Source organism: Orcinus orca, chromosome 12 (genome assembly GCF_937001465.1).
Source record: "Orcinus orca chromosome 12, mOrcOrc1.1, whole genome shotgun sequence".
Classification (NCBI taxonomy): Eukaryota; Metazoa; Chordata; class Mammalia; order Artiodactyla; family Delphinidae; genus Orcinus; species Orcinus orca.
The window spans coordinates 55,018,815-55,090,903 of NC_064570.1; the positions used below are offsets into that span (position 1 = coordinate 55,018,815).

Genomic DNA, 72,089 nt, shown 5'->3' on the forward strand with positions numbered 1-72,089 from the left:
TCAGAAAACTTTCTTCAAAAAATGATATGTATATGCCATCATATTCTGGCCCTTTCTTTACATTAAATCATTAGTCAGATGCAAAAAACCTCCACGGCACAATGAAAACAAGAGAAAATAATCACAGCATTTGACTAATTTCTATGCAACTTAAACAACTTTATTAGAACAATTTTCTTGATCTGTATGTCAAAAATAGTAAATAAAAGAATAATGAGTGTACTTTAAAAGATAGAGTATGGAATTTAACATGTATCTTTTATCTATTACTCCAATAACAAATTTTAATGTATTAGCTATTCCCTGAAGGGGAGATAAATTTAATGTGATTAAATTATAATGGGCAAAACTTTAAAAATATATTTTAAGCAGAAGCTGACTCTCCATAGAAAATTTCCAAATGCATTCGATGTAGCTATAATACAAAAAACATTCTACTTATGTATCTGTGTCCTGGCTTAAACTGCTTTTCACCTATCTTCTTTGCTGGCCTCCCTATTGTTATTGCCAACACAGAAAAATAAAACAGGAGTTTTAGTTTTGATGATTCTTCTGTTTCTTATTCTCAGCATATTATTCTAATCCTTTCTTTGTAATTTTATTATTATTTTCTGAAGCCAATTGTGATAGAAGACATAGCATTTTGGATTCAGGTAGGGAAAAGATTAATGGGAACAGAGAGAAAGCTTTCATGTGGATAATCTGAGAGAATGGGATTATGGGAAGAGGAAACAAAGACAGGGCAACTAAATGTGATTGTAACAGTCATATTTAAAATCATCCTGATTCCTACAGTGTATTTGAACCAGAGCAAAGATTTGTATTTGTTCAACGTATTTATCAGAAATAGCTTTGAGGAAGTTTGTTTATCCAAGCTAGCATCTAAAAGTTTTGCTTCATTTAAATAGATTAGGATAATAAAAAAGAATTAAATTTAAGAGAGAAATTACACAGGGCTTTTAGAGAGTTGTATTTGAGCATAAACTGTGTATGAATTAAATAAGTAAGGGTCTTACTTTTAATATGGGAAGGACTCCAGAGGGTTTCTCTAGGTGTATGATGTCAAGCAACTCTGAACTAAACTAATTAGATGAAAATATTTTTCAAATGAATACTTTTACACCTTTATATGTAAATCAATTTTATTCTTACTGTATGAGTATGCCCTGCATTCATTACAGGTTACCTAAACCAAGATGAAACTGGAAAACATGTAGTTAGCTATGAATATGATAGAAGGGATTTACAAGGAGTTTAAATGAATGTGGGTTACTAATAAAGAGAAGTGATGCGGTTGTTTGATACTATGCTAACAACTGCAGCAAAAATGATAACAGAAATAAAAATACTAATTAATATTTATGAATTACTATGTGCCAAAAATTTCCTGTTTCATGTGCATTAACTCTTGTTTTTTCCAGTTTTATTGCGATATAACTAACATATAAAAATGTGTCTGTTTAAAGTGTACAACATAATTTCACATATGTATATATTGTGAAATGATTACCACAATAAGTTTAGTTAACATCCATCACCTCACATAGTTACAAATTGTGTGTGTGTAACGAGAATTTTTAAGATCTACTCTCTAAGCTTTCAAATATACATTATTGTAAACAGTAATCACCATATTGTACATTACATTCACAGAAATTATTCATCTTATAACTGGAAGTTCACACCTTTTACCACCTTTACCCATTTTCCCCACTTCCTACCCCCACCTCTGGCAACTACCAATTTTTTCTGTTTCTATGAGGGTTTTTTTTTTTTAAGAATTCCTATAGAAGTGAGATCTTACAGTATTTGTCTTTCTCTGTCTGATGTACTTCACTTAGCATAATGCTCTCAAGGTACATCCATATTATCACAATGGCAGGCTTTTCTTCTTCTTTTTAATGTAATATTCCATTGTACATATATATCTATACATTTTCTTTATCCATTCTTCTGTTGATGGACATTTAGTTTGTTTCTATGTCTTGGCTACTGTAAAAAATGCTGCAATGGACCTAGGAGTGCAAATATTTCTTCCACATAGTGATTTTGTTTCCTTTGGATGTATACCCAGCAGTAGAATTGCAAGATCATAGGGTAGGTACATTTTAAAGTTTTTGAGGAATATTTATATTGTTTTCTGTAGTGGCTGCACCAATTTACATTCCCACCAACAGTGCACAGGGGTTCCCCTTTCTACATCCTTGCCAATACTTGTTATTTCTTGTCTTTTTGATAATAGCCATTCTAACAGGTGTGAGGTGATAGTTCATTGTGGTTTTAGTTTTCATTTCCCTGATGATTAGTGATGTTGAGCATCTTTCCACCTACTTGTAGGCCATCTGTGTGTTTTCTTTGGAAAAATGTCTGTTCAGCTCCCCTGCCCATTTTTTCATAATTTTTTTTTTTACTTTTGGGATGTATGAGTTCTTTATATTTTTGCATATTAACATTGATCAGATATATGATTTGCAACTATTTTCTCCCATTCTGTAGCTTGCCTTTGCATTTTGTTGATGGTTTCCATTGCTGTGTGAAACTCTTTTGCTTGATGTAGTCCCACTTATTTATTTTTGCTTTTGTTGCCTTGCTTTTGGTGTCAAATCCCCAAAATATATATATATTTTTTCAAAACCAGTTTCAAGGAGCTTACCCCCATATGTTTTCTTCTAGGAGTTTTATTGTTTCAGGTCTTACTGTCAAGTCTTTAATCCTTTTTGAGTCAGTTTTTGTGTATGATGTAAGATATGGGTCCAGTTTCCTTCTTTTGAATGTAACTGTCCAGTTTTCTCAACATAGTATTATTCAACATGGTATTCAAGTATTCAACATAGTGTTGAAGATACTATCCTTTTCCCATTGTTCATTCTTAGCTACTTTAGAGGATACAGCTCTCTTTTTAATCCTCACAATAATCTAAAACAGTGTTACTTTCACTCCCATATTAAAGATGAAGAAACACAGGTAGAGATGTTAATTAACTTGCTTAAGATCTTAACAATGGTTAGGAAATAATGGAGCAAGGTTTAAGCCCAAGAAGTCTGGCACCAGAGTCTCACTCTTAATAACTATGATACCTCAGTCCCCATTCCTTAGATCCATAATTTCTTTATGAAGTTTTCTTGCTTTTTTTTTTATTAAGCAGACTTTTCTGCTGTCTTGTTTTCTTTTATGAACAAATACTCCTTTCTCTTCCTCATATTCATGAAAGTCACAAAACCATACGGCTTTCAACATACTTTGTGGTAGTGTCTTCCAATGCAAGCTGTCACCTTCTCTCTATGATTAAATCCATCCCACCACTTCAGACTTGTACCTCAATACTTTCCTCTAAACATATGACACTCTAGTGTTTGGAACATTCTGGACTACTTTGTGTTCCAAACAGTGGGCAAATGTGACTACCCACTACTCAAAACCTGTGTTCATAATATTCTTCCAATCTATCATGTGTTTCATTTCTCTTTTACCAAAACATAACTTACTACTTAGCACAAATGCCATTCCCTCTGAATATTATTTTTTCTAAATAACTGTGTCAGATTTAGTTGTTTCTTTTCCTATTCCAGCCTATCATCTTGTCTATACCCTTATGATTGCACTTGTTTTATTTTCCTTTTATCACAATTTGATTTTTAAATCTCTAAGTCCATAAGGAATCAAATATCTTTGGAGTGTTAACTTTTTAGCCATCGAACAAATTTAACATAACTAATGACAAAATTGTACACTCACTCGGGCATAAGGTTGATTTTTGCATCACTGCTTATAATGGCAAAATTTGTAAAGTGTCCAGTCATCAAAAGGGGAATGGTTAATTTGATTAGTCTATAGTCATACTCTAGAATAATATCAGTTTTTAAATATAATGAATTAAATTTATGCATAGTGAAAACAGAAAATCCTACAACATTATTAAAAAGAAATAAAACTAATAAAAGACAAGCACTCTGATCTGATTTTCCTGGTTTTTAAGACAAGACTAAAACAAAGAAATAATGTTTGTGTATATCTGGTATGCTAAACAGAATAAAACCTCTGAAAGATGATCACACGTTAATCCCTAGAATTTGCGGCTATGCTATTACCTTGCATAGCAAAAGAGAATTAAGGTTGCAGATGCAATTAAGGTTGCTCATCAGCTGAGTCTGAGATGGAGAGAGTATGCTGGAGAGAGAGTATGGAGAGTATCTAGGTGGGTCCAGTCTAATCATTTGACTCCTTAAAATCGTTAAAAGAAGAAACATCTTCATTTGGTTCTCTGAATACCAGACAGTAGTGTGAGAAAAACTAGATGCTCCAATGCCAGCTTTGAAGATGAAAGAAGGTGGCTACAACAGGGAATGCGGGCAGCTTCTAAAAAGTGGAAAAGGCAAGAAAAAGATTCTCCCCTAGAGCCTCCAGAAAGGTAAGCAGCCCTGCTGATATCTTGATTTTCTCTCAGTGGAACCCATGTCAGAATTCTGACACAGAGAACTGTAAAATATTACATCTGTGTTCCTTAAACGACTAAGATTATGGTAATTTGTTATAGCAGCAAAAGAAAACTAATATGCCTGGAAATAGAACATTGCCTGGAAGTACATACCAAACTGTTAATTGTTCTCCATGGGAAAAGCGTTAACAGAGGAAGCTGTCACTTATTTATTATTTACATAATAAAGAGGAAAATAAATCAGAATAATAACAGAAAATATTAAAATGTGATATTAAAAGAGCAAATAAGGTCACTAAAACAATTTGGCTAATGTGCAATTAAAAATGGGGGAATGATGCAATGTTGTGTTAGTTCATACAAGATTTTTCCTTACAGCTTAGTATTTATTTTGTGCCACTGAAAGAGCTGCTGAATGCAGCAGTCCTTGGTGTTTTTCCTTTTGTCTGGTAAGACCATCTAATTTTGCTTGAGAGTGCTCATTGCATGGTGCTTCCAGATTTTGTGCATTAGTGAATTCTTTCCCCATCTAATGATTTAGGATATGTGTATTTATTTTTCTTATTCTAGTGATAAACTTAAACATACTGAAGAAACCTATATTTTTGAATTCATCAACTTCCTTATCAGCTCTTTTTATCACATAAACCTTGAGAAAATTAAAATTAATCCCTTCCTCTCACACACGCACCCAAGCTGAATTCAAATTCTTGCTGGCAATTTCAGGATCTCAGGGAGGTCACAGCCTGGTCTTTTTGATCCTCACAACTATTCTGGCTGCTCCCCAAACACTGGGCACATTTTTGTTTGCACCTCATGCCATTTGAGTCCACAAACTCTCTCAGGCATTCACCTGTTTTTCTTTTCAATCTTTCAAATGAAAAAGACATATCCTAGCTCTTTTTTTCCCCTGGAAAATTATTGTAAGATGGAAACAAAATTTGAAAACAAAACAAAATTAAAAAAAAATAAACCCACAAAACAAGCAGTATATTCCATATAACCATTATATACTGAATGTTGACTCTTCTTCCATTTCTGGAGTTTGATTGCCTCCATATAATGCAAAGACTACAGAGGTAAGGGTCTTGTTTCCTTATTCCCATTGACTCTCACCCACACACAAGTCAAAATACTGTCCCTGAAATTGAGTGTTTATCTGGAGGTTATTTTTTTGTTTTTTTTAAACGGAAGAAAGAAAATTAAGAGATCACAAGTTAAAAGTCTATAAAGCACCCTCACTGGAATGGGTTTCTTTAAACTCCTTGTTCAAAATGTCAACAACAAATTTAAGTGTTTATTCTTTATTGATCACACTGAAACATACTGCATCCTTTGAATCTGCAGAACAAGATCTTTATTTCAGGAACATTTAATTCAAACATAATACTGTTTAATTATAAAACATCCTGTTGACTTTTTGTCTAGTACTATATATATATATATATATATATATATATTCTTTTTAGTTTATTAATTATTCTTAATGCACTTCTAAGACTGCAAGTCATCTAAAAAGGATATTGGTGTCTTCCTTCCACTATTACCTATCTCCTTTTAATGTTTCCTTTAGAAATGATTTGTGAGACTTATAGTTTTAATATAGTAGAATATAAATATCTTTATCCTTTTCATGTCCTTTTATAATCTCCTCTTGAATGCAGGTAAGAGTTGTGACTTGCTTCTAACCAAGAGAATATGGTCAAGGTGATAGGATGCCAGTCTTATGATTATGTTGTATAAGACTGGTTAGACTCTGGCATCATGCAGTTTTCTAATATTGCAAATATGATGGGGAAAACTGGCATCTCATTGTTGCCTTAAATATTATTTCTCCTATTCCTAATGATTTGAGAATTTCTTCATATACTTACTATCATTCAGATTTCCACTTGTGAGTGTTACTTATCCGTACAGTATTCTTTATCTGTATTTCTATTGTGTTTCTGAGTGATTTACATGAGTTTCTTGATTCATCTTTCTCTTAGTTTTTGTTGTATATACTAAAAATAGCATTTTACAAGTTGTTAATGGTCTGTTGACTTTATGTAGGTACTCTGTATAGAAATCCATAATTTTGATGAAATCAAATGAATATGTGTTTGCTTATTAATTTATTATTTTATTTATTTAAACTTGTGCTAGGGCCCTATTTGAAATTTTTCACACTACTAGGCCAAATATATTCTAAATAATTACATAGTAAATACTAATTACTAAATATGTTTAACTTTCACATTTAGATCTTTAATACATCTGAATTACACATCTACATATATTATAAAATTTTATATTGAAATTCAATTTTATTTTCTCTATATAAGAGTTTTCACTAACACCAGCTACATAATCTTACTTTGCTTATCTATTTAAAATCAAATATTCAAAAACACATTTCTTGGTCTCTGGGTTATCAATTCTATTTCATTGGTCATTTTTTTTTTTCATTCCTTGTTTGCTTCTATTACTATGGCTTCATCATACCTTTTCAAAACTGGTAGCACATAACACTTCCCTCATTTTTTTTTTTTCTTTCTGAAAAAAAAAGTGACAACCTTTAATAGATCTTTATTATTCCAGTGAAATTTGAAAATAATCTTGTTAGTTCTGGTTATCTTAGTAAAGATTTATTTTTAAAAACAGATTCAAGTTTGGTCATAGCCATGTATAACTTTCCATGTTTTATGTTTTTCTCATATCAATATTAATATGTGGTTGTATGATTAGATATGAGATGGTATTTTATTATAGAATTTATTTGACTTTATTTATGAATTATAATTTACTAGCAACAATTTTTGATACTATTTTAAGCAATATCTTGTGGCTACTTTTCTCTATGTTGTCTTAGCCATCAATTTATTCACTTGTTTTATTGCTTCCCAGATTTCACATGCACACATAAAAATATTGTGAAAATAGTGACAGAGACTGGTTTAGGGCTTACTTGCAGGAGCTTTAAGTGTTTTAATGATCCTAGAATGGTTTGGATATTAAGTGTTTAAATTAAATTTATTATAACCTATAGATTAAAATCCATACCCTTACATGGTTTTGGCCTAGGTATTTTTATCAGGTTGCTCAATGTTGTCAGTAATGAGCATTCTACGATTGTTGATATACATTGTTTTATTGCTAAGCTTCATTTCTAGACAGTATCCATATTAGGAAGTTATTGAAGTGTACAGAAAAAGGCAGACAGCAACCTAGTTCCTAAGCATACCTTCCAGTCTTTGAAGAGGTCTGCTCTAGTTCTTCCATGGCTAGTCTACCCCTCAGCCTTTAAACTGGACCTGTTAGTAAGGTACATCAGAACTTCTTCCACCTATTTCCTATACCTTTTATTGCATTATAAAATACACACTGTATATTGTTCTGTACTAAATTCTCGGAGCCCCTGTGACTTGTACAAGTGCCATTGTTATTTATCAGTTATTGTTCAGCTTGTGATGTGAAATTGTGGCTTTCTCCTGTCTTCAAAGTATATGAAATACTCTAATGAGCTGTGCCCTTACACTTCCATCTTTCTTGGAAGTCAACAATCAAGTACCTATTTTGGCATTGCTGTGGATGGTTTCTTCCTCTAGAAGTATCTGCAGAAAAAGCCTTGTTTACCTTACCACATAGTAGAAACTGCCTGTGCATTGCTTTGCAGCTCTATGACTCTCTTTAATAAAAGTGCTCTTTGTCTTCTGTGATCTCTAATGAAATCCATTTTTTTCCTAAATATGAATAAAGTTATTTTAAGTGACTCTTGTAGAAAGAGTCAATTTCTCACTGGGATCTGGACTAAAACCCAATTCTCCAATTTTATACAACCATTAAAAATCTATATAATTATATTTCTGCTCAAAGAAGATAATGCACGATTCTTGTCTAAATGAAGTGGAATTCTCTTTAATACTGCATGGATGTCTTGTATGGTAATTACATGTATTGCATATGAGAATTACAACATGACTATACAGAAAGAGACATTTCTAATAAATATGAAAAGCTTAGAGTAGCACGACAATATTTATAAGACAAATGTATACATGTTTACTGTTAGTAAAAGACTGTAATGACTATTTTTTATTTACTACATCAGTATAATTTCAGGAAACCATAAATAAATAAATAAATAAAGTCAATGTTAATATAAACATTAAAATAGAGTGCATGTTAGAGCATAACACTAATAGATTGCACGAGTTGTGTATTTATCTGCTATGTTCAATTATAAATCTTTTATAGAAGTTTGCTCATTTAACTCTTAGTAGGTACCGTTGATACCTGCATTTTACAAATGAAGTAGCTGAGGCATTGAGAAGGAAATAGTTTGCCTGACACCATACATCTAGTAAGTGGTGGGAGTAATACTGGGATGCAGAGGATTTAACTCCAGTGCTCACATTTTTAATCGTCACATAACAGGTTCATTCACCATAAGGTGATTACCTTCAGGGTGTTTGGAATTTGGAGGCAAACTAAAATCTGATTCTTTTACACAAAGTGTTAAATGATTTATGTTTCCATAGATGTGGAAGATAAGCTTGTGTCACAACAAAAATGCAGGTCACAGCACTATCATTCCTTTGTCCCTGCTTATTTCTTGCTTTTCAGTGTTTCAACATTCAATGTCTCACATGATAGATACTTCCATTCTATCATGTGTATTCCAATTATCCTGTAGCTGGTCAGCGAAATAAAACTAATTTGGGAATACTCCACCTAATTAGCCATTTTTGTCCTGATGCATATACAGCAAGTGATGTTGCCATTGATTCTAAACTATAAATTTGGAAACCTGTGATTATCTCCCAAGCGTTTATATATATTTAATACATATGTAAAGGAACTCTCAGTAAACCATGTAATGTTGAGCTTATTTATCTCCCTGATGTACAAAGGGCTGCTCTAGTTATGAGAATCCCTAGGATGTTTGACTTGCCCCACTCCACTCACAGCCCCACACCAGTAATTCTTCTGCTCACTAGAAATCTCTCCTAAATATTTTCAAGAGTTCTTAAAAGTATTCACAGGCATCAAAGGTATAAGAAGTCTGCTTCAGCTAGACATATTGTTATTCATCTAACTGTTAGGAAATAAAGGAAAGTAAACAACAAGGCTGCATTTTAGCCGTAGAATCTCTCCTTGTCTTGCAGCTAAGCCATACTGTAGCACATTGTTATTTGAACAAGGAGGAGAGACAAGAGATCCATATCTCTGTTTCTAAATTAAATTAGCAATATTGGATAATATTTTTAAAGCATATTTTCCTATTGATTTGTTTAGAAAATTCTGATTCAACAGGACAAGGATAGATCCATGGACCATACATGCTTCCAAGATATATTTTACCTGCTGCTCTGTATTCAAATCACTGAATCCATTATCCTCTTTTGTAGACAGAGGATCAGCTGACTTTTAATCTCAAATTTATTTCCCAGGCTAAGGAAGCCAATCAAATATTTCTTTGTTAAATAGCTATAGTCAAATGATTATGTTCTTATACTGTGAAATGGGTTATTTTCTTCTTTATTTTCTCTGTTTATTGATGCCAGGAAATCTCTTTGGCTAGGCATCTTCATTTATTCAATTTACCTTCAGTTTACTATACTCAGAATTACCTGTCTTAAAAATACTAATTTTCTAGAACACTGGGCTTGAAAAATAAGGCTATACTAAATAAATCTATGATTCTGTGAGTTGGAGAATGGAATTAGTTAAATTTGCCAAGAACATTTTTTTTTTAATTTATGTACTAGTGGTCAGAAAAAATACTTTCTCTATAAAATAACAAGATCACTACCTTAGTTTTACTGTTCAGACCTTTCCAGTTGTGTCAGGGTAATTTTGGCTAACGAACCTAGTATGGGAAAGGCAATCTTTTGACTTCCTACTGAGCTACATTTTGCAAACTTTTTAAAGAAAAAAAAAAAGGATAAATTATGAATGTTTTTTTCCCCAGCTCATAGTAGAGGGTCAAGCACATAGCAAGTACATGCCTTAAAAAGACTGAATGACTGACTAGCTAAATCAATGCATGAGGTGATTTTCCAGTCACTACAAGGAGGTTATCTGTTGTGAAAGGGAAATTGCACTCTGAAAAAAGTAAAGCTGCTAGGATAAAGCTCTCAGACATGGAATGACTGTTTTTTAAAGAAAAATAATGGCTCATTTACATGAAATACTTATTTATTTCCTAGAAGAGATTGTGTAATTTGCAACCATGTCACATCTACCTTTTAGATGCTTGAGTAATTTGTGCCAACTAGGTTTGTTATCGAGTGGTACTTGTGAATCAAGTTACTGGCTGCCCAAAATGATAAAAAGCATTATCATATAACTGAATGCTATATCAGAGTTTAATATTCACAATTGCAATCAATCTATTCTGAAAAGTCTAAGATAATTGTAAATGGGCAGTAATAGTTCTTAAGAAAACACAATCAAAAGTTCATTCATATGTTATTGCTGGAGGTTCAGTAATAAAAGTTTTTTTCATATTCTTAAGAAGTCCTTTGATCATAATTAACCTCTGCCTTCTTGCCCCCTTCAGTACGGTATCAAAGATACTTTGCCATATGGCCCCAATCTACACATCAATTATCATCTTCCAGTGCTCATCCCTCTTCTCAATCTCACCTCTCAGTATATACAAACATATAATATATCCTGGCATGTGAAAACCCTCACCACCTCCTGAATATACCTGTTGTTTTTATGCCTTTGTTTAGCATATTCTCCTTTTAAAAGCTGTAACTATCCACCTCTACTTGTTAAAAGACAATTCACCTTCACAAACCATCTCAAACACCACTGGTAGCCTTAATAAATCTGATGTTTTATTGAATCCAATTTTCTTCTTTATTTGACAACATTTTTTAAAATGGAACTGTTATGTAACTACTCATATTTTATTCACAATATATGATTTAAATGCCTTTATATTAAACAACTCTTCATACCTCAATGGCATAAAATCTTCATATTTAATCCCCCAGCATTTAATACAGTACTTGTATAAAGTAGGTTTTAAATATAAAACTGTGAATGAGTTTGAGAATCAAATAAAGTTAAATAAGGGACTGATTTTCTAAAAGAAAGAAAATAAGAATATGTCATGAAATATAAAAATGTCAATTAATATTCTATGGTTACTTAATCTCTTCAAATACAGAGCTATTTTAAACTGTGCAAAAATACCAAGACAGCAATCATGAAAAATGTGTTCCAATCTTTGGTCTACCAATAAGTAGCTATTTTCTCCAGGTCATTTGCCTCAATATTCAAATAAGAGATTACACTTGATGTCTCTGTTGTTCCTTTCATCACTCATATTTATGTGTCTGATTTGGGCTCTCTTTAAGACAAGTGAGAGATTCATTCAGCTTTCCTAGGTATTCCACATTGAATAATATTTCATTTATTATTCCTACATAGTGGATTACCCCAAAACTTAGACACTTTAAACAATTTTTATTTTACCCGATTTTATGGGTCAAAGATTCAGAAAGTGCTGGATTAGGCAATTCTCACTTGGGTCTCATGAGGCTAAGTCAGATGCTGCTTGGAGCTGTACTCACTTGAAGGCTCAGCTTGGTTGGCCATCCAATATGCTCCCTCAAATGCCCATCTGTCAGTTGGGAGTTCAGCAGGTCTGTTAACCCAAGTACCTAAGTATGATCTCTCTAGCATGAGAGTCTCAGAGTAGTAGAATTTCTGATATGCCAACTGAATATCTCCAAAGCAAGTAACCCATCTGATAAGGCAAAAGCTGCCTCACCTATTATGGGATAGACTTGGAAGTCTTGCAGCTTCATGTCTGCCATATTCTTTAGGTGACAAGCAAGTCACATGCTTGCCCAGATTCAAGGGAAGGAAATTCGCCTCAAGGTCTTCATGGGGAAGTTTTCTAAAGAGCACATGGGATGGAAATATTATTACAATCCTTTTTTTGAAAATAAATTTGGTCACAGTTGGTAACTATTGAATTTGAATGTTATTAAACTAAAAATAAAATACTAAACTTAAAATTTGTCAATTTTTCACTTATCAAAATATAGTATGGAAAATTTTAGTGACGACTCCCATCACTAAGGAAAAAAAATATTTCTAAGACACATAATATATGTCTCTGACAAGTTCCCAAGCACTGACCATACTTTAATAATAAATACCAAATGATGTGAGTCGAATGATTTTTACCTTGAAGAGCAAGAGAAAGGCATATGCCAAAATATTTAAAGTTGTTAATCATAAATCACTTGATATAAGGAGGGGAGTGATAAAGTGCCACACAGTTTATCTCACTTATTAGTTTTGATCCAAGTTACTATATTGAAAAGAGGATGATAACCTATTTTGGGAAGAGACTGAATATTTCTCAGGGAGAAAAATGTCAACATAGTTACTCTTATTATTATCACAAAACTCATATACTGATTAAAAAGAATAATTATTATATAAATCAACCTCATTTCCTCATTATTTTAGCCAGTATTATATATTTTTCAGTATTATTCCAAAGTACATTGTACTCATTTCTCCATTTTACTCTAATGTAATTTAGTCACGTCCTATTTTAAAGATTTACTTAGTAAAATGTATATACAAATAATTGCACATATTTAATGTATACATTTTGACGATTTGGGACATATTCATATACCCATGATACCATTACTACAACCATGGGACTAAACATATACATTACCTCGAAAACTTTTGTTACATCAAATCATCATGTTTGCTGTGGGGTTAATATCCTAAATATATAAGAATCTCCTATAGCTCAGTAGTAAAAAAGCAAATAACTGATTAAAACATTGTCTTTTCAGAAGAGATTCTAAAACATTTTATTGAAATTATTCACAAAAATTTTGAATGTTGACTAGATTTTCCCTTTTTTCTTTTATTTTTAAACTTCTTTATTCTCTCAGAATTATCAGTGATCTGAAATTATTGGTCATTGACCCAATTACATATATTAACTTATACTTTTTATAGTAAACCCAAACTGAAAACAACACAACTGTCAAAAACTGTCAAAACTCATTGAACTGTTTACATTAAATGCATTAATTTTATTGTATCTAAATTGTATTCCAGTAATGTTCAGTTTTAAAATCCTCTCTATGTCTTAATGGAAGTAGTATCACCATCAAGGTAAGTAGATTTATTACATTAGAATTAAATATATAAAGATTAATAAATAGTAGTAAGAGTGAGGAATGGTGGAGTAGTAAAAATTTGAGAAACTAATTATAGAATAAATGAGATAATCATGTTCTCTTGAATTCATAAATAGGATACAAAATATTTTTTAAAATATCTAAATATTCTTACATCTACTTACCATAAAGTAACCAACACTGATATTTTTAGTGACCTTATTTTTTATACAATTTCATACATATATAATTTTGCATAAATATTACTCTATTGTAATACTATTTTAAAATCATGGGTACATTTGTTTCTTTATATGTAATTTTTTTACTTCCTTCCCTTTTCACCTACCAATAAACTAACATTAAGTGTCTGATGTGTGTTTTTACATAATTTGTTCAGATTTGTACAAACGTACACACATATACAAATTGATTCTGTGGTTGGTTATTAAGTTTAAAAAATTAGATTACATTACAAACATGTTTCTGCATCTTGCTTTTATCATTAATATTATGTTTGGAAAATCTTCTAAGTCAGTTGATATATGTTAAAGTCATTCATTTCTTTAGCTACAGACTATCATATGAAATGGAATGACAACATATAATCATTCCCCTATGATGAGCATTTTATACAGTCAAAGATTTTTTAACTTGTCTAAATTACTCTAAAAATGACATCCTCATATAAATATATTGATACTCATGCATTTATTACAATGGAATGGATCTTCAAGAATTGGACTGCTTAAGTATATGTATATTTTTATATTAACAATTATTTACAGATTAATCTGAAAAAAAAACTATAAGAATTAAAATGTCTCTATAAATGAAAATCTCTTTCCCTCCATTTACACAAGGAATATGTTGTATAACAATTTTTTTGTCAAACTAATACATGTAACTTAATATGCATTGTTTTGAAAATAAATTCGAACATCTTTTCCTATGTTAGTCATTTCAATTCGTTTGGCTTGAGGTATGTATTCCCATTTTGGCCCATTTTAATATTTGATTGTGTTTCTTTACTTAAAAAATTGTACAAGTGCTTCCAGTAGTATAAGTGTTAGCACTTTATAACATGCTTTGGAATATATTTACTAATCAATAAGGAAAAATATTAGTTTACTTTTTTTTTACTTTGAAGTATAGTTAATTTACATTGTGTTAGTTTCTGCTGTACAGCAAAGTGATTCAGTTGTGTTTGTGTATATCTATATAAATTTTTCATATGGTTTACTTTTTTGACATGTTTTCTTAGGAAATTTCATTAACTGTTTGGCATTATTAGTATTATTTCTATATGAAAACATTGGGTATGAAAAAGGTAATATAGGAAAAGCTATCTGATGAATTATATTGATAATGTCACTTAATATTGAAAGTGTAGAAAAGCAGGTAAATTCATGTATTCCTGATGGTAGTTTTTAAAGCTGTAACATTTTTTAAAGTAACAAAGTAATAACTATTGAAGTAAAAATTATGTATATCCATTGTTATAACTGCAGTTTTAAGAAACTGACATCAAAAGAATAAACAGTGTGTAATATATGGACAGCAATATTTTATACAGCATCTTTGCAACAAATATCTTGGAAAGAAAAACTGTATATATCCAACCAAGAAGAGACTAGGTTATGGTTTATCCATAAAGTGGAATATATGTGGTTAAAAAATGGGATGACTTATAGCTCTGAGACTTATCCTGGAAAAATACCCTGTTATATTTTACATGTGATAAAACATATTGAAAATTAGCCTATGTGCAATCATGGTGGTTCTTGTAAATTATACAAAGGACACTATGTTATATATTTATGTGCACAGACAGAAAATCATGAACAAAACTATGCACTAAACTGTTAGCTTTTCATAAGTCTTGAAAATAAAGTTGAATGGGTTGGCTGATCTGGTTACTTTTTATAACATACTCCTATACACTGTGGGGCATGTAACAATGGGTATGAAATGCCTTTGCAAATCTAAAAAATAACTTAAAGTTTTTCAAACTTAGATGCCTGAATTTAGTTATGATTTATTTGGAATCAATCTGATGACTGGTGCTTTCAGAATACTTAAAAGAACTTTCATAATTATCGTTTGTTTTTTGTTTGTTTATGCTGCAAGATTCCCTTCCATCTAAGCATTTTCTGTAGTCAAAGGAATTGAATTTTTGGAATAAGGGACCATTGATTAGACTCTTTCTAACAAGAATGCCTGCATTCTGGATCTGATCTTTGATGTATGTACCACAGAGTTCTATTATAATAGTTAAAAACTTTTCAATTTTGGAATTCAAATGTCATATTTAAAGGTAAATTATTACAATAATATTTTACACAATCAAAAACCTTTCTTATGTTGCTCATTTTGTCAGTAATATAAGAAGTGAGGAGAAGAAGAATAGAAAGAAGAGGATTGGAAGGAAGAAAAGGAGAGGAGAAAGGGTAACTAATATGATGTGGCTGGAAAACTGACTCTTGACTGAAGAGGTCACCATTTTGTAGGAATTGTGTAAGTTACACCAACAAATAGATCTCACTAGCATTTTAACAAGAAGACCTGATATAAAAAAAATAGAGAGTGCTGTTTCATTTTCATTAGTCAAAAAACAGTTGGCAATGGAAGGACTACAGCCACTTACAATGTATTTGAATCATCTGAACCTCCACAATTTAGCTGATTCAGTAAACACACAAAGTTGTTAACTGACATCCTGTAGAAGAAATAATTCTTTGATTTTTAGCTTTTATATATTTGTATTATTGTCCAACTGTCCAACAGTTATAGGGAAGAATGTCTTCTGAGGTTAGGCTTCTGCAATGAGAAAATTTTGAGAAAAATTTTGATGAAAGAAAAGTAAACTTTGTAGAAATACAAAGATGGGGAGTACTGAAATATTCCATTTTCCTGCAGCATGAGATTTAAAGCCAGCAGAACAGAGGTGCTAACTCTTCACTGTGAACATTCATCCCTCTCAACCTCCATGCTTACTGAACTTAATATCCTGCCTATGAAAACTGGAGTATAGCATAAGAAACCTGCTAGCCTAGCAAATTTCTGAAAGTGTATAAAGTAAGAGGTAAAATGATGAGTGTTGAGCTGACAGGAAAAAGTTCAAGTTGGTTAGGAAAAATGAGACCAAAGATCTAAGTTTCTGTGACTCTTAAAGATGTGATTACTTAAAAATGGAGAATACAGAAATAGAAAAATCAGTATTAGGGCATTCTTGTTTTTTTGATTCATACTATTTCAAAATAGATTTCCACATATATGAAGCACATTTTAATCTCAAGTGATTAATATGTTTTTTATATATATATATATATATATATATATATGGATGCCATACATTTTAGAGTATATTTGAGCATGTTTAACTGTGTATGTATATATATGTATCATTATAATGAACATTTTACTAGTTACTTAAACATATAGCGGACCCCTACCTATTCTTCATTTCCTTCAACTGAGATACTCAAATTTAAAAAAGCATTACCAATACTATGCTGTCTTAGTCTGCTTAGACTGCCATAACAACAGAGACTGACAGGGTGGCTTAAGAAACAAAAATTTATTTCTCACAGCTCTGGAACCTAGAATCTGGAATCAAGATCAAGGCATCAGCCAATTCTGTGTCTGGTGAGGAATCTCTTCCTAGTTTATAGAGAGCCGCCTTCTTGCTATGTCCTCATATGCTGGAGAGAGAGCAAACTCTCTGCGTCTCTTCTTACAAGGGCACTAATCCCATCCTGAGGGATTCCCTTATAAACCTCATCTAACCCTAAGTACCTCCCAAAGGCCCCATCGCCAATACCATAACATTGCTCAGGGCTTCAATATATTTGAATGCCTTTTATTTCTTTTTCTTGCCTAATTGCTCTGGCTAAAGCTGACATTCAGAAATGAAGGAGAGAGAAACAAATTCTGGGAGAGCTTATCGCCACTATACCTGCCTAATAAGAAACGCTAAAGATAGTTTTTCAACTCTCTTTAAACAGAAGGGCACTAAATAGCACCACATAAGCTCATGAAAGTATAAAAATCACTGGTTATGGTAAATATATAGACAAATACAGGATCCTCTTATATTGTGATAATGATGCATAAATTGCTTTTAAATCTGGTATAAAATTTAAAAATACAAAAATATTAACAATACAACAATAATTAGTTGATGGATATGCTGCATGAAAATATGTAAATTGTAACATCAGTAACATAAAGTGTGTGTAGGGGGGTAAATGTGTAGAGGTTTTGTATTCAAGCAAATTTCAATTGTTATTAGCTTAAAACAGACTGTCATAATTATAAGATGATTTATGTAAGCCTTATGGCAGTCGTAAAGGAAACCTTATGATAGATATACAAAAGATAAAGAAAAAGGAATCAAAGTATAACACTACAAACAAATCACAAAGGGAGAAATCAAGAGAAGAAGAAAGCATCAAAAGAACTACCAAACAGACAGAAAACAACATAATGCCAGTAGTAATTTGTTACCTATCAATACTTAATTTAAATGTAAATAAATTAAATTCCCCAATCCAGAAACATAAAGTAGCTGAACAGATTAAAAAAAAATAAGATCTAAACATATGCTATCTACAAGAGACTCGCTTTAGCTTTAAGTATACATATAGGTAAAAAGTGAAGGTATGGAAAAATATATTACATGCAAATGGTAACCAAAAGAGAGCAGAGGTGATTGTGTTTATATTAGAGAAAACACAGTTTAAGTCAAAAATGTTTACCAGAGCCAAAGAGATCATAATATAATTACAAAAGTGTTGATTTATTCAGGAAGACATAACAATTATAAATATATATTCACCCAACATCAGAACACCTAGACACAAAAAGAAAGTATTAACAGAATTGAAGGGAGGAAAAGACAGCAATATAATAATAGTAAGAAACTTTGGCATTCCACTCTCAACAATGGATAGATCACTCAGACAGAAAATCAATAAGGAACACCAGACGAGCAACATTTAGACCAAATGGACCTAAGAAATACATACAGACCATTCCTCCCAACAGCAGCAGAATACACATAATTTTCAAACACAAAACATTCTCCCAGATAACATATTAGGGCACAGTACAGATGGATAACATATTAGGGCACAGTACAAATCTTAACAAATTCAAGAAGACTGAAATCATATAAAGTATGTTTTCTAAGCAAAATTATATGAAATTGGAATTGAATAACAGAAAAAAATCGGAAAATTCACAAATGTGTGGAATTAATATACTCTGAACAACCAATGGGTCAGAAAAATTCAAAAGGTAAACAAAAAAAATATTGAGACAAATGAAAATGAAAGCACAACACACCAAAAGTTATGAGAAGCAGCAAAAGCAGTATTGAGAAGAAAATTTATAGCAATAAATGCCTGCATTAAGAAAGAAGAAAGATCTCAAATAAGTAACCTAACTCTACACCTCAAGGAACTAGGCAAAAAGAACAAACTAAACCCAAAGTTAGCAGAAGGAAGAAAATAATAAACATTAGAACAGAAATAAGTGAAAGAGAGACTAGAAAAACAATATAAAAGATCACTGAAACTCTGAGTTGGCATTTGAAAGGATCAACAAAATTGACAAACCTTTGGCTAGAAAAATGTAGAAAAAATGAGAGAGGACTAAAAATTGCCAATGAAAGAGGAGACATTGCAGTTGGTGCCACAGAAACAAAAAGAATCATGAGAGACAGCTATAAATAATTATACACCAACAAACTGGATAACCTAGAAGAAATAAATTCCTAGAAACATACAAACTATGGAGACTGAATCATGAAATAGAAATAGAAAATGTAAATGGAGCCATAAGGAGATTGATCAGTAATCAAAAACCACCCAAGATAAAAAAGCCCAGTTCAGATAGCATTGTTGGTGAATTCTACCAAGCATTTAAAGAATTAGTGCCAATCCTTCTCAAACTCTTCCAAAAAAATTGAAGAGGGAACAATTCCAAATTCATTTTATAATTGCAAGAAAAGAAAATTGCAGGCCAATATCCCTGCTGAACATACATGCAAACATTCTCAACAAAATTCTAGCAAACTGAATTCAACATTAACAGGATCAGATACCATAATCAAGTGGTATTTAGCCCTGGGATACAAGTATAGTTCAATGTACACAAATCAATAAATGTAATACAGTACTTTTACAGAATGGAAGACAAAAATCATGTGAACATCTCAACAGATGCAGAAAAAGTATTTGATAAAATTCACCACTCTTATAATGTAAACGTTCAACGAAACAGGTGTAAAATCATGTACTTCAACATAGTAAAGGCCATATACAAGAAGTCCACTGCTAACATCATACTCAGTGCTGTAAACTTGAAAGTTTTTCCTCTAAGATCAGGAACAAGACAAGGATGTCTACTCTTACCACTGCTATTCAAATCATTTTATTATAACCTATATGGAGTTTGGAGGTTGACAATGTTCATCTTGATATTTATTGTAATACAGTCTGATGACAACTGAAGCTGGAATTGTCTGAACACTCTTCACTCACATGTCTGTAGTCTAGCCAGGGATGGGTGAAGAGCTGGGGGTATGAGGTATTTTTTTCCTCCATGTGTCTTTTTCAAGTGGCTACCATAGCCTTCCCACCAGGCAGTCTCAAAATAAGTTTCTTACATTGCAGCTGCTTTTCTCCAGGGCAAGTTCCAAGAGAGACAGGTGGAAGCTACCATTCCTCTTAAAAGCTAAGCTTGGAACTGCAGTAACTCCAGTTCTTTGAAAATTTATGGTGAAAGCCATCACAAACCAGCTCAGGTTCAAGGGGTTGGAAGAAAGTACTTCACTCTCAACTGAGAGATGGAAAGCAGATATTGAGAAGGCGGGCATCAGTGGTGACCATCTTGGAGATAAGCTACCAAAAGTATTAGACTAGCTGCCCTTTTAAATTGAGGAAATGAGAGTCAAAGGCATTTTTTAACTTGCCCAGGGTAAAAGTAAAACCCTAATAATCTAGCCCCAAAGCCCATCTTCCTAACCAGAATATTTTGCTATCTTTGTATAACAGAAACAGCACAGGAATCAGTTTCTGCAAATCAGTAGGATAACCTCTAGATTTTCTTTCAAAATAGAATTATGATCGTGATAGTAATTGACAATCATTTAAAATCCATTAATTCGGTTATTCAACTTTAAAACTGTATGTCCATTTCAAATCCACTTATTTAACTACAGAAACTTGGGAGCAGCAAGGATTATTTGTAATCTTTTTATTGGCCTATTGGGTGGCAGATATTCTACTTATCTCTCTAAATTTGTGCACAAATGTTATCTGTTCAATATTGTCAAGGAAAGGTCTTCTTAGATTAGATAAATATAAAATATCTAATTAAATTTCAGCTTTCTTAAGATCCATATATCTAACTATCCACTGGATATCTTCCTATAAGCTGCAGAGACCTCTCACTCAGTGTATCTTCCACTTGATCATCTGTTCACAATCTTTAATAAAAACACCAGTTCTTCAGTTGATAACACCAAGAGTTATCTTTTACCTCTCTCTTTCCTATCTCTACCTATCAACAAAACTATCACATAATTTTAATGAATCTAAAGTTTTTATATATCTTATAATCTAGCACCCCTCCTTGTTAAAGCATACCTTGGTGAATGCCTTTATCATATTTGTAAGAGTTACTGAAACTCTATTCTATTCTTGCCCCATTTTAATCTGTTCACGTTACAGAGTGATCATTCAAAACAGAAAATTAGATCATCTCACTTCCCAGATTAGAAATACTTATTATCTCTTCCAAGTTTTCAAATTAAAGTAAAAGTTTCTTAGAAATCTGTAAAAATTTTAGTTGGCTGCTTAAAAACTTCATGTCTCAGCTGCACAGACTATACCCACTTCCAATATACATGCTGTTTGTATAAAAAATACTAGAAGTTCATACTGTGTTCTTTTTGAATGCTTCAACAATGATCTGATATGCCCCAAGTTAAACTGATCTTACTTTCCAATCCATGGCATCATATCATCACCTGTGTTTACAAGACCCTTTTATTTTGTTTTATCTTAAAATTTATCTTTTTTCAGTTTCATTCTCTTTATCCTCCATGCTTAATTTCTTCCCATCTCAACACATTAGATAACCAGTTTTAGTGTATTTAATGTATGTGTGTCTAATCACTGCTACCAGATTTTATTTAAACATATGCATATTCTTGGAAAATAAAAAACTGTATTTTGTTATATTTGCTTATTTATTCCCTCAATATTTTACTTCTGAATTCTTTTCAGTTTACTACTTCTTAACATTATACTATTATGTTAAATGTATTTAATTTCAAGTTATATTACATTACAGAAAAGACTGGAGTGATAACAATAAGGTATCTGTTGATAGACCTATGTGATAAATTACTTGGGTTATAAATTAAATGTGCTGTAGAGTGGGATAGCTTGTCTAGAGGTTATTGCATACCAAATTTCAGTACTTCCAAATTGCTTTCCAGGATAGCTCTAACAGTTTATAAACCTTGTACAGTGTATGAAAGTTGTTTTTTTCCCAAATCCTAGCAAGTGCTAATTCTTACAATCTGATGGATGTAAAGTGGTATAATTTGAATTCTTATTTCCCTGATTTCTAGTCAGGTTGAGGGTCTGGGTCTCTTCATATATTTAATGGCACTTTGGTTTCCTGTTTTGTATACTACCTCTTCAAATCATATGCTTAATTTATTTTTTTCTGTTGAATATACTGCCATTCTCTTGCTGATTTTTGTTAAATAGGAATTTAAAATTCAGTATTAGATGGATATTTGCAATTTCTAGTCAGATCAAAATTATATTTGCTCTTTTGGTTTAAAAATGCTAATGTTATCTACTAAGCTTAAAAATGCATCAATGCAGTCAACAAGTTCAATATTTTCCTGAAGTCTTGAGTAATTTTACTTGGTGGACTTTGTATCTCTGCAAATGTTTAACACACTCTACTCGAGACAGATAATTACTTTAGGCCTTGGTGTTGGCACAACTTCCCTTGTAGGCCTCTTCTGTTCTAACTCATTCTTTTGGCTTATATCTAACCCTATTTGGAGCACATCACTGACCCACTATTCCTCAGGCCATTCTTTGGACTGTGGAAGATGTGAAAGTACATAATTGTCTCTTTTGGGGTTCCAGATAGGGACTATACTCATTCTAAATCTTTCTGTAAGAGAAATTCTAATATTCAGAATCTGGATTCCAGATGCCTGACATCATGTTTTATACTTTCTTGGCAACCTCTGGTATACTTTTACTTATGAATTAATACTCAATATGTCTCAATGGATGTCCCTTTTATCACCTACAGTCAAAAAAACTTGCCTGAGATAAAAGAATTATCTTTCATTTCTTCTGCCCCAGCTTCTTCTTGCCCTCTTTGTATTCGAATAACCTCCACTAAACGGAGTTCAGATGCATATATCTGTGTTCAGTTCTGAGTCAGTATCAATTGATTCTTTTTCTCCTTATTTTAAGTCATCTTTCCCTGCTCTTTTGCAAGCCTGGTGATGTTTTAAATTAGATTCCAGATGTTGTAGATTAACAATAGGAAAACACTCTAGCTGTTGTTTTATTTCAGAAAATTTCTAGTTGAATAAAGTTGCACATGTGATCTGATAATTCTGAGAATATGATGTTATGATTCAGGATATTGTCACCTTTGTTCTGCTTTTACAAACAATTTAGTAAGTTCAATAAGCAGGACTTGTTTGCTTTCCCTAGAAGTAGAGCAATTAAGATGCTTCCTCTTCCCGAGAGTATGAATATGCTGCATTACAAAGCTAGTCCACTTCAGAGGTAGAAAGAAATAGTGACACAGGTTATACCTGTTATAAAATGAAATGCTCTACTGGACAAAATAAAGCTAGAAAGCAGTGTAATGCAATGCAATGCGGCCAGATTAAGCAATATATATACATATATTTTTTTTCCCTCAGCACTTAAAGAAGAGTGCATTAAAAAATTCAAATCAGTGATATTAGAAAACTATATTTTAAATACAATTGAGATTTGATCATTAGTTTGATAAAACACCATAGCTTATTTAATAAAATATTTCAAAGTCTTTGCATAATATTTTGCTAAATATTTGTTTTTATAATATTAGAGTAAGCGCAAATTACTATCGTTTTTTTCCTGTAGATCATTTGAGAGAAACGTTCTATTTTTTAGCATCGTGTTCATCCTTTTCTCAGTTTTCTACTTGGGGAAACATAAATATCTTCACTGAAAATAAAAATGTTGCCTTCACATCTTCATTTGGATAGGCATAATATAATTAAAGTTTAGAAAGGAGAGCTCTTAATTTTACAATTCTGCTATTTCAAAAATATCAATGCAAATATTAATGAAAATGGAACATTTTCATAAAACCTAAATTTATTTATTATGTCCTTATAAATTCAGATGCGATTTCCTATCAACATAATTATGTTAAGAAGATAGTCTTAACGTAACACGTGTACAGTTTGGCTGTTTAACTAAATGATCCTGTCATACAAAGTGACAGAATATCTGAGATGAGGAAATACTGCTCTATTATTTAAAAAATAAAAATATAAAACCAAATATGAATATAGAGTTTAAAAATGATATAAAGACAGCAGATAACAGATTGAATTCTGTAGAAAATAAGTTTACTGATTGAAAGCATTAGCCCAAGAAATCCTTTCAGAACACAAGAATGAGTCATAGAAGAAAAAGATAAGTGAAAGGTTAGATGCAGGGGAATGTGTAGAAGAAATTCAATACAAGTGTAATGGAGATTCAAAAATGAGTGCTGAGCAGAAGAATAAGAAGCAACAACATAAAAATAATAATGAAAACTGAAACCAACATAATTCCCTGTCCCTATCCAAACCAATACTGGGACCAAACATATTTTCCCATCCTGTGACCAGGTATGCTTAGGAAAGCATGTCTTTGTATTGAATAATCTGATTACAGGCAACAGCAACTATTTACTCCAGGACATGGTTGGACCTGGAAAATATGACTGTAAACCAATAAAATAGATTGTTTCTCAAGCCTAACAGCTTACTATTCAAGTCTCCCTTCAAAATCCTTAACTTAACACAAAACTACTACATCATAAACTCTGCCTAATCCCAACTAGCTCTCTACCTTTAAAGACCTAACTTGGAACAGTAGATGACTCAGGATATGCTTAATACTTGGAGATGAAGAGCAACAGGTAAAATTTATTTATGCATGTAATATGTTTTCTATCTTAATATTCAATTCCTGGAAATTATGCTTTATATATTTAACATCCATTCAATAAAATTTTATTATCTACTCTACACACAATGTTGCAAGGCACTGGAAAAATGGAATACAAGTATCGCTATCAAGGAACTTAGAACTCTTAAAAGAAGTAACATTGCATTTCAATAAATATGCACATATAAAAGGATAATCTCAAGCATCTGGAGACCTTCCTCCCTCTCCTCAATAAAGTCTACTTCTAAGTCAGCTACTTACTAATGGATGGTACAGACTTACAACCAGGGACAAGGCTAAAAATCTTAGGCAACACAGCTATTAATTTATCTTCATAGAGTGTTTAAACCTTATGAGTTTATGGAATTTCTTATCTATATATGAAAACACAAGTCTTTTCTCCCAACCCCAGACTTTCTTCTTTGTTGGTATCAAACTAAAACTCATACATTTTTAAAGAAATGGCCCACTCCTCATTAACTCCCATGGTGTTTTGCTAGGGTAGGCAACTAGGCACGTGGGTGCTGTGTGGATACCCTTGTAATCTGACACATGTCTAATTTAGGGCTTGCTCAATCGCTGTGTGACAAGAGTAAGTCAGTCTGCTGACTCTAAGGACTTATTCTAGCAATCTAAGGAAATCTCTCTATAATAGGACAGGGCAGCTATCAGCTCTCAAGCAGCTTAACTTTCTAAGCTCACGTGTTTCTTTTAAATATCATAATCTATTTTGGAAGAGATACACACATTTTGAGTATAAGTACAGAATCATTTCTCTACAACTTCCTATTTTCTAATTTACTAAGTGGCATGCCAAGGGATTCAAAATTAATTCTATGATGATTCACCAATCAATGGTAGGATAGTAAGTCCATCAAACGTTGTGTAAACTATAACAATATCCTAGATACATGTTATACCTCTGTATAAAAGAAGTAAATCATTTTTATTGCTCTGAAAGAAATTTTGACTTATTTAACAAAAAACATGATAGGAAAAAACAGTATTAGGCAACAACCTATCATTGTTAACAAGGGTGTACATACAAGATCTAGAGGGGATCAGAGCAAAGAAAAACGAAAGTACAGGAGGAAGTAGAGTTGGATGCCAACCAAATGAAGAAAGAATTTTAGCTAGATGGAGGGAATTAAAGTTCTGTGCCACAGTAAGAAAATAAAATCACTACTAACTTAAACAAATGATATGCTGTCCAAACCAAGATTCACTGGAAAGTGAAAGCGGGTGCTAAGAAGTTATAATAATATATTATTTTAAATTTTTTTATTGTCCCCAAAACTGATTTTATTACGATGTTGAACTTATTTAAAAACTTATAGTATATTTAAAATTATTTTCAAAAATAAACTTCCTTTCAGAACACAAGAATGAGTCATAGAAGAAAAAAAAAGTAAAAGGTTAGAAAGATTCATAGTGAAACATATGAATAACTGGTAAGTTTTAAAAGACTGAATATCGAATTCCCTGGGCCAGTGGTTAGGCTTTCACTGCTGAGGGCCAGAGTTCAATCTCTGGTCAGGGAACTAAGATCCCACAAGCCGCGTGGGGCAGCCAAAAAAAGATTGAATATCAACAGTATTTTATGGGAAAATCAAATTCTTTAGAGGAACCTTGCAATATTCTTTATTTTGATTACATAAACAGTAGTAATTACTATTGGTTTATGTTTACATACTTAATTAGGTTTGTGTGTCCTGAAAGCTTTATGACTGATATATTTCAGAGTATGGTATAATTTATTTAGTACAGAATTATGTTTTCATATAATAACTGGGGATATTATTCAAAATTGCATCTTATGGTTATAACTTTGACACCACTGACACAATTATAGATTTTTTTCTGAGGGCTGCAATAGGTTTTTTTAAATACATTTTTGGTGTACAGTTCTATGAATTTTAACACATGTATAGATACATGTAACCATACGGCAATCTGGGTACAGAACAGATCCATTACCCCAAAACACTACCTTGTGATATTCTTTCTTAAGTCACACCATCCTCCTAACTACTACCATCCTCCTACACTCTGAAGCAGCGACAGCACGGCAAGAAGAATGGAAAATGTTTATAGGAGGCCTTAGCTGGGATACTACAAAGAAAGATCTGAAGGACTACTACTCCAAATCTGGTGAAGTCGTAGACTGCACTCTGAAGATAGATCTTATCACAGAGAGATCAAGGGGTTTTGGCTTTGTGCTATTTAAAGAGTCGGAGAGTGTAGATAAGGTCATGGATCAGAAAGAACATAAATTGAATGGGAAGGTGATTGATCCTAAGAGGGCCAAAGTCATGAAAACAAAAGAGCCTGTTAAAAATTTTTTGTTGGTGGCCTTTCTCCAGATACACCTGAAGAGAAAATAAGGAAGTATTTTGGTGGTTTTGGTGAGGTTGAATCCATAGAGCTCCCCATGGACAACAAGACCAATAAGAGGTGTGGATTCTGTTTTATTACCTTTAAGGAAGAAGAACCAGTGAAGAAGATAATGGAAAAGAAATACCACAATGTTGGTCTTAGTAAATGTGGAATAAAAGTAGCTATGTCGAAGGAACAGTGTCAGCAACAGCAACAGTGGGGATCTAGAGGAGGATTTCCGGGAAGAGCTCATGGAAGAGATGGTGACCAGCAGAGTGGTTATGGGAAAGCATCCAGGCGATGTGGTCATCAAAATAGCTACAAACCATACTAAATTATTCCATCTGCAACTTATCCCCAACAGGTGGTGAAACAGTATTTTCCAAATTGAAGATTCATTTGAAGGTGGCTCCTGCCACCTGCTAATAGCAGTTCAAACTAAATTTTTTGTGTCAAGTCCCCAAATGGAAGTATGACGTTGGGTCCCTCTGAAGTTTAATTCTGAGTTCTCATTAAAAGAAATTTGCTTTCATTGTTTTATTTCTTAATTGCTCTGCTTCAGAATCAATTTGTGTTTTATGCCTCCCCCCAGTCTCATGTTAAAAGCCCAGTGTGACAGTGTCATGTTGTAGTAGTGTCTTACTGGTTTTTTAATAAATCATTTGGTATTTAAAAAAAAAAAAGAGTAGGTAGGTAGGTAACTCCTACCATCCTGCTACCTACTCTCTCTTTGTCATTACAGCTGTATCTTCTTGTAAATGTCACACAAATGGAATCAAACAGTATATGAACTTTTGAGATTAGCTTATCTCACTTGCATAATGTTTCTGTGATTCATCCATGGTGAAGAATGTTAAGGTTGTTTCTAGTTTTTTTGAATTATGACTTATGTGAATACTCATGTACAGGTTTTTTCTTGAAGATAAGTTTTTCTTTCTTTAGGTTAATACAGAGTAGTGTGATTACTGCATCATATAGGTAACTATGTGTTTATCTTTATTAGAAACTGCCATACCCTATTCAGAGTAGCTGTATCATTTCGCATAACCAAGGGCAATACATGAGAGTTCCAGTTGTTCTACATCTTTGTTATCACTTGAGTTTATCGATAGTTTTTATTTTAGCCATCCTAAAAGGTGTTATAGTGGCTCTCATTTGCATTTCCCTCCTCACTAATAATGTTGAACAAATTTTATGTCCTTTTTTAACTTTTATGTATCTTCTTTGATAAAGTATCGGTTCAAATCTTGTACCCACTTTTGCTAATTGAGGTTTTTGTTTTAGTTCTGTTGAGTATTGAGAGTTCTTTATATGTTCCAGTTAAAATTCTTTTGTCAGATGTGTGATGGCAAATATTCTCTCCCAGTCTGTTGCTCCCTGTCACATTTAAGAATTCATTGTCTAACACCAGGCCACAAAGATTTTTATCTTATTTTTTTCCCTCCAATGTTTTGTAAGTTTACTTTTTACATTTATAATCTACTTTGACTTATAGTGTAAGGTGGGAGGTTTAGGTTGAGTTATTAGCTTATGGATTCCACTTGTTCCATCATCAATTGTTTAAAGGATATTCTTTATCCATTGAATTACCTTTACCTCTCTGTCAAAATATATTGGCCATATGTGTGTGGGTCTACCTTTTGATTCTCTTTTTTTGTTCCATTGATCTATGTATCTGTCCTTTGCCAATAGCATACTCATAATAGTTTACAGTGCATTACAACTATATTTTATAAATCCTGAGTTTGTACATAAATTTTGCATGTATTCTTTAATATTCTACTAGGTATTAAATTATAGAAAACATCACATAAACCTGGCATTTAATCTGGGCTATTCTACTTAACAGAGAAACTACGACTTTGTATAAGTTATATAGAGTATATAATCTCCATTTCCTCATCTTTAACATTGTCATACATTATCCAAATTATAGGAGTGATGTAAGTGTTAAATGAGTTAGCTTTTTTAAAGTAAATAACAGTTAATATATGTTCCCAACAAGTGTTATTTCTTTTTGCTCTTTATTCTACCCTAGCATTATGCATTTGCCTGATTTTATTGGATATTATTTCAATAAAAGTAACCCTTTAAAAATACATAAAGCATGGGAAAAGAAATAAACTAATATAAATACAATTAATATAATTTTCTGCATAACTGCAGAAAAAACAATATAATATGAGGCTTTCAGAGAAGAATTACTATTTTCCACTTGTGACCTTGAGCTAGGGACAAAAACAAAAGAGAACATATCATGCAGCTCAGTACCCTTTAGATTTAGTGCACAGAGAACTAATCCATCTGTTTATGGTTCCTTTTTTTGTCCCCTGATAACACTTAGTTAAAAGACACATGCTTCAACCTTCAAGATAAATTATCCTTTCAATTCTTAATGGTTGTAAGTGATAAAATCTAAGAGCAAATCAGTGCGTGCATTAAAACTGGTGACATCTATGCCTTTGACTTGTTGAATGATTATCAAGATATTTAAAGGTTAAATGGTTATTTATACATTTATACATGGATGGAGTTAATGAATACACTCATCGTTGCTCTCAACATTTGAGTGCCATATATGAATAAGTGGGTAGATGAGGCAGAATAATGGTTCAAATGAGAAATAAAAATTAATAAATGTACAAGGCTCAAAGAATTTGATGTCTACATTCAATGTAGTAGTCATCTTAACAAAAACAGAAAATTTGGAGAGGGGAAACTGATTTTACAAAAGGTATTTCCTCTATTTATATAAATAGCATTTTAGTGCACATCTGGGAGAAGTCCCAGAGGCAACGTCAATAAACATGCATTGGAACATTTTTCTAAGAAAGAACTCAAGCTGTGTTCTAGTAATTTAATTTTCTGCCCCTTATTTCAACACAACAGTAAAAATATTCACTTTAAGATTGCTATAACTGTTCTCAGAATCTATGGTTTGGGACTCTTTTAGGTTATATGATAATAATTCAGTGTTCATGAGATCATATTAGCTAGGATGGCTATAGACAAAATAAAAATTACTTTTTTCTGGGGTTTTTTTTGGCAACTGTTCCCATACAGGCTGGGTTGAGTCTTCTATTCCCACCAATGAGGTCAACAAACAAACAGATAAGAAACATAGTGAGATGGTAAGATTTCAAGAAAATATTTCATAAGCTTTGTTTTAAGCCATATATAAATCTATTGCTAGGCATTTTTCTGAGTAAAAACATATGTGTGTGTATGTGTGTGTGTGTGTGTATACACATATATATATATATACATACATATATCAGAGGATTGACCTAAAATCACTGCCAGAAAGAAAAATTCCACCTTAACTGTGAAAATTCTGAAAAGAAACGTGGTTTTTCAGAGGACTGAACATGGGGGAACAAATTAAAAGTGAGCACAGTTCTTGGGCTTAGGCTTTGCAAGTCATCATGGCTGGGCAAGAAAATGGTGCAAGAAAAAACATCTGTTTCCATATTAACTGGTAATGGAAATAAGAGACAAAGAATGAAGTTTAGGGTTTTACAGGAAAAGATGGCAAAAAAAAAATGAAAATACCAGAGTTGGCACAACACCTCTTCCAAATAGCAAAAATAAGCACAAAAAAGAAAATTACAATGAATGATTTAATATTCGTATCAGTTAGGGTTCTCTAGAAAAGAACCAATGAGATACCAATAGATGATTGATAGACAGATAGATGAAGAAATTTATTATGAGAATTAGCTCACACAATTATGGAAGCTGACTTATGCTTTCTCTAAGCTAGAGAAGCAGAAAAGCAGGTACTATAATTCAGTCTGAGTATGAAGGCCTGAGAACCAGGGGAGCCACTGATGTAACTCCTAGTCCAAAGCCAAACACCTAAGAAACTGGAGGAACATTGGTGTACCTCCTAGAGTCCAAAGGCCCGAGAATCAGGAGGCCTGATATAAGAGAGCAGGAAAAGATGGATATCCCAGCTCAAGAAGAGATAGCGAGAATTTATCCTTCCTCCACCTTCTTGTTCTATTTGAGCCTTCAACAGATTGGATGATGATTCTCAATACTGTTAAGTATGAATCTTCTTTACTCAGTCTACTAACTCTTTAGAAACATCTTCACAAACACACCCATAAATAATATTTCACCAGGTCTCTGGGCTTCTCTTAGCCAAGTCAAGTTGGCTCATAAAATTAACCATTAACAATATTAATTTAAAATCCTAAAGAAATGTTTATTCAACAACTTTAAGTTTATTCAACAACTTTAAGAAAGTAATACATCACGAACAACTGGCATTTATGCTAGTAACACAAGCTTGGTTTAATATCTGAAAATCTATTAAGCCAACATGCCATTAATGTATCTAAGGGGAAAAATCATATGATTATCTCTAAAGATGATGAAGTCTTTGACAAAGTTAAATACTTGCTCCTCATAAAAATATAGCTAGGAAGATACAAATTGATACATATGTCTTTAACAAGATAAAAGCAAGAAAAATTAGTTATAAAACCAGTATTTTATTTAACAGGGAAAAAGAGGTATTACAACCAAAATCAGAAACAAAGATGCCAACTAAGACTTTAGTATTTAAAACTGTATTGGTAATACAGAAATCTAGAAAAATGGTACAGATGAACTTATTTGTAGGGCAGGAATAGAAAAGCAGACATAGAGAAAGGACATGAGGACACAGTGGGGGAAGGGGACGGTGGGACAAACTAGGAGATTAGGTTTGACATAAATACACTATCATGTGTAAAATAGATAGCTAGTGGGAACCTGCTGTATAACACAGGGAGCTTAGTTCGCGCTCTGTGACAACCTAGATGGGTGGGATGGGGGGGTGGGAGGGAGGTCCAAAAGGAAGGGGATATAGGTATACAAAAAAATAAATAAATTTTAAAAACTGTATTGGAAATATCTGCCAATCTAATTAGAAACAATAAATAAATTAGTGTCTCAAATTGTAAAATAGGAAGTACAACTCTATTTGTACATGATAGGATAGTATTCTTGGAAAGCTCAAAGAATCAATAATACATTTGTCTCAAAAATAAAATAATTTACTAGAGTAGGAGAATAACATGAACATACAGAAATCAAAAGCCTTCTGACTCATAAAAAACAACCAGTTCAAAGACATAATGGGAGCAAAAAAAACTCTATTAATTATAGCACACCAAAGATGAGAAAACTTAGAAATATATGTAAATATGCAAACTGTATATGAAGAAAACTTTAAAATACTTATGAAAGACACAAATTAGGCTTGAACAAACAAAACAAAATATATTATTCTTTAACAGAATGACTCAGCATCATAAAGGTGACTCCTCTCTAAGTAATTTTATGAATTTAACACAATCATGATAAACATGCCTACAAACTTTCATGGATCTAGACAAGCTGATTACAACTGTGTAATAATAACTTATATAATTAGAAACATGGGGGCAAGACATACACAAGTTTAAACATTCTCTAAAGCCATGCTCCTCAAAGTAGTGTGGTGTTGGTGCATAAACATAGAAATAGACCAATGAAATAGAATAGAATGTCCAAAAACAGAGCTAGTTATTAAGGGACATTTGATATATTATAAATATTACATCTGACATTACTAGGGCATAAATTTACTTCTTAATAAATGGTGTTTAGGTAACGATTGTACAGTCAGTTGGGGAAAGATATAAAATATTAACTAGAAAAGAGAGTTAGAAAGCAGAGTTAGAAATATTAGATAGAAGGAAGATTAGAATGAGCTCTTTCATGCTGCATTGTGACATTAAAAACCTATTTATACATATATACACAGTTTTATATTCACTATTTGTGTATATACACATACATATACTCATATACACATAAATATGGGCACCTTGCTGCCATGCAAAACAACAAGAAAAAGCAGGGAAATGCACATAAAATAATGATAGCATGTCAATGAGACAATGAAACCAACTTGAAGGACCTCCCAATAGTCAAAGCGTAGAAAATTTGAGCATCAAAAGAAAAAATAATTGCAACAACTTTTCTGAAAAAACAAGAATCTATAAATGTGTACTGATAGAAATGAATGGGAGAAAAGGGAAAGATCTCTCTTACCATTTAATGCTATAATGTTTTCATATGAGCAGATAATTGAAAGGACCCACAAGACTTTGGAGAGCATATTCACAAAGATCTTTATAAAGTCAAAGGATACAGAAAGAGTGTGCAGGCAAGAATCAATAGCCTGAGAGACTTCCAGGCACAGTTCCCCAGAATTATTCTTATTCACACATGATGTATTCATCTCTGGAGTATAAACCTTTATAACCTGTTTGAGGCATCTTGGTTTTAGAAGAGCTTCCCAAATGTTCCCAGTGGGATCTTTTATGCCCTTATATAGTTATACAGCCAAGCCAAGCCGTGTAACGTGTTACACCATGTGTAAGTGATCAATAGGCAAACTGGCTTGGTGACACCTGGAAAGTTTCAAACTTTTAATAGCACATTATAAATCATTAGTTAGCACTCTCAATCTTCTCTTAGCCAGGAATCAGTTTGAAACTTCCAGGCATACCTGGAGATAAGCACGGAGCTGTCTTAGACCAGCTGAAAATAATTTATACAGAAAACTGATATAAAGAAGGAATGATAGAGTTAAAAATAACACCACTTAGCAACTATCATAATAATTGAATGAGACAAAATCATGAGTGGGAGCTAATCTAATGGGTAAAAGTTTAATGAGGAGCAGGATATTTACATATTCTCAAAGTAGTTCCCGCCAAAGTACTTTTTTTTTTTAACAAGGAGGAACTAGCAATTTTACAGTGGATGAACGTAGCTGATATCACCTTAGGCAAATCATCAAAGTTAACATCATCAGTAATGGAACAAGGTGACAGCATGTGCCCCCTTATCAGTCACTGAGAAGGACACAGCATCACTTCTATGATACTGCTGTCAAAAATGCATTATTTGAATGGAATCGTTAGCAAGTGTGAATCAAAATGAAACTGAGGGACAGCCTACAAAATAACTGGTCTGTAATTTTTTAAATAATGTCAAGCTCATGAAATCTAAAAAAAAGACTAATGAATTCTTATAGAATAAAGGATACTTAAAGAAACACAGCAAACTAATATAGATTGTCTGAACTGGAATCAGCACTGGGAAAAAATAGCTAATAAGTACATTAATAGAAAAATCAATGAAATTTGAATATGTACAACTGAGTTAATAAAATTACTGTATCAATGTTCTAATTAATGATTTTGATAATTGTACCATGGTTACAGATTCTTAGGAGATGTATTCTGAAACATTTAAGGGTAAAGGTATAGAATGTTAGCAGCACGATATTAAATCTCTATCTATATATCTATCTACCTATCTATCTGATACATCCATGACCCATGCTCACCTACATAACTGAATTAAAACATAGTACTATGTGTGCCCTCAAGTACTGATTTTCTGGCTCAAAATTAAGCAATAGTGAAAATATTCAGAGGGTTAAATGAATGATATTTAGTATGGCTTTTCAGTTTAATCACACAAGATAAAATAACAGTGCTAAGCACTGACTTTTTAAAGTCTTAATGAATTACAGTAATAATAGTTTAGGTAGCCCTGACCATTTCATTACTTAAGTAACATTAGATGATGGGAATGCAGAGAAACGACCATGGTTCCCATCTTTTAAAGAGGACTGGAACATATAGGAAATCAGATTATTCAGTTTAGCCCAACTAATTGAAAAAAATGTTCAACTGCTAACTGAATTGTTGTTGATAGTGTTGGCTAATTTTAGGGCTTTAAAAATGAAATATATTAATTACATAAAGATATATTTGCTATGAACTATTATTGATAAATCAATCCAAATTCCTTTTAAAGTGAACTATTTAAAATCTCATTTTATGAGAGGAAAATGAGTCTTAGAGGTTTTAGAGATCACCCCACTAGCCGTAAAAATATCAGGGAACAACATTTTGTCTGGTTCCAGTACCAATGCTTTTAATCACTGTTCTATACTTTTTTATTTCCAGTAAATCCTACAGTTCATAAAATGTGAAATGTTGTGAAAATGATGCTGTGACTACTATGGACTTGGATGTTAAGAGACCTAGCAGCTCCCACTTTCTCTCTGGGGATCCTGCTGCTATGCTGCAAATAAACACAGCTACACTATTAAATGGAAGAGCACCAAGGTGTCAGACAGGCAAATAAAGTCTTCAAGGACCTCCAGCCCAGCTCAGCAAAATGAGGAACACAGTCAAAAAAAAAAAAAAAAAAATTATTGGGCTTCCCTGGTGGCGCAGTGGTTGAGAGTTCGCCTGCCGATGCAGGGGACACGGGTTCGTGCCCCGGTCCGGGAAGATCCTACATGCCGTGGAGCGGCCGGGCCCGTGAGCCATAGCCGCTGAGCCTGCGTGTCTGGAGCCTGTGCTCCGCAACGGGAGAGGCCACAACAGCGAGAGGCCCGCGTAACGCAAAAAAAAAAAAAAAAAAGAAATTATTGCGTTTATCTAAAAGAACTAATCTATTTTACTAATCAAATTGAATCTGTACTCCCATTTTCCAATTTTCCAAAATAGGAATACTGGTTGAATTAGGTAATATAACAGCTTAAATGACAGGCTTATGGAAATTACATGCATGTGGGGAGAGAATGAGAGCAAGAGCGAGACTTTCAAATCACAGTGCTAGTAAATAAGAATTTAGATTAAGAAAAAATTGACGAATGGATGATATCCCTTCTTATGCATAAATTCTAGTTAAGTCAACAATTTTTGGTCATGACATAGGTCTAAGAATAATTTTATCAAAGTCTATTTGAGATATAAGAAACAGAAGACTCTGAAGAAGATAGCATCAGAAAACTGTTTTCTGCTCATGCTTCATATATCACACTTATCTCTAGGACAATTTTTTATTGAGAATTTAGGTAATTTTGTACATTCTGCAAATTTAATTAAAGCAATATTTCCAAGTAGTAACAGATAGTATAATAACTTGGGATGATTTAAGTACCACTTGATAGCTCAAACTACTCATAAAAGAGTACTTTGGAATATTTACAAAAAATATATATCTTATAATATGTAATATTCAATAATATAACCTGAAAATTTTCAGCCCTTCTCAGTCTTTGAATAAGATCTGAGTAAACTGCATATGTTTAGAACTTTCAAAATGGCAAATGATGCTCAAAATTTTATTGGTTTTAAGTTTTTGTTTAAAAGTTGTGCCATAGGGCTTCCCTGGTGGCGCAGTGGTTGAGAGTCCGCCTGCCGATGCAGGGGACGCGGGTTCGTGCCCCGGTCTGGGAAGATCCCACATGCCGCGGAGCGGCTGGGCCCATGAGCCATGGCCGCTAAGCCTGCGTGTCCGGAGCCTGTGCTCCGCAACGGGAGAGGCCACAACAGTGAGAGGCCCGTGTACCACAAAAAAAAAAAAAAAAAAGATTGATATTTGAAAGTTTGAATAATAACTATCAGCAGGTTGCCTTTCGAAGAGGCTATACAACATATACAAAAGTATATGAGATCATCCATTTAACCATAACTCTTCTGATATTTGAGTTTTAAAATATTTTCACGTATTAAATCTGATACTCACGTAGTCTACTTTGTAAAATGCTTTCCACACTTAGCTTCTGCAATCAATACTGTCCCTGATTCTCTTCCTGCTTATCTATATTCCCCTTGTTTTCTACAGTGCCCCTTTCTTCTGGATGTCTTTAAAATGGGATGTTTACCTCAAGATTTTATCCATGGTGCTATTGTTTTACTACTCTGCACTCTGCACCGTGTCAATATCTTTAGGTATATAAAATCCTTTTTTTCCCCCAAGTTTCTACTGCTATCTCTAAATATCTCCTAATGGACAGTCCCAGACTAGAATGCATGCTCCACATTAATGAGGGGAAGATTGTCTTTTTTCTCATCTTTTTCCTCAAAGCCTATCACTGTATCTGGCACATTGTAGCCTCAAAATATACAGCATATGATGATTGACTAAATGAATAAACAGTGGAAGATAGAAAATTTAATAAGAATAATCTTAAAAATCTATACTTGTTCACTGGTTTATCAAAGTAGGTATTAATCTTCATCCTTTGCCATTATCCTGATTTGATCAATTTCATACTGTAATGATTTTCTTCCTATAGTAAGAAGGAAGAAAATCACTTTTTCCTTCTTCTCTTCTTCTCTCTCTTCTCATCACACCAAATCTCCTTGCAATTTTATTGCTCCTGTACTTTCTAGGCTTGTTTTGAACATATATTTTGGGTATATAATATTTAGGTCAGATAAATAAGAGTAGGGTGAAATTTGACTTTTAACTGAGGCTAATCAGATTTAACATTTTGCCACTGATGCATAACAAAGTTTGCAGTATTTCATATAGTGTGCTCTTAAAAATTGAAAAATTCACATTTATGTTATAAAAGACTTGTAGTAACAAAAGCAGGAATTCTCCCATTTGCTTTTCTATATTTGAATTTAAAAAGAATGAAATCTTCTAAGTAATAGAAGTTTTTAAGATGTCACTAAGATTAAAGATTTTATAATAGGAAGATTATACTGTATTATCAAGGGGGTCTCAATCTAGGTACATGACCCTTCAAAAACAGAGAGATGTGGCAGAAGTTAGTGAGATGCATAGAAGGCAAAATCAGAGTGATTCCAAGTGTGAGAACTCAGCACACAATAATGGGCCCTAAGATGAAGGGGACATTGTTGAAAGAACAGACAGAGGCCTCAAGGAGCTAGGAGTGGCCCTCAGCTGACATTTAGTAAGGAAACAAGGACCTCAGCCCTACAACCACAAGGAGAAGATTATTCTGCTAACAATCTGAGTGGGTTTGGGATTGGGTTCAATCTCAAAGCTCCCAGGAAAACAAAAAAACAAGCCCTGCTAACATCTTGATTTTAGTTTCGCGAGACACATCCTAGACTTCTGACCTACAGAAATGAAGATAATAAATATGGAGTTTTTTAAGCCACTAAACTTGGTAACTTGTTATTGCAACAATAGAATGCTAACACCGTTACACAAGACCAAAGGCAGAATAAAGCAAGCATCTCTTTTCTTATCCAGTTCAAGAACTAGAAACAGAATGACTTGGAAGGACTAAATGATAGGCAGTATTCCAGACACATTTCTATTACAACCCACAGGATGGATTGATAAAGTATATCTCAGAGCTTCTGGACACAGATCTGCTTAAGTTTCTTTCAGAGCATTAGACCCAAGCATTGTTGGTGTTTATGCCAGGATTAGTTGAAACAACATTTTGTTCTAAAATTTTCTGGACTTTCTCCACAATTTTCAGTAATTGGTACACCAAGGAAGTCAGATAATAAAAACAACTACATATTAGCAGGGAACTTAGTGCATCACCAAGGAGGTAAAATCTGAAAATGAGCCTACTTAATGCTGGGAAAAAAACACTTTGAATGTGTGAACTCTCCTTTCAGAGTCTGATATTAAGAAACTGTTCTGTATGTTGATGTATTTGTTTATTAATTTTGTAAAAATATCTTATCAAGTATGGAATAGTGCTCATGAGATAATTAAATATAAATATATGGTCAGGAAAAGTCAGCTATAAGGTGCAAATAAGGAGCAATTCAAATAATGAAATGTGTGATTAATGAAATCATCTTTTATATGAGGACATTTATCAAAAGATCATAAGGCATTTATGAGGAATGCAATTGCTCAATCAACAGAAAGAAATCAAGCACTTACTCCTCCCTACAAAGCACTATGAAGAAATCTTGAGGGCTTCAAATTTTATTGGAATTTTAATAAAAATGATTCCCTTATATTCCTTTGATTTATTTCCTGGTATAATATTATGAATTCTAATTTATTGTTCATTTACCTTTGGACTTACACTATACTTCATATATTCTGAAGTTTGTAAACCAATACATTGTTGTTATGCAATGTTTATAAACCCTGTATTCTCTAAGTTGGTCATGGTTTCCTTGCTTCTAATTATTTGTTAATAATCATCACCCAAACCTAGGAGACAATTGTATATAGGGTAATCTAAATAGGCAGAACACTTCTCTTCAAAGACTCATTTCATAGTTCACAATTCCTCCTGAACTCTTAAAGTAAATAGGAGCAAATACACAATATAACATAAAGCTACAGCTACAGGTCATTTTAACTTAGAAGGACCTGTACATATTTTGAAAAATTAAAATCAATATGTGTATGTACCTTAAAACTTAAAGACACAATTATATGAATAAGAACACTATAAAAAAGGATAGAGTGATGAAATTTTCTGGAAATAAGAAACACTTTGTATATGTATAACTGATTCACTTTGTTATAAAGCAGAAACTAACACACCATTGTAAAGCAATTATACTCCAATAAAGATGTAAAAAAAAACAAAAAGAAAGAAACACTGGTTCACTATAAATTGGAGAGATCAGGTATCTGAATGCTACCTGATTAGAATAAGGGTTGGGCGGTAGAGTGTTACAATGATTAAGGCAATGTCTATCACTTGTAGCATGAGCATGTGAAACTACACAGACAGCAATTCACATGTACATTTACATGATGTGGTATGAATAAACAGGAACATTCAAAAGAAGAAAGCAAATTCAATGAAAGAGATAGGAGAAAAAAAAAACACCCAGCAGAAAAAAATGAGATAATTATTTCTGATTAGATGTAAAAATTCCTAAAGATAAACAAGTACTTGTTTGATTTCTATTTATCTTATTATAATGATTTAAACATAATTGAGTTACAATGACTAAATATACGCAACAATTAATAGTATGCTCGCATATGGCATTACACATTTATTACCTTAGATATGTTTGTGCCTATGGAGTACTCTTGTTTTAGCAAATTATAAAGATGATTTAATTTCCAGATTCCAAAGTTTAATATATATTATTTGTGACATGTCTCTACATAGGGAAACAATAAAAGAAGAGATAACTGATGATTCAAACATAGTTGTTATTATATATTGTATTCTCTAGATTTAGTAACTGTTGCCTAAGAAAATTATTTTTATATAGGAGATATAACTTTGTTTTCTTCCCTAGAATAATAAAGTATGTAATCTTAGCAAAGCAAAGCATGGAGAGTAGAGGTAGAGATAGTCATGGTTGAAGCTGTGATCTAGGAAAACAGGAGATAATCTGAACAGGTATAAAGCAGGAGAGAGTCTTAACACACACTCTCAAGACAAGGAGACTATAGGCTAGGTATATGATCTGATAACATAATATACATAATATATAATTTATATTATTTGATTGGTATATTAAGAAGAAGCTGGATATCTGAAGAGAAAGTGAAAAGTGGCATACTTGCATAAATCTATGACTCCAAAAATTATTTTTTCTAGTCCCTTGGTAATTCAATGCACCATGAAATTTGAGGTGAAATTCAGCAATGATAAGGAAAAACAAGAAAAAATAGGGAGATTTTATATGCTTTAGTTATAGTTATATTTTATAGGTATCTTTGAAACAGTATAAAGCATGTTTTAATATGAGAAATCAAATTGAAAACTGTTAAATTTACTTAATGGCAATTAAAGTGGCAAAAGTAGTCCAACAACAACATATAAGTTCTATATAACACTAAGTTCTCCATTAACAGAGATGTGAAATGGTCTGTATGTGCAATATCCAGCTATTGTTGCATACTTGTTGAACCCCATATTAAACTAGTTAAAAAATGAAAGCATTATATTTAATAATTTTACAGAAAGAGAACCAGCTGCAGTTCTTTCATAAAGGTATATAATGGGTTTGTACCTCAGTACAGTTGGAAGACTTGATCATCATTTACTGATGATTACTATGGCCCTGAAGCAGTGCTTTATCAAAGATGGTTAATAGAGAGGATAACATTCCTCGCTGCTGGCAAGCTTTCTCAAAGAACCTTCATTGGTAGAGATGAGTAACATAGTGAATATTAGTCTATTGTTTTTATCCAAGAGGGCAGCAGAGACGAATGGCTTTGCCTCTAACCCTTCATTCAGGCATAACACAGAATCACTCCCTGAAGACTGTAGGCTTAAGTAGTCATCATCATCGAAATTTTCTTATCTTGGTTCAATGAACATTGGGCACAAGAGATTTTTGCAAAAGTGATAACCTTTTGGGTAATAGCACTACTAACATATTTGTATTATTTTTTTCATTGTTTGTATCTGAGACTTTGCAAAATATGCACAAAACACATGGATACACCCATACACACACACACATGTTAAAAGTAGACGACATTATTCTCAGTGCAAAAGTTTCATACTATTATACTTAATTTCTAAAAAGTAAAAGAGAAAAGGCCTTCCCAGAAGGAAGATGTCTTAGCTGTCTCAAAGTCAATACCTATACCTACTCTTCTTTTCCCCCCCTGGGCACAAAGAAACAACTTTACCTCTTTTTATCAAAAATAAACATGTTTATCTAGTCTTGACTCCATATCCATCCAACTTCAAAGAACTTTACATTTACTATCTCTCTCTTTATAAGAAGGGGATATTTATAGATGTAGGATTTCTGGAGAAAGGAATATAAATTTACAAATACTTTGAGTGTAATTATCAACTGCCTTCCAAAAGGTTGCCTCATTTTATGATCCCAGAAATAACCATGACAGTTTCCTTTTAGGCCATATCTTTAGTGTTAAAATAATTGACTTTTTTAAAATGTGTGATTATGTGGAAAATGTCAACTACTTGCCATTCTGTTACACTTATCTTACTACAATGGTTCAAACAATTGTTCATACTTTTCCTGTGAATTGCTTTTTTATATATATATTTTTTAACTTATTTATTTCAAAGAGTGCTTCAGGTAAGAGTCCTTACAATCAAATATATATATACACATATATATACACACATATATGCATATATGTATATATATATATGTATATACACACACACACACACACACACACACACACACACAATATTCTTTAAATTTACCAAAGAAGAATCCAATCTTGAATTTATTTCTATTAACCTCTAAACAATATTTTAAGATCTTGGAAATAAGAATTAACCCTTTGTGCCTTACTTTTCTCCTCTATAAAAGACTAAATGAATTAATATATTCAACCCACTTAGAATAAAGATTGGCAGAACAGAAGCACTTAATAAATGTTAATAATAAAATACTAAATATTTTATCATTACCTAAAAAGCAGTTAAATAATTTTTTTATTCTTTGGCTCAGTTCTTTGAAAATATTTTTTTTTATTTTAAGTTGGCACTGGCTCTTTTTCCCTAAAACAATATTTATTTTTTTTAATATGGACCAATTTATTAATATTTAATTTAATGGCATCTAGAATTTGAGATTTCAAAGACTTTATCATCACAACTATGTAACACAACTATGTAAGTGTTCCCTCTTATTTTTCTGTTATATTAAAATTTGATTTATTTTCTAGTGATTATTTACACTTCTTTTTGTCTAGACTACATATTTATGAAAAATGTATGAAATATGAGTCTACTTGCTTCTTTATATTGTTATCCAGGTGTCCCAAGACCTTTTAGATATTAAGACAAAGATTTTGATAGCATATTAATTGATAGAATTTTCTTTATTTTTTAGAAAAATGACATAATTGTAAAATGACTTTGTAGCAAATGCTTGAAATCCCACTTGAATTTAATGCCAAATTAGAGCATTACAACTTGGATTTTGTTGTAACCAGTAAAATAGGCAATATCTGAAACATTAAGCCAATTTTTTCTATGTTTTCTAACTTAAAGTCCTCCCCTTAAACTGTGTGTAAGGAATTCCAAACTGCATGCCACAAGAAAGGATGTCAGTACACAGAATAGATGACAAATTATTTGAATATGATTTTTTACTTTGAAGATAAGCTTTTGAAAACTCATGGCAGAGACAACAGTTTGAGACCAAATGATTTTCTCAAAACCATAGTCATGGGAAACTTACCAAATCTACAGAACATAAAAGTGATGGGAGAGGGCTTCCCCTGTGGCACAGTGGTTGGGAATCCACCTGCCAATGCAGGGGACACAGGTTCAAGCCCTGGTCTGGGAAGATCCCACATGCCGTGGAGCAACTGGGCCCATGCACCACAACTACTGAGCCTGCGCTCTGGAACCCATGAGCCACGACTACTGAGCCTGTGTGCCACAACTACTGAAGCCCATGCGCCTAGAGCCTGTGCTCCACAACAAGAGAGGCCACCGCAATGAGAAGCCCATGCACCGCAACGAAGAGTGGCTCCCACTCGCTGCAACTAGAGAGGGCCCACATGCAGCAACAAAGACCCAACGCAGCCAAAAATAAATTAAAAATAAAATAAATATATTTAAAAAAAAATTGGAGATGGAAAGTGTCAAAAAGCAAAGGAAAAGATAAAACATGAAAAAAGGGAATATAATTAATTTTAATAATTTTGATTTTTGATAATGTAGTTTTATTTTTAGCAATAAACATATAATTATTTATTTATGGTTAAATGGTTATGCACATACATATTATACATCTCAATATATAGAAGATATTTTGGAATTTTACACACTTATAAGTAAATCTCTGTCCATATCAATTATGTCTCAATGTGTAAGGAAAAGAAATGTTGTATAGTTCTATACTCTTAATATATATTTATTAATCTTCCACCCTTGACAAACATGTAACTATGTTTAAATTTTTAAAAATTAAGTTAAAACATTTTACCCATTTTATGTCATTTTGTATTTCTTTGACTATTTGTGTTATTTAAATATTTTTCTTTTCTTTTTTACATTCTGTGAAAGTGTTTTTAATAAAGTATAGTTGATCTACAATATTGTATCATTTTCAGGTGTACAATATTCAATATTTTTATTGACTGTAATCCATTTAAAGTTATTATAAAATAATGGCTATATTTCTCTCTGCTGTACAATATATGCTTGTTGCTTATTTATTTTATACATAGTAGTTTGTGTCTATTAGTTTAGTACCTCACTCTCACTTCACTCTCTTCCATCTTACCACTGTTAATCATTAGTTTGATCTCTGTATCTGTGAGTCTGTTTCTGTTTTGTTACATATATTTGTTTGTTTTATTTTTAAGTTTCCACATATAAGTGATAACAGAGTATATATCTTTCTCTGTCTGAATTATTTCACTAAGAAAAATACTCTTCAGGTCTGTCTGTCCATGTTGTTGCAAATGGCAGAATTTCACTCTTTTCTATGGCTGAGTAATATTCCATTATATATCCAGGAATCAAGAGATTTTTTTTTAGATGCAAAAATGGACACACGTATTAAAATATTGTTTGATGTAATGAGAAGTTTGCATATAGCACTTCTGCTGCATGCCAAAATGCCATGGTGTCTGCAGGAAAAGTACTATTGTGATTGCTTTAGTTGGGAAAAGAACCAGCTGCCTTTCTCATGAAATATTATTTTTAATTTAAAGAATTACTGAGAAGAAAACACTTATTATTCAGAATTGGGTATTATACAATAATTTTCTTCCAAATAAATAAAAGTAACCACTTTAAGGAAAACAAATGATGATGGTAGGTTTTTGCCAAGGTAAAACTTGAGTTGAAAAATTTTGAAAAACTGCTACAATGAACTTAAGAGCTCTGGATACTTAAGGACTATACTGACAAAACTGATGGTAATGTTAATTAATGGGTTTTTTTAATTATTTACCATAAAATATATCAACTTTGACAGATCTACATAACTGCAAGAACCAATATTTTCCAACTGACAAAAATACAATGTTACAAAATCACCCATGAGTAAAAGACCAATTCAAAGTGCAAAACAGACCAATGGATTATAATATAACAGATTATAAAATTGTCATTGATATGGCTTCTGATTTCATTTTGCAACTAACTTTTAAGGAAATATCGCTTATCAAATTATGGTGTAGTATACAAGAATGTCACAAGCATCTGAAAACTAATAAATGTGCCTCCCTTTTCTAAGTGCATATTTGAGTGAGGCCAGGTTTTCTTCACACACAGAACAACATATTCCAACAGACTGAATACAGAAGCAGATTTGAGAATCCTGCTGTGTTCTAATAAACTAGGTAGTAAAGAGATTTGAAGCATTATAAAAGATTGCCACCTTTCTCATTAATTTTTGTTTTGGAAAATTTAGGATTTTTATAAAAAATAAGATATTTCCATTTCCATTAATAATTTCTTTTGCTATTTTAAATGAATTATGAAACATTTGTTTTTTAAGTGTTATCTTCTAATATGATACATCTTGATAGATATGAGCCAAATAAACAAAAGCTATTTGGGGTCCACACCAATTATTGTATAAAAGTGTCCTGAGGGGCTTCCCTAGTGGCGCAGTGGTTGAGAGTCCACCTGCCGATGCAGGGGACACGGGTTCGTGCCCCGGTCCGGGAAGATCCCACATGCCGCGGAGCGGCTGGGCCCGTGAGCCATGGCCGCTGAGCCTGCGCGTCCGGAGCCTGTGCTCCGCAACGGGAGAGGCCACAACAGTGAAAGGCCCACGTGCAGCAAAAAAAAAAAAAAAAGTGTCCTGAGATCCAAAATATGACAAAAACCACCCAAATAAATAACTAAATTATGGTGAAGAGGAACCACATTATTCTGAATGGCCAGTTCACTGCAAAGTTGAAAAGATCTAGTACAAAACTACCTCAACACAAAACTTTGCTCTGCAGCTTACCTTGGACAGTTAGTTTAGTGACAGTAATAATGCCAACTCTCAAGTTGCTATAAGAGGAGTATGCCAGGTATATATATATGAGTGCTTTTTAAAAAGAAAACTAATTAGCTGTTATTGTTATGCATATTGTTTGCAACTGTTTTTCTGTTATTGGGTATGGTCTCTACTCATCCTGAATCACATGACTTGAGTTTGGTATGGGGGTTACATAAAAACTTTGAGAAAAAAGGAAGGAAATAACAGATTCGCCTATTAAAAGTGAGAACTACATATTTAAGTTAGTATATAAGAGTTCTGAAACTCTAAATGAGACTAAACACATTTCTTCCACTGACCCATTTTTAATCATTTAAAATTCTATAACTTTTTCCTCCAAATGCTATCTAAACTTTATCCCTGAGCTTGGGTATGAAATAACACCTTCTTGTCTTAATAAACAAAAACAATGGCATGTTAAAATTTGTCTCTAAAGTCACAGCATAACAGAACACTTTACAGGAAATAATAACTCTTTTGTGGTTGTAGACTAAAAAAGAAAATTATGACGGTAATTCAAATAAAAGACTCTACTGGTTATCTAACTAACTGCCAGCTTCAGATACTGCTATTAATTTGTAATTGCATGTCAGTTAGTAAGGAATAAAACCAAAGAACAGAATTCTATCACGTGGATTTGTATGCTTCCCAATTCAGTGATGGTTTAGTTCAAGCTGGCAACTGTAACAAACGAGCCTCAAAACGTATAATCAATCAGAAATGATAAAAGTTTATTACTCACTCAAATGAAGTCCAAAGTTGGTGTTCTGTATCCGTGACTGTCCCTCGTGCAAGCAATCATTTGAGCACCCAGCTCCCTTCATCTTGTAGTTCTGCCATTTCAAGAAGTGCCTTCTAAGTTTCCCATGCTGCTCTGCATGAAGATTGTGGAAAAAAAATAAGAGTATAAAGATCACACATAGGAGAATCTTATGAAGTGGCATACATGATTTCTGCTTATACTCAACTGCATCATCTAGAATTCCAACTTGTTCCTGCATTTTACTAAAATGAGGCTGGAAATCAGTATAGTTGTGGGTCAATGATAAAGGGAAACAGGTTTGCTAATACAATGATTATACTTGTTCATTAACTAGATGAAAGAAGGAAGACACCCCATAATCATGGACCTGATAAGATTTTTCAACATTTTTATTTAGGTTGAAAAATTTGGTATCTACATGGGGATGAGGTCATATCCCTAGCATTAAAAAAATTAGTAGTAGCATAAAATTCTAATGTCTGTGTAGCAGTATTTCTATTTTGGATTATTTAATAGCTGTCTCAGGCTAAAAGCTTACTCTTCTAAACCCATGAGAATAATAGGCTGTGGGGGAATAAAAAGATGAGATTTAGTCCCGTTGGCCTCATTCAAATACTAAAAATGAACTGTTAACTCAACTTTGATTTATCAAGAACTCTTTTGGGTTTAAATCACTGTTTTTATAGATGAAAAGTTTATATAATATACTACAGGTTCACAGTTTAATGATATATGTATATAGATCAAAAAGAATGAATGAAATGGATCTCAAACGTAAGAAATGTACTAATGTAATTTTTGAATGTGCTATAGTACATTATTATTTACTCATTAACCATGGGTTACAGGCTCGTGTTATTTGAAAATTTGCTATGCAACATATATTCAGGAGCAGGTTACAGAAGAAAGCAAGGAATTACATTTAGCACACAAATATGGCATCTTGACTTCTTATTGAAAATTTTATTTTGGTAAATTTTTATGTCCTTTCTTATAAAGATGTCTCATTTTTTCAGCCACTCCTAACATTCAATATTGAACCATACCCCATATTTTATTTAACCAGTTTGTTTCCAATATTTTCATATTACAAAAATTCTACAATAAATGTTTATCTATCTAGGTACCTACTTACCTTATTATTGGAGGCTGGGGATTACGCCATTCCTGAAGGTCAGCATAGTTCAACATGTTCCTGCTCCAGTAGCGTAAAAGACCCTTATTTTATTTCTTGTACAATTAAAGCATTTTCAGTCTGGTGAGTATTGACAATGCTATTTCCTCAAAAAGTTCATAGATTCCGGTCTAGTTGTTGCATTTTGTTATGTTCAGCAGCACCCTAGTCAGAACTTTGCCCTAGAGGGAGACCTTCAAGATGGCGGAGGAGTAGGTCGCGGAGATCACCTTCCTCCCCACAAACACATAAGAAATACATCTCCATGTGGAACAACTCCTACAGAACACCTACTGAATGCTGGCAGAGGACCTCAGACCTCCCAAAAGGCAAGAAACTCCCCACGTACCTGGGTAGGGCAAAAGGAAAAACAGAGACAAAAGAATGGGGACGAGACCTGCACCAGTGGGAAGGCGCTGCGAAGGACGAAAAGTTTCCACACAGTAGGAAGGCTCTTCGCGGGGGAGGCTGAGGGTGGGGGAGGGGGGGAGCTTCGAAGCCGCGGAGGAGAGCGCAGCAACAGGGGTGCGGCGGCCAAGGCGGAGAGATTCCAGCACAGAGGATCGGTGCTGACCGGCACTCACCAGCCCGAGAGGCTTGTTTGCTCACCCGCCGGGGTGGGCGGGGCTGGGAGCTGAGGCTCGGGCTTCGGAGGGCGGATCCCAGGGAGAGGACTGGGGTTGGCGGCGGTGTGAGCACAGCCTGAAGGGGGCTAGTGCGCCACAGCTAGCCAGGAGGGAGTCCGGGAAAAAGTCTGGAGCTGCCGAAGAGGTAAGAGACTTTTTCTTGCCTCTTTGTTTCCTGGTGCGGGAGGAGAAGGGATTAAGAGCTCGCTCCAGAGACAGGTGCGAGCCGCGGCTATCAGCGTGGACCCAGAGACGGGCATGAGACGCTAAGGCTGCTGCTGCCGCCACCAAGAAGCCTGTGTGCGAGCACAGGTCACTATCCACACACCCCCTCCCGGGAGCCTGTGCAGCCCGCCACTTCCAGGGTCCCGTGATCCAGGGACAACTTCCCCGGGAGAACGCACGGTGCGCCTCAGGCTGGTGCAACGTCACGCCGGCCTCTGCCGCCACAGGCTCTCCGCACACTCCATGCCCCTCCCTCCCCCCAGCCTGAATGAGCCAGAGCCCCCGAATCAGCGGCTCCTTTAACCCCGTCCTCTCTGAGCGAAGAACAGACGCCCTCAGGTGACCTACATGCAGAGGCAGGGCGACATCCAAAGCTGAGCCCCCGGGAGCTGTGAGAACAAAGGAGAGAAAGGGAAATCTCTCCCAGCAGCCTCAAGAGCAGCGGATTAAATCTCCACAATCAACTTGATGTACCCTGCATCTGTGGAATACATGAATAGACAACGAATCATCCCAAAACTGAGGTGGTGGACTTTGGGAACAACTGTAGACTTGGGGTTTGCTTCCTGCATCTAATTTGTTTCTGGCCTTATGTTTATCTTAGTTTAGTATTTAGAGTTTATTATCATTGGTAGATTTGTTTATTCATCTTGTTGCTTTCTTCCTTTTTTATATATATAGATATATATTTTTTTTCCTTTTTCTCTTTTTGTGAGTGTGTGTGTTTGTGCTTCTTTGTGTGATTTTGTCTGTATAGCTTTGCTTTCACCATTTGTCCTAGGGTTCTGTCTGACCGTTTTTTTCTGTTGTGGGTTTTTTTTTTACTTTTTTAAAATTTTTAATAATTTTTTAAATTTTAATAACTTTATTCATTTTTTCTTCCTTTTGTTCTGAGCCGTGTGGCTGACACGGTCTTGGTGCTCTGGTCGGGTGTCAGGCCTGAGCTGCTGAGGTGGGAAGGCTGAGTTCAGGACACTGGTCCACCAGAGACCTCCCAGCTCCACATAATATCAAATGGCAAAAGCTATCCCAGAGATCTGCATCTCAATGCTAAGACCCAGCTCCACTCAATGACCAGCAAGCTACAGCGCTGGACACCCTATGCCAAACAACTAGCAAGACAGGAACACAACCCCACCCATTAGCAGAGAGGCTGCCTAAAATCATAATAAGGTCACAGACACCCCAAAGCACACCACCAGATGCGGTCCTGCCCACCAGAAAGACAAGATCCAGCCTCATCCACCAGAACACAGGCACCAGTCCCCTCCACCAGGAAGCCTACACAACACACTGAACCAACCTTAGCCACTGGGGACAGACACCAAAAACAATGGGAACTACGAACCTGCAGCCTGTGCAGAGGAGACCCCAAACACAGTAAGATAAGCAAAATGAGAAGACAGAGAAACACATAGCAGATGAAGGAACAAGGTAAAAACCCACCAGCCCAAACAAATGAAGAGGAAATAGGCGGTCTACCTGAAAAAGAATTCATAATAATGATACTAAAGATGATCCAAAATCTTGGCAATAGAATGGAGAAAATATAATATATGTTTAACAAGGACCTAGAAGAATTAAGAGCAAACAGTGATGAACAACACAATAAATGAAATTAAAAATTTTCTAGAAAGAATCAATAGTAAAATAACTGAGGCAGAAGAACAGATAAGTGACCTGTATGGTAAAATAGTGGTAATAACTACTGCAGAGCAGAATAAAGAAAAAAGGATGAAAATAATGGGGGACAGTCTCAGAGACATTTGGGAGAACATTAAGCACACCAACATTCGAATTATAGGGGTCCAAGAAGAAGAAGAGAAAAAGAAAGGGACTGAGAAAATATTTGAAAACTTCCCTAATGTGGGAAAGGAAATAGTCAATCAAGTCCAGGAAGCACAGAGAGTCCCATACAGGATAAATCCAAGGAGAAACACACTAACACACGTATTAATCAAACAATCAAAAATTAAATACAAAGAAAAAATATTAAAAGCAGCAAGGGAAAACCAGCAAATAACATACAAGGGAATCCCCATAAAGTTAACAGCTGATCTTTCAGCAGAAACTCTGCAGGCCAGAAGAGAGTGGCAGGACATATTTAAAGTGATGAAAGGGAAAAACCTACAACCATGATTACTCTACCCAGCAAGGATCTCATTCAGATTCAACGGAGAAATTAAAACCTTTACAGACAAGCAAAAACTAAGAGAATTCAGCACCACCAAAACAGCTTTACAACAAATGCTAAAGGAAATTCTTTAGGCAGGAAACATAAGAGAAGGAAAAGACCTACAATAACAAACCCAAAACAATTAAGAAAATGGTAATAGGAGCATACATATTGATAACTACCTTAAATGTAAATGGATTCAATGCTCCAAACAAAAGACAGACATATTCTGGCTGAATGGATACAAAAACAAAACCTGTATATATGCTGTCTACAAGAGACCCACTTCAGACCTAGGGACACATACAGACTGAAAGTGAAAGGAAGGAAAAAGATATTCCATGCAAATGGAAATCAAAAGAAAGCTGGAGTAGCAATTCTCATTATCAGACAAAACAGACTTTAATATAAAGATGATTACAAGAGACAAAGAAGGACACTACATAGTGATCAAGGGATCAATCCATGAAAAAGATATAACAATTGTAAATATTTATGCACCCATCATAGGATCACCTCAATACATAAGGCAAATGCTAACAGCCATAAAAGGGGAAATGGACAGTAACACAATCATAGTAGGGGACTTTAACACCCCACATTCACCAATAGACAGATCATCCAAAGTGAAAATAAATAAGAAAACACAAGCTTTAAATGATACATTTAAAGGTTCTGGTTACATTTTTTTCCTTTTCCTTATATATTCTGCTATTTGAGTTTTAAGTTTATCTTGAAACTTAGAATATATTTTTTTGTGTGTGTTAATTAACATATTTAATTTCTAGGTGTTAGGTTTTTCAACTTCCAGCATTTTTTCCATCTAGATTTTTTTTAAAGTCTTTATTAAATTTCTTGCAATATTTTTTCTGTTTTATGTTTTGGCCTCAAGGCATGTGGGATCTTAGCTCCCCGACCAGCTGAACCCCACCTCCAGTATTGGAAGGTGAAGTCTTAGCCACTGGACCATCAGGGAAGTCCCCTTTTTCACCTAGATTAATTTCATATCTGATATCATTATGACATGAATATTATCTGTAATTTTAAAACATTTTTTGTAATTTATGAAGATTTTCTTTGTAGTCTAAATAATGATCAGTGTTACATGCACGTTTCATGGGTGCATGAAAACATTTCTCATCCATTGTGAAATACCAGGAAGTTTAATATTTAAATTGGATCTAACTAATGTTCATCACACTTTATTTCCTTGAAAAATATACATATTAGTATGGAGAATTTATATACCTGATGCAGGCTTCTTGTTGTGGTGGCTTCTCTTTGTTGTGGAGCATGGGCTCTAGGCGTGCGGGCTTCAGTAGTTGTGGCTCGTGGGCTCTAGAGCACAGGCTCAGTAGTTGTGGTGCACAGGATTAGTTGCTCCACGGCATGTGGGATCGTCCTGGACCAGAGCTCGAACCCGTGTCCCCTGCATTGGCAGGGGGATTCTTAACCACTGTGCCACCAGGAAGTCCCTGTGCAGCTTTTAACTTTGCTTTCATTCTTTGTAGGCATCTTTTTTTTGCAACTCTGCCATCTCACAATCCTCTCTCTCTCTCTCTCTCTCACACACACACACACACACACACACACAATTTTCAGAATATTCTGCTATTTCATCTTTACAACCTTATTTTGTAAAGGAGATTGTTTGAATAATTTTTTAATTGATGGTAATATATTAAGTCACAGTTTTCATTTCCCCTATGCCACATTTACTTATATTCTTCCACTGCCATGATTTTTTCCTCTTCTTTTCTTTTATCTTGTAATACATATATTATTATAACTAATTCCTATTTTATTGCAAGGATATTAATGATTTCGAAACAAATTATTTTCTGGATATTCATATATGAATAGATAACTTCCAGAATGAAAGAATTTCTTCTTCTGACCTTCTCTTTAGTGTGGGCTCTTTTAAGTTTTCTGTCTTCATGGTCAGCAGATATTACTCACAAAGACAAGTCACAATGGAGAATGTCTCTTCATCTTCACTCCTCTCCAGTCAGAAGCTTCTTGAAAAAATATACATATATATTTTTTATAAGATTCCCTGTATAACCCTGCCTTTTCTCCTTCTCAAGAATTGATACCAAAATCTGATTCAGGAAATATAGCCATCTAGCCTGCATATATGTTTTCATGTTTCCAAAGAGGTAGTATTAGATTTTTTTTTTTTTTTTTTTTTTTTTTTGCGGTACGCGGGCCTCTCACTGTTGTGGCCTCTCCTGTTGCGGAGCACAGGATCCGGACGCGCAGGCTCAGCGGCCATGGCTCACGGGCCCAGCCGCTCCGCGGCATGTGGGATCTTCCCGGACCGGGGCGCGAACCTGTGTCCCCTGCATCGGCAGGCGGACTCTTAACCACTGCGCCACCAGGGAAGCCCTGTATTAGATTTTAATTTCGGATTCTGCTATTAATTTAAAGAATAATGTTTTTGTTTGACTTAATTTATGTATTTAGCGATGAATATTCCCTCTGTCTTCCCGCAGTCATGAACTACACACATACTTGCAAAGATACATGAATGTACACATAAATACATGCATGCATTTGAAATACAGATATCTCCTAGTCTCACAGATGATGGCTCTTTTATTTTTCTATATACCTTGTTGCTTTTGGATAGTTTTTAGAGAAGAAGGAAACCATCATCTTTATTAATCAGTTGATTAAAACTAGAATAAAAGTTATACTTGTAATCTTTAATTTTAGTTTTTAAAAAAAGGTTATATTATTATAATCTATAAGTCTGTCAAAAATGATTTTACCAAAGATCTATAAAGCACCAGAAAAAGTTATATAGGTAGTTTGAAAGAAAGCCTGCAGTTTGATGCTGCTGGTAATTAGGTTTTGTTGTCTGGGCCACATTTTTATTTGACTTCACACATTTTCATTTGAACACCAACTGTTACAAAGCATATGGACTTCCATAGCAATCCCATATGCTACATAATGGCTGGCTGCTATGTACTTAAGATTCAGACAATGATGAGATTTCATAACGATTGTGAAGTAGGAGAACTTTAAACTTTTTATCTAGTTTAATGTATATTTTAGAGACTCTAAAGTACAGAATTATGCTGTTTTATTATGTTAGGTTGTGTTCCTCCTTATGTGCTTTTGTAGTTTGAGTAGGAATGTTTATAAAATATTATAAAATGTAGTACTCTAAATGAGAACTATTTTGTATTAAATGCAAATAATTGGAATGCCCAGCCGTATTTTCATTTATGAATAAGAAGATCATTTTTTGAGAATATCACCAAAGATAGAAGACCCCAGCCTCCATCCCTGCACAAAGATCAACAATTAGATAGCTATATATGAAAAGAAATAGCTCCAGCAATGCTCAGGAGTCCAATTAAGAAACTTCAGCAACACAGTGGAACAAAAAAACTGAGAATAATTGCACTAAAAGGAAAAGAAGAACAGCTTCATTTTGCCTGCATCATTTCTTTACCCAGGCCAGTACTGCTCAATGCCAAGAGGGAACTCCATTGCTCAAAAGAGTTCCCCAAGCCAGGAAAGTGAGAGTGGGGTGAGCAACAAACATCTGTAGCTTTTGGGGGCACTGCACAAAGAACTTGCTTCAACTTTCACTTCACCCAGAAACTGCAAAGCTGAGATATAATAAAGATGACTTGGAATAAGGAAGAAAAGAAGGGCAGGGTCAAATAGTATCAGCCACCAGCAGGAGTAACTGCAGTTCCCAATGGTCTCCTCTCACTGCCTAAGAAACCAAGGACCAGTATAGCCTTCGTGGAACTCTTGGAGATTTTAACACTGAGGTTGTCCCCAGTGAGATTTTGTGTTTGCAGACACTAGCCACCTCAGTTCCTCCTCACTCTCTCCCCTCACCTCATGCTGGAGCCCAGGATCCATACTGGCAACCAGCCCCAGCCTCTGTGGCTGCACAAGTGAAACATGCCATTCTAGACCCCTGTGGCTGACCTACACTGCTGTGCTTGCATTGGGGAATAGCCTCTACAACTGTGCACTTCCTGTCATTTGCCTGGCTCCTGTTGCTGACCTTCACTGCTATGTGCATACCAGTGGCAAGACCTTGGAACCAATATAGATCAATGGGACAGGATTGAAAGCACAGAGATAAACCCATGAACATGTGGTCACCTTATCTTTGATAAAGTAGGGAGGAATATACAATGGAGAAAATACAGCCTCTTCAATAAGTGGTGCTGGGACAGGGAGATCAGCTCAGTGCTTTGTGACCACCTAGAGGGGTAGGATAGGGAGGGTGGGAAGGAGGGAGATGCAAGAGGGAAGAGATATGGGGACATATGTATATGTATAGCTGATTCATTTTGTTATAAAGCAGAAACTAACACACCATTGTAAAGCAATTATACTCCAATAAAGATGTTAAAAAAAAAAGTGGTGCTTGGAAAACTGAACAGCTACATGTAAAAGAATGAAATTAGAACACTCCCTAACACCATACACAAAAATAAACTCAAAATGGATTAAAGACCTAAATGTAAGGCCAGACACTATAAAACTCTCAGAGGAAAACATAGGCAAAATACTCTATGGCATAAATCACAGCAATATCCTTTTTGACCCACCTCCTAGAGAAATGGAAATAAAAACAAAAATAAACAAATGGGACCTATGAAACTTAAAAGCTTTTGCACAGCAAAGGAAACCATAAACAAGACAAAAAAACAACCCTCAGAATGGGAGAAAATATTTGAAAATGAAGCAACTGACAAAGGATTAATCTCCAAAATTTACAAGCAGCTCATGCAACTGAATATCAAAAAAACAACCCAATCCAAAAATGGGCAGAAGACCTAAATAGACATTTCTCCAATGAAGATATACAGATTGCCAAGAAACACATGAAAGGATGCTCAACATCACTAATCATTAGAGAAATGCAAATCAAAACTACAATGAGGTATCACCTCACACCAGTTAGAATGGCCATCATCCAAAAATCTACAAACAAAAAATGCTGGAGAGGGTGTGGAGAAAAGGGAACCCTCTTGCACTGTTGGTGGGAATGTAAATTGATAGAGCCACTATGGAGAACAGTATGGAGGTTCCTTAAAAAACTAAAAATAGAACTACCATACAACCTAGCAATCCCACTACTGGGCATATACTTTGAGAAAACAAAAATTCAAAATCATGTACCACAATGTTCATTGCAGCTCTACTTACAATAGCCAGGACATGGAAGCAACCTAAGTGTCCATCGACAGATCAACAGATAAAGAAGATGTGGCAGATACATATAATGGAATATTACTCAGCCATAAAAAGAAACGAAATTGAATTATCTGTAATGAGGTAGATGGACCTAGAGTCTGTCATACAGAGTGAAGTAAGTCAGAAAGAGAAAAAAAAAATAACATATGCTAACACATATATATGGAATCTAAAAAGAAAAAAATGGCTATGAAGAACCTAGGGGCAGGAAGGGAATAAAGATGCAGACCTATTAGAGAATGGACTTGAGGACATGGGGAGGGGGAAGGGTAAGCTGGGACAAAGTGAGAGAGAGGCATGGACATATATACACTACCAAATGTAAAACTGATAGCTAGTGGGAAGCAGCCACATAGCACAGGGAGATCAGCTCAGCTCGGTGCTTTGTGACCACCTAGAAGGGAGGGATAGGGAGGGTGGGAGGGAGGGAGATGCAAGAGGGAAGAGATATGGGGACATATACGTATAGCTGATTCACTTTGTTATAAAGCAGAAACTAACACACCATTGTAAAGCAATTATACTCCAATAAAGATGTTAAAATAAGTAAATTAATTAATTTTAAAAAAAAAAGATGTCCTAAGATTCTCTTGCTTTTCACCCACCGGTATCTGTTTGTCAACTGTGGAATATCTATATAATGGAATGCTACTCAGCAATAAAAAGGAACAGACTACTGGCTCTTCTGCCCTGGCAGCCATTGAAGAGCAGCAGCCATAGCTCCCTGCTACCCCATGGCTGTGGGCCTCAACAAGGGCCACAAGGTGACCAAGAAGTGCGCAAGCCAAGGCACAGCCACTGACGTGGGCACCTCACCAAGCACACCAAGTTCGGCGGGACATGATCCGGGAGGTGTGTGGCTTCACCCTTATGCGCGGAGGGCCATGGAGGTGCTCAAGGTCTCCAAGGACAAGCGGGCCCTCAAGTTCACCAGGAAAAGGGTGGGGACACACATCCGTGCCAAGAGGAAGAGAGAGAAGCTGAGCAACGTCCTGGCCGCCATGAGGAACGCAGCAGCCAAGAAGGGGTGAGCCTTTCCCTGCTGTGCACAATAAAACTTTTTCAGAAAGAAAAAAAAGGAACAGACTACTGATAACAGTCTAAACAAATCTAAAAATCATTATGCTGAGTAAAATAAGCCAAGCAAACAATAGGACCCACGTATAATTCTATTTCTATCAAATTCTAGAAAATGCAAGCTAAAATGTAGTAATAAGTAATTCAGAGATTATCAGAGAGCTATGCAGGAATTGAAAAAAGCACAAGGAAACTTTGGGGGGATGATAGAAATGTATACGTATTGATCGTGGTGATAGTTTCACGTCTCTATATGAATGTCAAAATTGGTCAAATCATACAATTTAAACATGTCCAGTTTATTATACATCAATTAAAATTTAATAAAGTTATAATAAAATGAAGCCCAAAATAAACATTTTTCGAGAAAAAGTGTTGAAAAAAGGATTGTCAGTAAACCTGCACTGAAAGAAATGTTACTGAAAGTTATTCAATAAAATGAAAAGGACACACCGGATAGAAATTTGGATATACTAAAAGAAATGAACAGTGGCAGAAATGGTAAATACATGAGTAAATTTTTAAAAAATAAAAATAAAACAAATTTGGCTGTTTAAAGTCAAAACTATATCAATATATTGTCAGGTGTGTAACCAGTGTAGAAATTAGATGTATGTATGTATGTATCAAATAATCAATTCCATTGGTTACATTCAGAGTTGCCTTAAAATATGGAAGGGGGACTGTCCTCTGTACCTCAAATGAACTAGGCATTTCCCTGGGAATTGCTGGGGAGGGACCAATTTGTGAGCAGTCAGCTGAGGGAGTAAGTTCCTGTGTCCTGAAGGGGAATCCCATCAATGCACCACAGCATCCACTATAATAATATTCTTCTTATTATTATTTTTTTGATTGTCAATTCAGGGTTATTTTTAAGTAAATTTGTTTCATTGTTTTTACATACATTATCTATATCATATTGATCAGAGAAAATCAGTGTTCACAAAAAGAAATGTATACCATCCCTTATAACACTCACAGTGCACAAACTATGACTTGAAATATAACCAGTTAAGAGACACTATATGCTATATAATTTATCACTATAAATATGTATTCTGAAAATTAGGTACATGAAATATGAAACAATATGAGGATTTACACATTGATATAGTAGAAAGTATGCGACGCTACAGTATAGCCTACAAACAATAATAAATCAGAACTTTTACTTATTGCTGAATATCGTTTTGTGTGTCACGTATAATTTCATAGGTAATTTTATAAAAATCCTCACCTCCCTGGCTCACAGCAACTTTTGAAACTCCCTTTGTTTTGCAAGCCTCCTCAAAGACTTAGAGGCAAGTGTAAGTATGTTTTACTGATTGATGTTTAGAAATCCTATGAAGTTTAGAATAAGATTTGCTAAGAAAGATACCTGGTTTAATTACGGAATAGGTACCACATATGAAAGCACTGGGAATGAAATATTGAATGTCTGTGTACTCTTGATAAGCACTTTCTTCATCTGTCAAATGAGGAAGGAAGGATCATGCTTTATATTTTGCTAATGGATTTTCTCTCTGTTAAAAACCCCAAAGCTTGAAGTAGAGAAAAACTGCCTCATATCCCCATTTCTCTGATATCCATATCCATTTCCCTGTTACTTTATTCTTAAATTATAGATTTGAAATGTAGCCACACTTATTTATGCTTTATGCTTGAGGTTACGTTGTGTGATTAAAGAACAAACTAGATGGGAAAACCAAGTATTTGTCCTTTCCCTTTATAAAGCTACTATAAAGTTTCAGGAAAACGGCAGAGTTTAAAATTGTCAGTTTTAATATTTATATGGTAGTTTTTTGAAGATCATATAACAAATCAAAAGCTAGTAAATAATATTAGAGGAATTCAGTGTGACATCTCTAGATAAGGTTATACTTTATGTATTCTTTTAATTATTTTAAACAGGTATATTTAAAAGGCATAAAGACATTTTTAAAATAATTTTTTTAGTAAAATGTCATTATATTCTGTCATTCAACAGACAACCAATGTTTCTTTTTCATTTTTTTCTAGAAATATGATCTTTATATATACCCATATTATCTATGTATCTATCTATCTGTCTGGGCATATTCTTTTCTCCCATTTAGCATTGACGAAGGCAAGCAAATGATTCCAAGACAATGAGACTCTGTTAGATATGGAAGTACATACCTACAGAAGAAGTATCTAAACCTTAGAAAGGACTAATTGCAGGCTTAGTGGTATGAGGCAACTGCTTTATTTTTATTAAAAATAATGTCAGAGTAATATATACCCAAGAGCTCGTGATCCAGATAAACAGACTCTCAATACACATTCCTCACCTCCAAGGCCATTCCTCTAAGGCAATTACCTTCAAATATTTCTAGTTTTATTCTTTTGATGTTTAAACTCTTAAGCTCTATGTAATGTCTATGGACAATATCTATTGACTCCATTAAAAAAAATTACTGCATTTAAATTATCACGACCTTCTGGTTGTTTCTCATTCCTAAGCTTGATAGCTGTATTATTATTCTAGTTCTTCTCTTATAAGGAAAATCTTGAATTCTTTTTCCTTTTTTATTTCTGTATGACTTTCAGGCATTTATCTCTTTAAGGTTTTTAACTTTATATAAACTGTGTGTGTATACATATATATAAATTTATTGAAAATATGGGACATATTATTTTTCATTGTAATTTTATAATAAATTATTCTTTAAAAAAAGCAAGTATCTCCAGAATTACATAAAAAGACGTTTCCTCCAAAGTCAGTTTTCAGAAATAACCATAAAATGCTTGTGTAACACTTCTAAATGTTTGATATGTGTACAAACACATGAATGTATGCATTATGATATGACTAATCAATGTTGTAGGGTTAGACTTTTAGCTTGTTTCTGCTGTTTTCCTGTTAAATTAACAAGAAACATCCTTTGAAACTACATATACTTTGCAAATATATTTTCAGGATAAAATTTTATGAGCAGATACGATTAGTCGAGTCATATATGTAATTTTAATTTTTACAGGTATTTTCAAATTGCCTGCTAAAATGGGTGCTTCTCTTTATAATGTCACAACTTACTCTCTCATGTCTTATAATCAATTATTTATCTCTTCATCTATATGATAATCATGTTTCCTTATAATTTTCTGTCTGAATGATCTACCCATTGGTGCAAGTTCCCTGCTATTATTTACTGCTGTCTATTTCTCCCTTTAGGTCTATATATGTGCTTTATATATTTAGATATTCCTATATCGAGTGCATAAATATTTAGAAATGTTATATCATCCTGTTGGACTGACCCTTTTATCATTATGTAACAACCATCTTTATTTCCTATTACAGTTTTGTTTTATGTTTTTAATTTTTTAAATAATTTTTATTGGAGTACAGTTGATTTACAATGTTGTGTAAGTTTCAGATGTACAGCAAAGTGAATCAGTTATACATATACATATATCCACTTTTTTTTTTACAGTCTTTCTTTGTATTTTGTCTAAGTATAGTTACTCCATTTTCCTCTTGGTTTCCATTTGCATGGAATATCTTTTTTCATCCTTTCACTTTCAGCCTGTGTGTGTCTTTACAGTTGAAGTGATTCTCTTGTAGGCAGCATATAGATAGGTCCTAGTTTTTTTTATCCATTCAGTCACTCTATGTCTTTTGATTGGAGAATGTAGTCCATTTACATTTAAAGTAATCATTGAAAATTATTTACTTATTGCCATGTTGTTCATTATTTTCCAGCTGTTTTTAAAGTTCTCTCTTCCTTTCTTCTTCTTTTGCTCTCTTCATTGATATTTGATGAATTTCTTTAGTAGTATACTAAAGAAAAAGTGATATATATATTCAATATATAAGTGTATTTTAAGCTGATCATAACTAAAGTTTTATCCCATTCCAATGCTCAACATATTTGCTCATCACCCTCACATTCTATGTTTTCAATTTCAAATTTTATTGTACATTTTTATCTTATGTATTCCTTATTTAATTACTGTAATCATGTTATTTTACTACTTTTGGTTTTTAACCTTCAGATGAGCTTTATAAGTAATTAATCCACTACCTTTACTATATTTTACCTTTCCAGTGAGATTTATTCTTTGATATGTTTTCTTTTTACTAATTAGTGCCCTTTCTTTTCAGCTTTAAGAAGTCCCTTTAACATTTCTTGTAAGGACAGTTTAATGGTGATGAACTCCTTTGCTTTTGCTTATCTGGAAAACTCTTCATTTCCCTTTCAATTCTGAATGATAACTTTCCTGGGTAGAGTATTCTGGGCTGGTAGGTTTCGTATTTTTTTTGTTTGTTTTTTCTTCTCTCAACACTTTGACCAGCACAGTTGCCTTTAATATTTTCTCCTAGTCTTTAATTTTTGATATTTTAATTATAATGTGTCTTGGAATGGGTCTTTGAATTGTGAATTTTTATGACACATATTAAGATTTATTTTTATATTTAACAGCTACTCTTGTGCAATACATTTGTTACAAATATTTTCAAGTATGTTTTATGTTTCTTTGCCATGCAGATTTTTTAAAACTTTTGTTTTGATATTTTCAGTCTTTCTTCCTAATCATTGTTTTGTGTCATTTAAGAAATGTTTTGCAAATTATTTTGTTTTAATCATCTGGGTTCTTTCATACTAGTACAAGGTTTTTATTTATTTTTATATATCAATTCCATCAGAATTTAAATATATTGTGTGCTTCCTTCTGGGATTATTTTCATACTTATATTCTCTAAATTGACTGCAGTGTTCTAAATGGTAGAATCTTTATGAAGAACCCCTCAAATGTTATTGGTGCTCTTTTATTTTATTTTTATCTACTTATCCTTTAGTGCTTCAGAGTTCATTGGGACTGTATTTTCCAGGGAAGAGTTTCTGTGAGATTTTCTTGTTTCTTATGAAGCAAATCTCTTTTGTTTATCTATCTTAAGTTTCTCTTCAACATGATTACTGTATTTCAACTTTCTTTTGTTGGCCTGTTGTTTCTTCCTTATACATATTTTCATTGTGAATCAAGTTTCCCTGCTATCTCTTATTATGAGTTTATTCAAATTCTTCTAATGACTTTGTTTTTTGTTTATGTTAACCAGTTTTGTTTTCTTGCATTCAAAGAACCCTAGCTGGTAGAGTTCTCCTAACTTTCACCAACTGCTGTTAAAATACTCCTATTAAACCTTAAGCTAGAAGTTTAGTTTGTATTTCCCTACCTATGAATGCATCCCCTAGGTCCACTGCTTTAACATACCTGTTTTAATGTGAGTTAGTGACTGGAGTGCGTGCTTGCAAGTTTTTGTTTCTAGAAATGATCACCAGAGTCCATTAGATTGGAAATTTAAGTTTAGTTGTGCTAATTGCCTTACATTATCAGTTAAGAAAATTTAAGTCTGTGGGTCCAATCACTTTCTCATGGGTCTTTCAGATAGAGTACATTTTAGCAGACCTAGCATTAAAAACTCACTTCTATGCCTCAAAACTCTTTCCTTCTAACTCTCATAGCCCAAGGTAGTATACAAGGGGAAAGAAGGAGAATCTTCTCTGAGCGTGAAGCAGTGTAGACACATTCATCTGCCCCCACCTATGACCCCCTTCTCACAATAGTTTCTACCAAGTTAGGTACTGGTAAATGCCCTTGTCTAAAAGTGGGGTAATCAGTGGCTTGGAAGAATGCTTCTTTGCTTTGGAAAAAGAACCAGTGCAGGGGAGACACAGTGTAGTTAATTAGGGACCACCAGGGGACCAATAGAAGACTAAATTTCTCTGTCCCCAGTTTTGTAATGTATAGTTTTTTCCCCCCAAGAGTCAAATGAACAAGTTAAGTCTTAAATTATCCTGCATATGCTCACAAAAAGGGTTATGTGCTAGGTGTATGAAACCCAAGAAACATTGTGCAAAACACAAACCAGGATCTGAAAGAAGACAATGAGAAAAGGCCTCATTAAATGTTCCCATACATTCAGACTAAACCTTGCAAGACACTAACAACCATAAATCCATGAAAAAGCCAGTGTTTGCGTGACTGCGTAACAGCTGGAGCTAGCAATGTCTGGATTCATTACTAATGTTGGAAGGAATTAATGGAGGAGACTAGATTATATTTGATTTTGAGGTATTTTTAAACAAATTCCGTTCACATCTATTTTCAGTATATTAGTTTCTAATATTTACTCAATAAAGCCATTGTGTGTGGGGGGGTGGCAATTCTAAGAAAATCAGTTTTAACATCCTGAGCTGAAATTGAACCTTGGATAATCTTTAAATCAAACATGCTAATACTTAGCTATTTTCATCTCTTTTATGTATCATCACATGTGCATTGTATTACAATCCAGATCTCAAATGCATATTTCAGGGAAAAAATAAATAATACTACTTTTCTGTCTGAGGGAGCAGTTTATATCCCGCTAGAAGTTTGTTGTCTTGTATAACAATACTTGTCAAACATTGAAAATATATACCCCTACATAGTGCCTCCAGCTTTAGATGAGAATTGTTGTATGAACTGGAAACTACATAGCTCTATCCTGGAAAACTTTCCCTAGGTTTCTCTATTTGTGAGACAGTAAAAGTAAACACTTAATGTTTATTGAGCAGGATTTATGAAGCTGTCAGAGAACTGACACATGGCAATAAAATGTATTGTGTCTGGAGTCTAGATAATCTGCAGCTGAATGAATTACACTAATTCTGGTGCTTGCATATTCATGCTATGGAAATAGTTCTTGTAACAGATTTCTTCATTGTCTGCAGGTGTCACAGCATGGCTAGAAGTAGAGTTAATTGCACTCCAGGACGTGTAGGAAATCACACGTCCATAGAGTTGGCTTGTTTTCTGGAAGACTATTCATGATTTGTGTAAGGAAGCCAAAATACCCATAATTAAATTATCAAAACTGCAACACTTAACTTTTGAAAAGACATTCAAAATAGAGATAGAAATTTCTCATTATTATGTTAATATCAAAATTTTATCTAAATCTGCATTCCAATTAAAATGTACACTTATGTTCCAAATTTAATGTCATTTGATAAAATGAAAGTGTTGGTTATATCACTACAGTCAAGCTACTTGCATAACTACTATACCTCCTAGCTAAATGAGATTACCTAGCTCTGTAAGCTTAATTAGAAGAGATGTTTTCCCTTATGGGGCATATTAAAAGCAAAGTGTTTTATTTACTTCAGCAGAAGGTACATTAGGGGATCTGAAAGAAGAAGAAAATTAATCATAAAAAGGATGCACACACTATTTTCTTATTGTGACCCAGTATACACAGCTGCATTGCAGGATTCGGCTGGAAAAATGTGCCGATTCTCTGGATTTTGTGTTGGTTAATGATTAGGAATTGCCAATGTTTTTATTTTTTTTTTAGGTTTATAAAAAATTTCAGAATGATTACATATATTAATAGTCCTATTTTCATCCAAGCCCATTTTATTTCTTTGCTGGATCTCTTCTTTGCCTTACAGATATTTTTCTTTGGAAAATTCTGAATTTTCTCTTCAGGAACAGCAAATATTTTGAGGACTCTTCTGATAGATCAACATATTAGATATACGAAAACAAACACAATAAGGTTTATTGTAATATTATTAGTATAATAAATGTAATAACACATATAAAAATTATATATAGGCTTTTATAGACACCTAGAAAAATCAGTATCTTATGCCATCTTGGGAAATTATGCCATCAGGAAAAGGTGACACTAGGGCTGAATTTTGAAGAGAAAAAAGGCATTAACTGCTATGTTAGTGAAGAAATTATGTTTATTAAAGTGAAAGCGTTGTTAAAATGATGGAGATTTAAAGTGGCAAGTTATGGAAAAGTATAAATATGCTGATATGGTGCTCATGAAGGAGGTATCTAGGGTTAAAGCAGGGGATAGTGTGGGAGAGAGACCAGAATAAATAATAAGCTATAAATCTCATGCTAATGCATTTGAAAAGGATGGAAACAGTGACTTTGAAGGATTTCTAAAGCGAAATCTGCAAATCTCTTAAATCTACAAATCTTTCTGACAACTGTGTGGAGGCTGAATAAAATAAAGAGAGGGGCATCAGTACTGAAGGCAAGTAAATGAATTAGGAGAAAAGAAGATATAACATCCTAAATGTTTGGGTTGCAACATCATATGAACATCTATAGAGTTACTGTTTTAATTTCTGGTGACAACGCATTTTATATATGCTGGTGCAATATATGAATTAAAGTAATTAATACAGTTATTGATGTGACATTAATATGATAGCCCTAAAAACATATTGATAGCCCTAATAACATATTAATAGCCCTAATAACATTTCTCTTTTTTCCTAGTACACTCATGTGCAAAGTAGATAGCCATTGTACCTAAATTTTTATTTAACCTCCCGAGATATAAAAGAAAGTATTGTTTTTCAAAGGAATTTAAATGTGTGAATTATGTGAATAAGAAAACATCTCTTGTAAAAACAGTTAACCATAAAGTAGAACTTCCTAGCACAGCCATAAATTTCAGTTTGAAATTTCAATTTTAAATAAGAATTTTTCAGGCAAAGGAAGTAATATAGAAAAATTGGAAAATAAATATGATCATATAATTATTGAAATTGCCTTCACTGATGTCTTCCTGAGAAGACGTCACTGAGGTTTCACATTTTGTTAGGATTGTGGACTCTGAGAGGATAACCTTTCAGATACCTATGATACTAACTTTGTGTTTAATATATTGTTTACTATGCAATGTTGTTTATTTTAAAATGAAGTGATGTAGCAACACAAACTAATCATTAAAAATATACAGTAATATGTTATGTAATATAAAATGTGTAATGTATATAATACAAATATACTTGTTCATATTTAAATACATATTTAACATATATTAAATATGTATTTAAATACATTTACAATTTTCAAAATAAAAAGCAACCTCAAATGAATGTATTTTGTGTGCCATACAATAGAACTTATAGTAACACAGTTCTTAATTTTAGTTTGAATACAAGTTGCAAACATTTTCCTTGAGAAGAAATGTTAACCACTGAGTGTTACTGGAGAAGACGCCTGACTCTTACAGACTAGTGTTACAGGGAGATTCTATCTATATGACTATTACATAGCAAACATTTTAAATGGTAGTAAATAAATACATAAAGAAGACATACAAAAATATTTTGCCCAGGTTCTTCCTCTCAAAGGTTGACTGGTTTCTGCAGTATCATACAGTATTGACTCTTTCTTCAACATAAACTCAAAGAAAAATATATTTAATGTATTTATAGTGATATGTCACTAAAACATAGATATCTATGACTAATTTTTAAATATTTCATTGAAGATTATTTTTCCTGAAATTGCATTCTTCCTTTTGGGTGCAGTTTATTCGATTGCTGAAACTTCACTGAATTATAAACCTTCAAAGACTTAGAGGCAATAAATTGAATATATTTAATTTTTGGAACAATATTCTTAATAACACTTTTATTTAGTATGATTTACTCTAAAATTCTAAACATGCAGAACAACAAACTAAAAGATACATAGATAATTCATTAAGCATTATTAGAAAATTTAGAAGTTTATTTCATTTTATATTTATTGTCTGAAACATATTTTTTTAATTCTATATGTTTACTAAGCACCACTATTATGTGCCAGTAACTGTTCTAGACACCTGGGATACATCAGTGAAAAACCTGATGGAAATGCCTACCTTCTTTGAAAATTTGATCATAAATTTGTACAAATCTCTTACACTTGTATAAGAGATGTGTGTAACTACTTAACTAGAATTTAAAGAGCATCTTATATATTTGTTATTCATCTGGCTTTTATAAGAGAGTATTTGTATTTCTTTAAAGCCCTATGGTTGTTAAAAAGGTCATAATGCCATTACAACATCAATTTTACTTTGTAACTACAAAGCCATATATCTCCTTTGGACATTTTTAAATTTAATACAAGCACTTTAATTTTATCACATTATTTTTGTAATTAACTTTTATTGAGTTCAGTTTCATCATGTTACTTAAGTTTGTTTAATTAAAATATTTGTTTGACTCATTAAAACAAATTACAGATAAGTAATTAAAATGTTCATTTTATTCTGCCACAAATGTACCATAATTAATGCCTCAGTTATGCGTTGATCAATCTGTTGCTAGGGCCAGTACTACAAAGAAATTTGTTATGTTATTTTTGTATTAGTTTCAACTAAATATCAATTATTATATTTACTGTTTATACTTTTTTATATGAAAATATGTATTTTATTTCCAAGATGAAGTTTTTTGAATTTACTATTTTATATTCCATATCCTTATGTTGGTTTTACGTTTGATAAATGATGGCTAAAAAATTACATCAAACTGATCATTTAACAAATTAACAATTAACTGTTTTCAATAATTTTAGAAATTACAATTGTATACAAATTACTTCATCTTTGCCATTTTCCACCTAGTTTCTTTCACAAGTTAATTCATCCCAACAGAGTTTTAAACTGTGTGTGCACATACATGCATGCAAGTCTGTGACATCGGTTTAATGCTAGTTTCTTAATGAAAATATTTTTCTATCAAGTGATAAAAATACTGTGAATTCAGAAGATTCCTAATATTTTCCTCCACTTTGTCAACTCAAATGGTCAGATGTATATCCCCATATTCCTTGGGAGAGTCAATCATACTTTTTTCTTGAAAATATTCTTCTTGGTTTCTAGAATATCATATATTCCTGAATTTTCTTCTTGGCAGTGGCCACTAATAGCATGCCTTGAAGAAAATCCAATAGCTTGGTGTGAAAAAGATTACAGAAATATAAAAATGTGTAACTGTGAGGCTCTGAGTATCTCCCTTTCTTATTATGAGTTACATTCTTAGGCACCAATGTGATTCTCTTTCTCATGCTATAAAATGCTATAAAATCCAGGGCTTCTGGTTCCTTAGCTCCTCTAACCTGGGACATTTCTCATTTCCTGCTAACTGTGCCCTGCCTGTCTGAATACACATGTGCCATTATAAGGAACTGGAGCATCACTGATGAGATTCTGCATCTACAAATCTACATCCTTATTTTATATTTCTTTTACACTGAGTGTTTGCTGGTTTAAGAGTAAACTGATATGAAAGCAACAGCAAATCAAGTCTGAATCACCATTGTTTCCAATAATTTATTCTGAATTGGCTCCCTTTGCACTGGCTTAGTTTACAGCTCCTTCTCAGACTACTTTATTCAATCTTTTTCATGTACTCCAACTCTCACTGTTAGAGATACAGCAAGACATCCAAATAATTCCCGAATGATAGCAACCAACTCAATGACTTTGAAGTCTAACCTCAACCTTGACCTTAAGATCTAGCATAATATAACCAATGCCTTCTTTTTTTTTTTTTTATGTTGAGCCTTCTTTTAATTAATTAATTTATTTTTTTATTTTTGGCTGTGTTGGGTCTTCGTTTCTGTGCGAGGGCTCTCTCTAGCTGTGGCAAGCAGGGGCCACTCTTCATCGCGGTGCGTGGGCCTCTCACTGTCGTGGCCTCTCCTGTTGCGGAGCACAGGCTCCAGAGGCGCAGGCTTAGTAGTTGTGGCTCATGGGCCTAGTTGCTCGGCGGCATGTGGGATTTTCCCAGACCAGGGCTCGAACCCATGTCCCCTGCATTAGCAGGCAGATTCTCAACCACTGCGCTAAAGACTTAGTGTCTGTAATACTCAATTTTGATTCCTTTCTCACTTCAATCCTCCTCCCTCAGTGTTCCAACTCAGTAAGCAATAATACCCTACACGAACTAGGGTCTTGGCTGAATCTCTCCTGAGAGCTGAAAGGCTCAGTACCAGAAACTTTTAGACTTTTTGGAAGAAAGTAAAATTTGTGCAGAAACTCACAGGAGCAAGAACGTGAGAGAACTGGAAATTGAAAGAATACTATGAAATGCGATCCTCATACTGGCACCTTAGTTAGGAAATGAGTGCAGAAAAGGGAAGACTAAAGAAATAACTCCGTGTTTTATCCAGAAAAATCTGTCAGGACCATATGGCGTGTAAGGTACAAACAATGGTGCTCCCTGGTCCAGATGACAATATGTGATGCATATTTAAGAGATTTTCTTCCATGTTTATTTTAGAATATAGCCGGTATCAGGTGAAGTGGGGACAAAATAGAAGTAAGTGGCATTTGGCATATCCAGAATTCACAGATTTTGAATCTGTGATAACCTTCAGACAAATCTCCCTTAGCAGGAAAACAGCTTTCCTCTGTAAGAGCACCAGAGAAGCATTAGCCAAGAACTGAAGACATCATGCAGCTTGAAAGAAAAGTGCATATTTTCAACAGAAATTTGTATCAGGAATATGCCCAGGCAATATAGCAGAAGAAGATGAGAGTGACTTACTTGTAAACACAAGTATGACTTCTGAAAGTCTCAGAAATACTGTTCATGGTCACTGAAGGAAGATGGATTTTCTGAATACACATGTGGAATAAATGAGCTAAAAGATGATGGTTTTTATTATCACAAACATAATATGTACATATATACTGATGAATCTTGAGAATTCCAAGTTACTGAAGTCCTGCAGTACCATTTGTTGTAGGGAATTAGAAATTGAATTAAGATAATTTGCTACAGAAAAACTTTCCAATTATTTAAGTTGGTTTAACTGATTAAATATACCAATAATTATTAATTTTGAATTTAGGGTTCTGTGCTCATGGCAGATTCATCTTAAAAATATTTTAAAATAAAAGTAAATGGATTTTAAATCAAAGATAACCAGTTAATGATGGTTAACTCATTTAATAATTAGTTGCAAATTAGCAGTTACTGCCTTTAAACATGGTCTCTCAAATCCCACTTTTCTGTTCTTTTATCGTTTGGGCACATGCTACAACTTTCTGTTACTTAAGTATATTCAACATTCCAGACTAGTTTAAATACTTAATCTTATATCTGACTCCAAGGTTTTTCATCCATAAATTCTGTTCAATCAGTGAATTCGAAGTAGAAATCAAATTATGACCTTCTTTTTCCTCCCTACAGATTTCTTTTTACCGACTTCAGTTTTCCCTCTGTTGGTCACAGCTTCTCTGGCTAATAACTGATTAGCTGTTAACACAGCCCGCTCAGCCTGCTTTGCTGGGGGCTTTCTTGGTTTTAGCACTGCAAGTCTCACAACCTGGTAAAGCCTTCATTCTTGGGAAAACCGAGAAGTATTGGTCATCCTATACAGCTAATCTCTGGAGATGAGATGAGGCCGAGACAATATGCTGCATGAACACTTTCCTTGGGGTTAGTTTGACATGTGATCAGCTCTATTAGTTATTTACTTGACCCAGAGGACACTCACACATTTTTGCCTTCCAAATAAAATAAATGCTGTCTGCTTCAGCTCCTCTCTCCCTCCCACTCTCAGCTCTCTAAAATTTCCTTCCTATTCTATTTTTCTTATTTATTTAGACAGGATCAGAGACTGGCAAGCTACTCCAATGCAGAAAAGCAAGCTGAGAATGGGAGAATGAAAGCTATTTGTGGCACCATCTACAATGTCTACTAGTGACCCTCTTTGGAACTTATTCCTTCAGCTGACTTTAGGGAATGATCAAGCACCTTTTTCTCCCAAGAAAAGAAGAAGGAAAAAACAAAAACAATGGGAGTGGTGGATGGGTTAAATGGATGAAGGTGGTCAAAAGGTACAAACTTCCAGTTATAAAATAAGTAAATCCTAGGCATGTAATGTACATACAGCATGATGACTATAGTTAATAATGCCGTACTGTATATTTGAAAGTTGCTAAAAGAGTAAATCTTGAAAGTTCTCATCACAAGAAAAAAAATGTGTAACCATGTGTGGTGATGAATGTTAATTAGACATATTGTGATGATCATTTTACAATACTCACATATATCGAATCATCATATCATATACCTGAAACTAATATAATTTATATGTCAATTATATCTCAGTTAAAAATAATATATAAAATCATTACAACTTTGTTGCTATTTCCAAAGTTACTATTAGGAATTTAACTGTTGCTAATACTTCCATGAAAATCTGCTGCCATCACCAACACAGTTACTGACGATAATACTGTTGCCACCCCTAATACTATTGTTTCAGAAGGTCCTGTAAAGATAAACAGGAAGAAAGCTTTTGCTTTCTAGATGTCCCAACACTGATAAGAATAACTGAACTAGAATTATTAATAAATTAGTGGAGGCTGAGTGTGGGCTGGTGAAAGAGTTTGGAACTCTTTGGTGGGTTCAAATATTGGTGATGGTGGTGGTATGAAGTCATTTGAAGATGCTTCTCTGGAGACCTCTTAAGCTCACAAAAAAGATTTTTGAAATCCTGAGCTAGCATCACTTTGGTGCTGCCCTGGGGGATGGGACTAGTAGTCACTGTGAGAAAGGCATAAAGCCCCACATAGATCCTTCTCCCGTATCTTTCCTATTGAGCAAAAGGCTAAAAATATGGAAGAGAGGGGGTAGGGCTACATAAACGATTACCCTAGGGTGATAATAAACAACAAAGGTAGTTATAGAAAAGGAACAGGGAAAATAAAAGGTAGAAATATGTGCTGGACCCAAAACTACAGCTGTGTTAAGGAGAAGGACAAATGTCCAAGACCCAAGGATGCAGTACCCACCCGAGACTGAGGCTTAACCAGAACAACATAGGACTCCACTGCATCCTCACTCTCAACCGGGCTAACAAGCAAAGAGCAATAAGTAAAAGTGAAATACCGCATCAAGAGTTCAGAGCTGAACACAGGAGAGAACTTTAACAGAAAGTGGAGCAGGGACTGAGAAATATCCTCTGGCTAACCAGTCTCTACCTTAACACAAGGTATTATTAATTGAAAAATTTGAAGC

The 72,089-nt window shown here is 33.7% G+C and overlaps 2 pseudogenes; both read left to right on the forward strand.

Moving 5' to 3' along the window:
- Window positions 1-26,910: 26,910 nt before the first annotated feature.
- On the forward strand, window positions 26,911-27,692 carry LOC101279106 (heterogeneous nuclear ribonucleoprotein D0-like; annotated as a pseudogene).
- Window positions 27,693-54,276: 26,584 nt separating this feature from the next.
- LOC101279359 (60S ribosomal protein L36-like) lies at window positions 54,277-57,209 on the forward strand (annotated as a pseudogene).
- The last annotated feature ends 14,880 nt before the right edge of the window (window positions 57,210-72,089 follow it).